Source organism: Peromyscus leucopus, chromosome 20, assembly GCF_004664715.2.
Source record: "Peromyscus leucopus breed LL Stock chromosome 20, UCI_PerLeu_2.1, whole genome shotgun sequence".
In the NCBI taxonomy this organism is placed as follows: Eukaryota; Metazoa; Chordata; class Mammalia; order Rodentia; family Cricetidae; genus Peromyscus; species Peromyscus leucopus.
Genome location: NC_051080.1, coordinates 52576321 through 52648409, shown reverse-complemented (window position 1 = coordinate 52648409; position 72089 = coordinate 52576321).

Here is a 72089-nt window from a genome sequence, read left to right as displayed (position 1 = left end):
TGGATTGATGTCTGTGTCTTCAATTTGGGTCCATTAATCACCCTATTTTTATGCCAATACCATGCGGTTTTTATTACTACAGCTCTGTAGTACACCTTGAAATGGGATGGTGATACCACCAGCAGTCCCTCTATTGTATGGGATTGTTTTAACTATCCTGGGTTTTTGTTTTTCTGTATGAAGTTGAGTATTGTTCTTTCACGTTCTGTAAAAATTGTGCTGAAATTTTGATGGGAATTGTGTTGATTCTGTAGATTCCTTTTGGTAAGATGACCATCCTTACTATGTTTATCTTTCTAGTTCATGACCATGGGAGATCTTTCCACCTTCCAATATCTTTTTCAGTTTCTTCCTTCAGAGACTGGAAGTTCTTGCCATACAGGTCTTTCCCTTGCTTGTTCAGAGTTACACCAAGATATTTCATATTATTTATGTCCATTGTGAAGGGTGTTGCTTCCCTAAATTCCCTCACAGTCCATTTATTATTTGTGTATAAGATGGCTACTGATTTCCTTGAGTTTATATTGTATCTAGCCACTTTGCTAAAGGTGTTTACCAGATGTAGGCATTCCTTAGTAAAATTCCTGGGGTCGCTTATTTATACTATCATATCATCTGCAAATAGCAACAATTTGACTTCTTTCTTTCCAATTTGTGAATTTACTGGCAAATGTATGGAACTAGACATAATCATCTGGAGTGAGGTAACCCAGAACCAGAAATAAAAACATGATATATACTCACTTACAGGTGGATATTAGCCATAAAGTAAAGGATAACCATGCTACAAATCACAGACCCAAAAAAGTTAAGTAACAAGAAAGTCTCAAGGGGGATACACATGAATCTTTCTGCAAAGGGGAAACAGAATAGACATTACAGGTAGGTGGGAGGAAATGTCTGAATATGGGGCTAGATCATGGGAATAGGAGTTATTAGATGAGGGGAGGATGGAAGGAAAGTACTGGTAAAGACAACTGGAACCAGGGGCATCTCTGGAATGAGCTAGAAACCTAGTACAATGGAAACTTCCAGGGATCTTTAAGGGTTATAGTATCTAAGACTACTAGCAATAGGATATATGGAGTCTGAATCGACCATCTCCTGTAACCAGGCAAGACTACCAGTGGAGGTATTGGGATCCCAACCCAGCCACATAACCTCTGACCTAAAATTTTCCCTGCCTACAAGATATGCTTTTAGTTGACACAGAAATTATGGTAGTGGCCAACTAAAGACTGGTCCAGCATCAGACCCAATCTCTGAGAGGGAGCCCACCTCTGACAATGCCTAAACCCAGAGGCTGGGCATTCCAGAGAACTGGGATAGAACCAAACATGACTGAACAAAAGCAAAAAAGTAAATGAAATGATTCTTAATGATATTTTGCTGTACTCATTAATTGTTGCCTATCCCAATGGTCATCAGAGAAGCTTCACACATCAACTGATGGAAACATGCCAAGACCCATAGCCGTATATTAGGTAGACCTCAGAGAATCCTGTGGAAGAGGTGGAGGAAGGGATATTGGAGCCAAAAGGACCAAGGACATCATGAGAAAACACATAGAGTCAAATGACCTGGGCTCATGGGGGCTCACAGAGACTAAATCTGCAACCAGAGAAGTTGCATGGGACTGATCCAGGTCCTCTGCATGTGTGTGTCAGTTGTGTGGCCTGCCCATCCTATGGGACTCTTGGAAGAGGGAGCAAGGGCTGCCTCTAACTCTCTTGGCTCTCTGGGACACTTTCCTCTTGTGGGGCTGCTTCCTACATCCTTAATAGAAGATGAGGTAGGTGGCTAGTCTTGATACAACTTGATATCCCATGCCTGGCTGATATACATGGAAGGCCTTCACTTTTCTGAAGGGAAGGGAGAGGGAGTGGATAGGTGAGAGACTGGGGGTAGAGACTGGGAGGATAGAAGAGAGGATGGGGAAACTATGAATGGGCTTGGAAAATTAATTAATTGATTGATTGATTAATTAATTAAAAGTGTCATAGACAAACTCATTCTCACAGTTAGAATTCCCATAAAAATACTAAGCTAACAGCTATAACACATATGCAGAAGAACTGGTATAAACCAATGTAGGCCCTGTGCTTGCTGATTCAGTCTCTATGAGCTGATATGTTCCTTGCTTAGTTGATTCAGATACCCTCTGTGGCTCTTACACTCTTTCTGCTCTTCTTCCATGGGATTCTCTTAGCCCTGAAGAGAAGGATTGACTGGAAACCTCTAATTTAGACTCTCTCTTTGCATAAAATCTGGCAGTAGGTCTCCGCACCAGCTCGTATCTGCTGCCATAGGAGCCTCTCTTATGATGACTAAATAAAACACTGAACTATGAGTATAGCCTAATACCATTAGAAGTTATTTTATTGGTGTGTGTGTGTGTGTGTGTAGACAAGTTTTGTTTGGAGGTCTTTTGGATTTCTAGTCTCTGGTTCTTAGTTACCCCAGTAGTGTCAAGTGTGGGTTCTTTCTCATGGAGTCAGCCTTAGGTCAAATAAGAGATTATTTGGCTACTGCCACAAAGTTCTGTGCCACTGCTGCCCTAGCATATTATGCAGGCAGGACAGATTTTAGGTATGTGAAAGGTTTTTAGGTTGTGTTGGTGTCCACATTTTACTTTTGGTAGCCTGCAGGGTACCTTCTTCCACTCAACAAAGTAGAATGTAGGGGTGAGGGCCCCAAGTATTCACTAGCTGGACTTCTCCATGTTCAGTGAGTGGTGTGGGTTTTATTTATCTGATTTCTTTCTCAGTCCAATTATCTTTTGTATATATATGGCCTAATAATTTTTCTGAGTTAATCTTTTATCCAGCTACATTGCTCAAAGTATTTATCAGCTGCAGGAGTTTCCTGGTGGAATTTTTGGGGTCACGTATATAGGATCATAATATCTTCTCAAAAATTATACTTTAACTTCTTCCTTTCCAATTTGTATACCCTTTATGTTCTTCAGTTGTCTTATTGCTCCAGCTAAGACTTCATGTACTATATTGAATAGATGGGGAGAGAGTGGACAACCTTATCTTAGGTCTGATTTTAGTGCAATTGCTTTGAGTTCCTCTACATTTAATTTGATGTTAATTATAGGATTGCTTTAAATTGCCTTTTTAATGTTTATGTGTGTACCTTGTATCCATAATCTCTCTAGAACTTCTGGCAGGTAGGGGTGTTAGATTTTGTCAAAGTCCTTTTGTGCATCTCATGAGATGATCTTATGTTTTTTTGTCCTTTAGTTTGTTTATGTGTTACCAGTTTTCATATCCAGAACCTTCTCTGCATCTGTGGAATGAAGACTACTTGATCATCTTTTTGAGGTGTTTTGAATTTGGTTTGCAAGTATTTTATTGAGTATTTTTCATCTATGTTCATAAAGGAAATAGGTCTGTAATTCTTTTGTTATTGTTGTTGTTGAGTCTTTGTGTGGTTTGGGTATCAGGGTAAATAAGGCCTCATAAAATGAATTGCATAATATTCCTTCTGTTTCTATTTTGTGGAATAATTTGAGAAGTATTAATGATAACTCTTCATTGAGAGTCTGATAGAAATCTGCTCTAAGACCATCTGGCCCTGGCCCTAGGATTTTTTTTAGTTGGTAGACTTCCAATGAATGCTTCTATTTCACTAGGGACTATAGGTATATTTAAAATTGATTGAACTTGATTCCACTTTGGTAGGTGGTAGCCATTGAGAAAATTAACCATTTCTTTTATGTTTTCCAATTTTGTGGAGTACATGTTTTTAATGCATTGCCTCATGATTCTAGAGCTTTCCTTATTGTCTGTGGTTATGTCCGACATTTTCATTTCTGATTTTAATTTGCATATTCTCTCTATGCAATTTAGTTAGTTTGTAGAAGAGTTTGTCTATTCTTGTTGATTTTATCAAAGAACAAAGTCTCTGTTTGCTTAATTCCTTGTATTCTTTTTGGTTTCTATTTTATTGATTTCATCCTTGCTTGATTTTATTTTCTTGCTCTCTAGCCCTTTTGGGTGTGATTACTTCTTTTTGCTCTAGGAAGTTCAAATGCACTGTTAAGTTGCTAGTATGAGGTCTCTGTATTTATTAAGGTAGGCACTTGCTGCTATGAGCTTTTCTCTTAGTACTGCTATAATTGTGTCCTATAAATCTGAGTGTGCTGAGTATTCATTATCATTTAATTCTAGAAAGTATTTCATTTCTTTATTTCTGTCTTGATGCATTTTTTACTCAGGAGATAGTTGTTTCATTTCCATGAGTATGTAAATTTTCTGTTGTTTCTGTTCTTAATATCCAGCTTCAATCTGTGCTGGTCTGCTATGATGCAAAGAGTTATTATAATTTTCTTGTATCTGTTGAGACTGGCATTGTGTCCAAGCACACGGTTAATTCTGGAGAAAGTTCCATGAGACTCAGAGAAGAAGGTATATTTCTGTTTGGGTGAAATGTTCTGTAAATATGTTAGGTCTTTTTGGTTTATAAAATCTGTTATCCCTAATATTTCTTTGTTTAGTTTTTGTCTGGATAAAATGTCCATTGATGAGGGTGGGTTTTGAAGTCTCACATTATTAGTGTGTGGGGTCAATATGTGATTTAAGTTGTAGTCATGTTTCTTTCTCTAACTTGGGTGCCGTTTTGCTTAGGGAATAGATATTAAGAATTGAAATGTCATCTTGGTGGATTTTTCCCTTGATTAGTATATAGTGTCCTTCTCAATGTCTTTTGATTCTCTCTCTCTCTCTCTCTCTCTCTCTCTCTCTCTCTCTCTCTCTCTCTCTCTCTCTCTCGTTCGTGTGTGTGTGTGTGTGTGTGTGTGTGTGTGTGTCCCTTCTTTTGATTTCAGTGGTGTGTTATTTATTTTATTGCTGCAAGCCACATTTTCCTAAATGCAATGGAATTCAATGGAATTCGGCTATCACAAAAGCTACTACTTGAAAAGGTCAAGGACTTTTCAAACTATGGCTTAAGAAATCTTAGTGATATTTTAGCTTTTGTATTTATATTAGCCAATTCTTTCAATGATTTCCTTGTATACTATGTATGCTTCCAAGAACTCGTAACAGTGTATTTTATCTGAAATACCTATCAATCATCCAAGGCCAAATGATCTCCTGAATTAAGGCAAATTAGCTTGGACCCTCCTTTCTTATACAGCTTTAGTGGTATTTATACTCACATCATAGACTCCTAACATTTACCTAGCCACCCCTAGGAATGTAGTTTGAGCACATAAATTTTCTTTTTCTGATATATTAACCAATTTTAGCTCTTAGTTGACCTCTCCCTTTACGATTCCCCCTTTGAGTTGGAAAAAAAAAAAAAAAAGCCTGACAGTCACTGCCTGAGGAAAACTCTTGTCTGCCTTTATAACCCTGTAAGAATTCAAGCCTGGTGACCTTGCTTTAGCTACAGCACTGTTATTGCATAGGTATATAACTGTAAACCTCAGAGACTTAGGATTTTGACTGAAGAACTAGATGAAGAACTAGAAGAATGAGATGGAAGATGAGGAAGAATGAGATGGAGAAGAACAAGATGATAAAAACCAAGATGGGGCAAAATTAAGATGAGAATATTAAGATAGAGCACAGAGGAAACAGCAGATAAATGTATAGAGAAATCAGGCAAGAAGAGAGCTAGGCATGAGTACAGAACTGTAGCTGTGTAGATAGAATCTTATCCCAGAGGAATAAGTAGACAGACTAAGGTCTCAGTGTACTTAGATTCTTTTCCTGAAAATAATCTGTGCCATTGGTAGCTTCTCTTCTAGGCCCCTGGGAAGAAGATTTTTAAAGCTGGTTATACAAGACTTGATGTGTTTTCGTTTTTGTAATTAACCTCCTTAGGTTGAAGGTTTCCTTCTAGCACTTTTTGTACTACTTTATGTGTAATTGATAATGCATACATTTGACTTTATCATGGATTGCTCTAATTTTCTTCCCAGAGTTTGAAGATAAGATCCTAATGCTGATGATACCTGACAATACTTGAAATAATTTAACTAGATTTAAACTGAAAACTTCCTCTTTGCAGACTAGCTTCTAAAACTTTTAAATAAATAAAACATTAACAATTGTCTTAATCTCCTTGAACTATGGTGGTAGACAACTACAACAGAATAACATTTTAGAAACACAACAGAACAGCCGCACATATGAACTCACAGTGGTCATGACAGCATGCATAAGATCTATGTAAACAAAACTGAGAAAAATCCCAACATTGAGAAAGGAGGTACAAAAGTTCTGACTGAATGACTACTGGTCATTGATAGATTCTAGGAGAGGAGACATCAGTTTTCTTTAATTATGTGAACTCTGGTATATGGACAAGTCTTCAGTAGATGACTATACACCCAAGAGTGTATACGATATTAACTGAGCACTGTAAGTATTAAACATGAACAAGGACACAAAATTGAGTGTATAGTGAATCATGAGGTGAATATTGGAGGACTGAGGGGGGGGAGTTGTTGCTAGAGTTTTCCTGCCTTGCCCACTGTCAGGACAAATCTTTGTCACCCGCCAGTCCCACAGCCGCTCAGACCCAACCAAGTAAACACAGAGACTTATATTGCTTACAAACTGTATGGCCGTGGCAGGCTTCTTGCTAACTGTGCTTATAGCTTAAATTAGTCCATTTCCATAAATCTATACCTTGCCACGTGGCTGGTGGCTTACCGGCATCTTCACATGCTGCTTGTGCTGGCGGCATCTGGCAGGCAGTCCTTCTGCCTTCCTGTCCTTTTATTTCTCCTCTCTGTTAGTCCTGCCTATCCTTCCTGCCTAGCCACAGCCGATCAGGTTTTATTGATCAATCAGAACAACTTAACATACAGACCATCCCCCAGCACAGCCAAGTGCAGACCATCTCAAACACCTGCACTCAGGCCCATGGTCCTAATCATCCTCTATACAGACCTGCTGGGTAACGCCACAAAGAACCCAAGAAGGGCTCCCACAGGACATACAGAACATCCCACAGCAGGGAGTGAATAAGATCAAGATGCAATCTATGATATTCTCAAAGAGAAAATAAAAATATTTACAAAATTTCTCATTCTATGCATGCCATTTGCTTCCATTACATATTTTCTTATGGACAAATATGCTCACTTTCCTTTTAGATAAAGTTCATCACTTACATTGCATTTCCCCCTTATCTGTTTACTTATTGTATTCTATTAATCCCTAACTGCCATCTCAAGTACATTAACATATTTTAAAAGTATAATTTGTCATGGAACTTGAAACATTTTTACCTAATTGAACACTCATTTTTTTTTCAGGCACACTCCTAGCACACTTCTTCTGTAGCTGTCAGGTTAAGTCTTTTTATCCTGGATTAAATGAGAATTGTAAAGAAAATATTTCATTAAATATCATTTTTCTGGCAGTTTTACAAATTTGTTGTTGTGGGAAATTTGGAATTGCTATTGTTCACTCAAAGTATCTCTACAGACATTTAATTCAGCAAACAATGATGAAGGGGCAACCCACCAAAAACTGTGCAGAATCATATTTTCAGTTGGCCACGGAAGCATGTGCTTTTAACAATAAAACTTCATCATAACATGCAATATGCCAAGAGCAACATTATATTTCCATAAACAGTTACTCCATTAAAGTAAATTAGTTACTATGATGCCTAATTTTAATTGTCAACTTGAGTGAATAGAGAGATACCCACAGAATAGAAAAAAAACAAAAGAAGAAAAACAGCACCAGTTTTTGTTTTGATGATTAATTTTCCAGACAGTATCAGATCATGAGAGCTCTAACCTAATAAACTGGCTAATTTTTTGATGGATTCATGACTTAGTAGTACTATTTTGAGGTGGAAAAGTGATACAATGTGGCTAAAAGTATTAACACTACATCTTGCCCTGGCCTCTTCTTGTATCCCTGAATTTTTCTGTTATTTGGTTAACATCATGTTAAATGAGTTGGTCCTTCATACACCTCTGCAACATGATGAACTGAGACTTCTGAAGCCATTAACCAATATAAACTGCTACTCTCATTATTTTTGGTAGGTATTTATCACCGTCGTGAGAAAAACAATCAGTATAATCACTTTTTATTTAAAATATTCTCTGCTGAACTCTATCCAACTCAGTGAAAGTGACCAACTGTTTTGTGATTGGATATAACACCTCCTACATAACATAGAGCCCATATCTGGCTATGATAATAGGGCCAAGAATCTGTGGCTAGGTGGGTTATAGGGCTTAGTGGAAAATCTAATGTTATTGTTATGTTATATGGTCAGAGTATTAAAATGACTCCTAATGACCTATTGGTATATCCATAGTTCAGTGAATCTATTATCTCTCTTCAGAGAAGCTACTTCTTGCAAGTAGATGGCCTTTAACTAAGACATTCAACTTGTTAATGTGAATGGAATAAGAGACTTGAGGTCTCAGCCCTTAAAGGGATCCACCTCTCACCTCTCTCCCCAAGGCTTAAGGATCATCTGAGATGAGGAAGTAGAAATATTGTAAGAGCCAGAGGCAGTGGATCACTTCAAGAAAAATAATATTTTCAATAAACAACAGGGCAGTTGCACATATGAAGTCACAGGGGCAACAACAGCAGGCATAAGACTTGTGCAAACTCAAGCCAGACAAAAATAGCTTGGCGCATGGGAAGTGAAACTAAAATACCACACCAGCAGAAAAAATCCTTTCTTCCTTGTCAGCTGCTGGAAGACAGTTGCTGTGGGATAATGATTTTGTACACTGGTTTAATAAAACACAGATTGGCCAGTAGCCAGGCAGGAGTATAGGCGGGACAAGCAGACTAAAGGAATGCCAGGAAGAGGAAGAGCAGAATCAGGAGTCACCAGCCAGACACAGAGGAGGCAAGATGACAAGGCAGAACTGAGAAAAGTTACCAACCCACGTGGCTAAACATAGATAAGAATTATGGGTTAATTTAAGTGCTAGAGCCAGTCAGTAATAAGCCTGAGCTGATGGCCCAGCAGTCATAAATAATATTAAGCCTCTGTGTTATTATTTTATAAAAGGCTGTGGTACTGTGGGTGAGAAATTTGTCCCGACCCCGGGCCAGGCAAAACACAAGAAATCTTCCGACTACACACAGTTATATTTAATGATGTCATACCTCGTAAGTCAATCACAGTAAAGTAAATGCCAAAGTGCCAGAGTAGTTGGGAAACACAAGTTGGACTTGAAATTATTAATTAGTTAATTTAAAAACAAGAAAACCTGAAGTTGTTTGGTTAGGGAGGAGAGAATGAAAAGGATAAATTTAGAGGTGTTCCAAACATATTGTTTCCAATTCTTAAAAAAAAAATTATTAAAAAAGGAAAATATCTTAGTTTATCTTTAACCTTGTGATTCATATCTGAATAGACAAATTTACACAAGACTCCATTTTGAAACAGTATCTGTACAGAAATAAAGGAAAGTAAATATACTTTTCCTTAAAATCATTCAAATACATACTCAAATATCTTTAATAGGAACAAAACTCATTGATGAATAAAACTGATATAACTTTCTGCACAATATCTTATTTTTTAGAGTTCTTTAATTTTACATATTGTAAAGAATATATAAAAGAAAGTAGATTTTAGACAGCTCTGCAGAGGTTATTAAATGTTGGGCCACACTATACTTAAACAATTATTTAGAGCACTAATTGGCAATAAGTAGTCAGTGTTTTAAAAGACAATAATCAGAGAACAATTACTGCTAGTAGAACCACATACAAAGTGTCAATATATTTCTAAGTGTCTATATTCAGCAGATATCATCTCCATAAAATGAGTTAAAATCAAAGGTTTACTCCCTTAGAAACTGTTCTAATGTCCTATTCACAATAGTTTGTACTTAGAATATTAACAACCTCTCAGGTTTAAGATAAAAAATTCATAATCTATTCAAGGTGAATATGGGTGCATATATATCTTACACTATGAGTTCTCACCTTCTCTCTCCTTCAATGATCACAAAAGTAAAATTAAAGTTTGTTACTGAAAATTTAATAACTGATTTTGTGACTTGTTAATTTTTCTCCTATTTGAATATTATTTATATACTAAACTTAGCCATATATAGGGTGCTTTTGATTTCAAGTGACAGTATACATCCCAAGGAAAGCTTGAATACATTAACTTATGAGGCTACAAACTTGAGTAGAATAAAGGTCAAGCATAAACAGGATAGAGACTCATGTCACTCTGTGTCTTAGCTCTGCTTTGTTGTGCTGAGTGTTAGATGGAAAAGAGTCTGTAAATCCTTACATACATAACTTCCTACCGTGATCAAGACTGAAGGAAGCTTGACATTGAACCAGTGTTTATCCTTCTGAAAACCCATGCCTGTTTTCTCTGGGCTAACTGTTACTCTCATTTCCCACTCCTACAATTTTAGCAAGACAACCATTTATATTGTTTATTGGTTCTCAACAATTTTCTCACTCAATTGTCAGGCCATAGTGATTGATTTTAATAATAAAGTGATAGATCATGCCACTTGGAGGTGTTTTCCTTGATTTATTTATTTTAGTCTGGAAATAAAGGAGCCAGACTCTTACACACCTGTCTTGTATTCATACTTCAATATATTGATTTGTCTATAAACAACTGTTCAATAGTAATTTACATAAAGATTTCATTTGCTTTGGTAAATCAATGAGTATTAGTTAATTAATTAGATTAATCCAAATCAACAAACATATATTATGGTTTTAAGAAATTGACCATAGTAAAAGATAACAATGTCATACAGATAGAGCATGGATCTTCAGTCTCAAATTTCTCCTGGTTTAGAATAAATATTTCATATTATTTTCTTTACTAGTCTGTATTGAAATAAACACAAAATTTAAATATGTACCCATAAGTTCAAAAACAACAGAACATTCTAACTATGAGTAAAAATCATGATTCTTATAAATAATATAATGTTATTTAAATATATGTTGAAACAAAATTATGTTGAGAGACTGGAAAATGCTTCCTTAAAATCATGCTATTTCATAGGTTTCAGATTCTTAAGTCCCAGGATGACTTGATTTTTTGTCTTTGTGATGTTCTGTATGTGTTTTATTGTTTCTTTTCTTTTACATTAACTTCTGAAATACTTATGTATAGCATAATGCAGACTTTACCCATCTTATGTGAAGACATGTTTCCATATATAAAGATATTTATTTTTGATCATTTGTTTTTTCTTGAGATTATAATATATTTAAATCATTGCCTCTTCCTTTTTCCCCTCCTAATTTTCCCATTTTCCGTTTTTTTCAAATTCATGCTGTTCTTTTTTTTTATTATTAATTGTTGTTAAGAACATATATGTGAGTGTAGTCCTCACCATCATCAAGGAGACTTCTCTTTCCAAGAAACTGAGATAATTGGAGAAAAACTATAACCAACCAAAGTGAAGAGTTGTGGAGCCCAAACCCAACTGATACATCTATAGAAAGACTGCTGCTTCTAAAAGTTTGGAACAATTGTAAGAGAAAGAGGCTCAGAGAGTTTTCTGTGTGATTGTGTCTGTGGGTATCTCAAAATCTACATGCATGAAGTCCCACCAACATCACTGCCTAAACATGAGCCAATGGATAGACATGATAGCATGAAAATGAGGACTAGAGAAAGCCCAAGTCTTTAAACTTACACAAAGGACTCTGGGCAACAAAGGAATGCTGGGAAAGGAAGAGATAGAATTTTCCACCATAGAATATTTATTTTCACAATATTATCTTGTTGAAATTTTAATATCATCAGTTATATTAAATAAAAAATTAACAAATATCTTCCTATGTTACTAGTCCAAATAATATGAGGGAAATAATCTAATATGCAAGAGCCATCAGAAATAAAATGTGATTCTGGATCACTAAAGTTCTTCAAACACATACCAGAACTACCTATGGCTTGAAAATTCGATTGCCATTTCCAAATATATATAAAATATATATAAATATATATATAAATATATATAAAATATATATAAAATCTTTGAGAGGGTTTAATTTTGTTAAATATTTCTTTGTAACTGGAGAACTCATTATAAATCAATAATAGTAAGTAGTAGAAACACATCCTATCTATTTTTTTTTGGCTGAGTAATATAAACATACTTATGCTACTGAGTCTTCAGTGGATGAGTCTTTGTAATGTGCTTATATGCTTTATGTTCATATACTAATTTTCAGGAAATCAATGTTAATGTAAATTTTGTGAAGGATAGTGTCTTAGAATTTCTCTTGCTGTGAAGAGCTAGCTCAGTCGGTAGAGCATGTGACTCTTAATCCCAGGGTCGTGGGTTCGTGCCCCACGTTGGGCGCCAGATATTGGAGAAATTATTTTGGCCACTCCACGTAGTTAAAAGGATATTTATTTAATGGCGTAATTCACAAATTAAGTAATGGATAGGTCGCAGAGTCTGGGGAAAGTGTTAGGCAGTCCAGCGGTGTTCTCCAGAGCTCTGCACAGTCCACCTTCACCGTTCAGCGTCCCGGCACAGAGAGAGCCCTTGCCCATCCAGCTCTCGGGTCCCCAGGCGCCTCCTCTCGCACCACCTCGTAGGCATGACAATTGCCAGAGTCTCAGTGGGGGTTGGAACTTCCAGATCCAAGCTGGAATGGCTACCCACTACACTATGATACTTCAATTCACCAGTGCTGGCCTACAGCAGGTGACCACTAATACATGTATTGATGATGATGGTACTCTTCTCAGCAAGACACCCTGGAGAGGCTCCCAGGCCCTTTGGTAGAGGTGTTCCAGTCTAAGAGAGAATGTTTAATCTTACTTTTCCACATATTAAAATAAAGCTGTTAAATTTTCCATATCTCTTCTTCTAATGTTCTAGAAACTAATTTTTATACATTAGTAGTATGCTCTCAGGTTCCTTGTATTTTGCCAACATAATATTTTTATTAATTATTTGGAAATTTAATGCAATATACCCTGATCACACTTGATTCCCATTCTTCCCAGTTCCACTCTCCCATCCTTGTGCCCCTCCACAAAAGAAATAAATAAAAATACCAACCAAATCCAATTTGTGCTGCCCATGTGCTCATTGGAACATGGTCAAACATTCAGTGATCAGTATCTTAAAGAAAATTGGTTTCTTTTTGGTGGGAAGGTGGAGAGTTTGTGATAAAAACAACTAATGTGTCTCATTCTAAGGTGTGTGTCTGCAGTCATTCATACCACTGAAAAAGAAGCTTCCTTGCTTATAGCAGCAACAGCAGCAGCAGCATGGATCATGGACACCAACAAAGTTTCTGATGGCAGCTTTTATTATGGGCATTAACCTGGTCCCAGCAGAAGCACAGATCTGGGACATCAATCTCCCCTCCTGTGTCAGCACAGACCATGGATGTTAACCCAGCCTGCAGTGGCAAGACAAATCATTTGTGTCTTCATGGCCTCCAGTGGCAGCAAAGACCAGGAACCATGAAAGTCTTTATTTTGACTTAATCCAGAAAATAAAACATTCTTCATCTTGGATATTTTGTTGTTTGTCAATGTTCATTGGGAAGGACTTGCTTGTGCTCGAGACTGCTGTACATCATACTGCCGGTACCCTGGGCATGACCTTCATGCTTGCAGTCCAAGGAGAGAACCACTGCCCCATGTTCTCCCTCATGCCTCAGGGTTCTCAGACACCTTGGAGCAGTTCTGAAGGTCTTCAGGTGCTAATGGTCACTACCATCTTGAATCTCCACTGTATGTGTGCTCAGGTTCTTGACAGACATGAAATTCTAGATCTTCAAACAGGGCTTCTATGTTAGTAAACTATCTCTTATTCAACTCTCTGCATTGTAAACATGACATAATAAGATCTAATTCAATGTGAACTTATGCAACTACTTATTATTAGAGGCGTGTGTGTGTGTGTGTGTGTGTGTGTGTGTGTGTGTGTGTGTGTGTAATATTTTGTTCTGAACAAAGTTTCTGGTATGTTCCAATAATCCTGACATTTCCAAATTGTATTTTAAAAACTTCATCTTAATAAGATAAATATTCTAAAGGTTTCAGAGATTATCCAGTATAACTTCCAAGGCAGACATTTCCATATCATTTTTAAGCAAGTAGACAATTCTGGACTTCAATAGTGAAAAATAAGCTAAGAGGCTCAATGATGCCTGAAATTTTAAGAGATAATTAATTGACCCAGTTGTCTCCAATTCCAATGTAAGGCCTACTCCTGACAAACCTGAAACATGAATCATAGCCTATCAGACATTCTTGTATCAACAAATCACAAAACAGACAACAACAATAAAAGAAACCCAAGTTTTCTAGATCTCTGCTTTTTATAAATAAACTTTTGATCTCTCCGTTTGATAGTAGATAATCTTTTAGATAATCTCCTTTCTTTAAGAAATTAAATAAAAGCTGCTCTTTGTTTTTAAGGAATACATCAGTGGTCCTCAAAACTGATATCAGTTCTAAATTCCTTAGAGTTCTTTTCATTCATCTGAGATATTGCATAGGTGGTTAGTGCTTTCCATTGCATAGATATCGCCTTCCATATGATGAACTAAGAACTGAAATAATTACATCAACATAGAAGATGGCAGGGAGCTATAACACTTTTTATCACCTGTAGTAAGGCTCTTTGCTAATCAGTTGGTAAAAGATTGTCCAGCACACACAGTCAGGTTGTTCATGAACATATAGACCTGGGAAAAACACGTAAGGTAGAGCAGCAGCAGCAAACAATAGAAAGAAAATAAAATTTGATGTATCCCCTTGGTTGTGCCTGTATAGATTTCTAGGTTATAGTGGTCCTTCAGAGTTCTTCCACATTTTATCAGGGACCAGGATTTCAGAGAGGCTATTTATTGAGTAGTCAATGACCCTGAGAAAGAAGCTTTCTTTCCTTGAGACCATCTTTCAAGCATCAAACTTAGCTGGAAGCTTTTCACCGTTACCACTGCGAGCATGGGGAATGCTCTTCATTCTTGGAAACAGACACTGACCAGCATTAAGCAGCACTAGCTCTCCTGCAATATTAGGAAGCTCTGCCTTTCTTCACATGTGCTCAAGTGCTCAGAGTTCCCTTCTACGTCCACTTTTCACTAAACTCGTCATAAAAACAGACATGTTACTAGAGAAGAAGGTTAAATACAGTCTTCATTGGTCAGCATTGAAAGTTAAAGATAATATTAACATATTTAAATAACTGCCAAACTAGAATTTGGTATCATGGAGGTTTTAAACCAGTATTTGAGTGCTGTGACAAGAATAGGAGGCTATGAGTAACTTTTCCCCTGAACAAAGCAGGCCAGAACAATTCATGTGCCACATTATAAAATTTCATATGGGGATGATGAACAGCATCAAATAAAATATTATAGAAGTGCAGAGAACATGTACGGAGCACTAAAATTTTCAATATTATATTTAAGAAATGCTTTAGTCATGAAGTAAAGGTTTAAAAATTTGATCTCCTTGCAAATCACACATAGTATCAAGGAAGTAATAATACCTAACATTTAGAAGTTATTCTTGTCACAAATGTATAAAACATTAGCTTAAATATAACTATGCATGTTATTTAACTTTTAGTTTCTGTCCTCTGAGAGGGATCCAAATAGCAGCTAAATATTCCAGCTTCACTTCATTTAAAAAGAAAGATTCCTGAGTCAATATAATAGAATAGAGCTTTATTTACAAACAGTAGGTTGGAAGGCATATTTACTATGTAGTGGAATGTGCATTTGGCTTTCAAAAGTCTAACATTCACGTGTATGTGCTGCAGTGATTCAAGAGATATAATATGTGACTAGACAGACCCAAGGAGTAGATTTTGCCTACATTTTAGTTAAATCAAATATTCTGAATACTGTGAGAAATAAACATTTTAAAAAGGAGCCAGCACTGGATATTAAATATCAAAGCCACTAGGAGATGTGTTTTTAGCTTCTGAAACAATTCAAAAATAATAAGCACACATATAAAAAACTTTAGATTCGTATGTGTGAGACTAACCTATCACTACAGATTTTGGTAAATAAGCCAAACAGCTAAGAGTGTTATGTCTAAAAATGAGACAAAATTGGATCAGAACTCCACATGAAGTACAAACAAGACTATCTACAAGTCATCACCATGAAGTATTCTCAATGTTTTATCATATTTGCAGCTTATAGTCACTAAGCATTTACCTGACTAAAATTATTAGGAATATGGCATGGACCAAAAGGTGACCCAACCTGTCACTGACTATCTCAGTGATAATTTTCCACTTCCTTGTTATATTCATGTGCTTGACTATAGAATGGATCCAAGGGCTAGAAACTTCACACTTGTATTGCATGGTGAGGAGACTCCTAAGGAGACAGTCCTGTGTATACAATTAAGAATATGTATTACATTGATAGTTCTAATTTACCAGTAGGATGATTCTGGACAAGTGACTTGATGCCATGAAATTTATATCTCTTAACTGTAAAATGAAAACAATGGAAATTTTATAATATAATAGCGAAAACTATCTGAGATTTTTTTTAAATGTCAAGTGATAAACACTTATCACCCACATAAAGTAGATTATTGCATAAGAAAGTTTTTTGCAAGTTTTTAAAGTCAAGAAAAAAAAAAGAAAATATATCTCTTTAAAAATTGATAAATTTGTCATTGAAATCAACAAATAAATTCTTATAGAGCATTTAAATATAAAACTATTTGAAATATATATCCCAATATTTTAATAAAAATTGATTGTACTGTCTGTCATGTGAAGGAAAATTATTTTATTATTAATTCTTGTTAATACAAATATGCAATTTCATAAAAGAGATAATATCAGTTTGTAAATTGATTCATGGAAACTTGCCAGGATATTCAAGATCATGGCAATTTTCATCATATATCAGTAACAGTTTGTTATCTTATATTTCACAGTGAAACAATTTAACATGTAGGTTTTTACACCAGTCATTAGTCTTCCACAAATTCTTTCACTGAGAAGAAACCTAAATACCCTTTCCCCCTCTTTTATTAGGGATAATCATTCTTAATTATATTAGGATCAAATGTTCATTAGACTCTTCACCAAATTTAATTATAGTAGCAGATATTCAAAAATACAGATGCGGTTTTCATGTAAGTAAAAATGCTTTTCACAGCTGTGTTTTTTTTTTTTATTTGAGCAGAAGAATAGAAATGTCAAAGATGAAGGGACTATAAGGAAAAAAACGACAAATCCTTTTGCTATCTAAATTATGAAATAACACAAGATTAAGGCAACTTTTCTGTCCTCAGGTCAGCTTTCAAAATGCAGAACTTAAATGTCAAAACTGAGTGCTCTGGTCCAGACACATTTATGCTAGATCAAGTGAGCCTTCCTCTCACTTCCTTTTTTTAAAGTGATTTATCTCCGTGTTTCTTCAAATAATTCATAAAGGAGAAATAGTCTTGGTGTTGTATAGACATAATATTGACAAATGAAAATTAAATATTAACACAAGTCTTGCAATTAACAACATTGATCAGGAAATAAATACTAAAATTTAGGGGAGAAGGAAAATTGAAAGTTCACAATTCTTCTTACAAAATCTGTGAGACCACAGGAGCTATGAATATGCTGCAAGTCTCAGGAAACCCAATGTTATTGACCATAGCAATTTGTGAAGGAAACATATGGCAACCCACAGCCCAGTAGAAAATTTTATCCCTGTTCCAGGTCATCTGAAGGCTTTGCTGTTAAATGTTATACAAATTAGTTCCTTATTTTTAAAGTAAAAACATGGAATTTAAGATCTGTATTATAAAAAATTATATAAGATTTTGAAATGTGTAAAAATGATTATATAGTTTCCAAGGAAGATGTTATGGAAATAATATAAGCAGGGACTATGTATAAAAGAATAGACCTCATTTTATGTAGAAGCATCCATGAAAAACACAGTTTACTTCTCATTAAAAAAAAAAGTGAGAAAAAACAGGGGAAAACTCACTCACATAAGGGAACATCCCTCTTTCAACTATACAGAAAGCTGCACGTTCTGAGTGTCTTAACAGAGTCTGGTATTTTTTCCAGATGAAGAATGTCCCTGTCTCTGTCTCTCCCATGTGTACCAAATATTAGATATGAAACATGCTATATATCTGTATTCAGTGTATTGATCTTAAATGATCACAACATCTTCATTTAACAAGTGCCCCCATAGTGTTCCATTTGAGAAGTTAGGCAAAGTTAACCACTTGTGCTTCTACTGGTTCCAGAGGGAAGTGATGGGTAAAGAAACATCTTTTCTCTCTAAACTTGACTAAAAGGAAAATCAAACGTGAGTCTGGGTCTGTGACTTTGTGATCGAGAACCTATCTAGCATGTGTAAGATGCAAAGTGACATCCCCAGCACTGTGAGGGGAAACTTAGTACTAGTCAGGTACTTGAGATAAGTATTTCACAAATGCCTTCATCATAGTTTTAAAAACATTGCAGATTGAAATGAAGGAGCTTAATGGTGTGTCTTGCTTTATTGTCTAGGAACAAAAAGTTGATATATTCTTTTCCTACTTTATTATTAATTTTCAAATATGTTTTTTCATAACTTTTTTTTCAAGACAGGGCTTCTCTGGGTAGTTTTGGCACCGGCTTTGGATCTTGCTTATAGACCAGACTGGCCTCGAACTCACAGAGATCTGCCTGACTCTGCATCCCTAGTGCTGGGATTAGAGGCGTGCACTACCACTGCCCAGCCAAATATATTTTTATTTGATATAGTTACATCATTTTTCTTCACATTCTCCTCACTTCAAACTTTCTGAGCTAACTTCCCTTGGATCTTTCTCATGTACTCTCCAATTCTCAAATTTATGGACTCTTTTATCATTTTTAAACACACATTTACATAGACATGCATATATGTACCTGTATGCACAAAATCTATAAATGCAACCTCGAGTTAATTTTTGCTGTTTGTATGCTTAAAGTTTTAAGGCAGCCCACTCTCCTTTGGACAATCAATAATGGAGTTCATCCCTGGGAGAGGCTAATCTACATCACAGCTCCTGCATTATGTCTTAAGGAATGAATATGCTAACATGGAAGGAGGAAAATTAAGGAGGATCCCACTCTTAGACAAAGAGCTTAAGGTAACTAAATGCCTGTTTGGAGAAAGAGAGTTGACCTCTCCCCGGGATGAACTCCTTATTTAATTTTTAGTAGATGTCAGGACATACAAAACAAAACAAACAACAAAAAACCTCAGGTATTTCCCATGGTTCTAATTGTGAGGGAAAATAAACTTCAGATGGTTCTGATTGCTTCGACAGACATTGACTTTGCATAGTTGCTCAAAACCTCCCCTGTTTGCTGGTTCCCATTAAGGGGAATAGATGGTTGGAAATAAACAGGACATGAAGTGAATGGAGTATGCTTATTTCTAGCAGCACTTAGTTTCAGAGCATGAATAATCCGATGCACTTGGATACTTGCTCTTTTGGGCTGCTTCTCAAAGGAAAAAGTCATCACAAATCTAAACTGGGAGTAGACAATTCCCAGACAGTGTTGTGATGTTGGAAGAAATTTTCAGCCAGATTGAGCACTTCAATAATGCATTGAAGTTCATTTTCTCCTCTAGTGGTGCCCTCCACTCCAGGGTCCTATTGCCTGTAAAGCTCAAAGAGTTCCCTCTAACTCCAAAAGAATCTACCTCTTTAATCACAGTTAAATTATGAAAATAAGTGGAATAAAAGTTACAGTTGTAATTTTTAAGCCATACTTAAAAAAAAGATCATGATGTTTAAGACAGCCAAGTTTTTCGAAATAGCATAGAATTTGGACACCAGATACAGGAAATTGAAATTTTTCAGTCAGAACTTTCCAAATCTGCCAGACGTTCTTTTTAAAGAAACAATTATACTATTTTCAAAATCAGTAGAGTATAGGGCTAGAAGCAACAGCTGCAGGAACTATGAAAAGGACAGATTGTACCATTATAGTCATTGTGCAGAAAGCTACAGGCTGAGTATCATTCTTACAGGGCATTCCTACAGATTGGAACTCGACCTGTCACAAATGTCATCTTCAAATGGGATGATGGGCATTATCCTAAACTTCTGGTACAATAGGTCAAAAATCTCTTGAGAAAGAAGGCAGAAGTCAGACAAGACTTTGAAAAGGAAAAAGAAAGTGAAGAATATTGATCTGTCCCATTTTAGATGCTCTTCAATTAAATAATATATTTGTTTTGTGTTTTAAATACTCATATGAAGAAGAAATGCATAGTCTCCCAGCTGTTCTCAGTAACAGATAAAACCAAGGTATACATTATAGGTTTCAAAATTTAAAACCAATGTACCGAAGTTACTTTGGAAAGTTTTGGAACTCAGCTTTGGCACAAGAAGATGCATTGCCACAGTGATAGTGGCTTTCTCTTGATTAGACATCATTTGGGTCATCATTTAAATAGACCTCTCTTTGCTGCACGTGAGAACTTCCATACATTCCTCAGAAAAAGAAGAGATTTATAAAACTTTCAAACTAATTGTCGCAATAGCCCTGAATGCATCGCACCTTCCTTTGTTATCCTTTAAAGTTTTGTAATAAGTCATATCCCCACAGGCCAATGAGCTAGCTGATACAGCACATTGTTCTGATGTATGTTTTATTTATTTCTCAATTGGTTATGCACTCATTTTAGTAGTTTGGCCTATGAGTATGAAACAAAACATGCTTGCCTTATAAAAATGATTCAATAGATCATTTTTGGGAAAGGGCACCTACCACCCAACAGATCATGTATTCTAACTTACGAAGTCATACCTATAAATATTTTACAAGAAGTAATCAAATGTTATTTCTATATCAATAGATCACAAATTGATCTAATTTTCGCTAGCTCTATGAAACAAAACATTTCCTTCTATCAATGGAAATGAAGAATGTCTAATTCAAATGCATACTATTTTTTTCATGATGCAAATAGCAAATTCTTCATTTATTTACACAAGCATTCATTTGAAATAACATTTTTTGGTTTTAAAAATATTTTTATTTAGTCATTGAAAATTTCGTGTGTGTGTGTGTGTGTGTGTGTGTGTGTGTGTGTGTATCATTAAAATGCTTTTTGACTGTACATACCCCAGCTACTTCCTTCTAGTTTTCCTGAGGACCCATCAAAGTATTTCTTTCTCAAATTCATGTTCTTTTCAACTTTTTAAAGTTGAATGATCCACCAAGTCTTTGCATGTGGCTAGCTCTGTGATATGCAATGGGTATTTTACAATTAATGGCATAAGTATGTATTGCTAGTGAGATACACTTAGCCATTATGACAGTAGTTTCTTCCTATGTGTACATTTGTATGTATAAATGTATGGATGCTTATGTGTGTGCATATGCACACGTATGTCAGTAGGTTGCTTGTGGATTTCAGAAGTTGTTTTTTGATGTCTTCTTTAATCTCCTTTGATCATAAAATTTTAGATAGGGCCTCTCAAGAAAAAGAGCCATCCAATTTGAGAAGACTGCTTGGACAGAAATGAATGAAACCATGAGAGAGAAGACAATAGAGAAAGAGAAAAACTTAAAGCAAAGTATAGTAAGAAATGTTTGAAATGCCTAACATCACCTGTTAGTCGATATATTCACCTGAATATTCATGTTTTAAAATTAAATTAATTTTAAAAGTCCAAGCTACACACACACACACACACACACACACACACACACACGCTGTACTATGAAAAATTTGATACCATGGAGATACCTCAGTTGGTCGGTAAGTGTGTTGTGCAAGTCACGGGTACTTGAATTTGGTTTCTCAGTACTCATGTAAAAAGTAATGCTTGGTTTCATCTCCCTGTAATCCTTTCACAAGTAAAGATGATGCAGAAACCATTCCTACCGTCTCATAAATGATATTTCATGGATTTTCATTTTTTCTCTCATCTCTATAATGTTTGAAAATTCTTCCATTGTAGTTCACTTATCAATACATTTGTGTGCTTATTTCAGAATTTAATATTTTCATTTCTACAGCAAAGTGTTTAGGTCTAAATCCCATTCTTACCTTTTCTCTTCATAACCATTTCCATTACTCCTTACTTTTCTTTTGTGTGCATTTTATTTGTTTATTTATTTATTTATTTATTTATTTATTTATTTATTTATTTATTTTTGAAACAGGGTCTCTCGGTATAACAGTCCTGGCTGTCCTGGATCTCGCTTTGTAGACCAGATTGGCCTCGAACTCATAGAGATCCTCCTGCCTCTGCCTCTCAAGTGCTGGGATTAAAGGCGTGCAACATCACCACCTGGTATATTTTATTTTTTTATGGGTGTGACTATTACAGCAGAAAATTTCATAGCTTATAGATGGTTTGATATCACCATCTCAGTTTAATAACTTGTTCACTATTGCTGAATTGTGGAATTTCTGAAGAAGATACTTTCTTAGTATTAAATATTTTCATATATTTTAGTCTTTGTTACTAAATTCAGAACTCTCTCTCTCTTACTGTTTTTCTTTTTTTTTTTGGTTTTTCGAGACAGGGTTTCTCTGTGTAGTTTTGTGCCTTTCCTGGAACTCACTCTGTAGTCCACGCTGGCCTTGAACTCACAGAGATCCACCTGCATCTGCCTCCCAAGTGCTGGGATTAAAGGCGTGCGCCACCACTGATCTGCCTTAAAAAAAAAAAAAAACAAAAAAAACTTATTCTTCAGTACATATAAATTGTAAACGTTTTAAGCCTTGGGGTTCTAACTACAGAAGCAAGTATATTTATGATCACAGCAAAATGTCCCTGACCCTGCAATGTTTGTTGAATAAGGAAATGTAGGCACTGATGAAACTTTAACTTAACACTTAGACAATCACTATTATCCACTCAGAGATATTAAAGTTAAGGTCATGTAATTATTTTATCAATATGCCCCCATGGATGCATGTCCCTGATGACCAACACAATCTATACAGTAACATTATTTTGTTATTGCATTCATCTAATTAGCATTTATTTTTAAAAACATTTTTTTTTTTTACGGGAAGTAAATTCTGTGTCAATGTTTCATTTTCTTAAGCATGGGAACAAAACAAATTTGCATGTTTTTAGGTTAGCTAATGAAATATATTTTACAGTAATTAGAAAATTTGAAATAAGTTAATTACCACAGACCATTGGAAGGCCACATATCTTGCTAAATTTTGCTAGTTGGGTGCTAATCAGGAGAACACTGGATTTAAGTTTATCACTCTGGAAAGTCTGTGCAGTGCATATTCCTAGAACACTAATAAGCACCATTAAATCTCTCTAACAATGTCTCATTATATAAATGCATATTTCCTAATACCTGGATATTTCTGAAGGATATGTGGTAAATTAATACCAACAACAAGATACCCTCCTTGACAAAGAGGTCAACATTATGATACCCTATTACTCCCAAAGAAATATGAAGATAAGAACAATGGAAATATGAAGAGGCATGATCCCATCAATCAATATTAAGTATGTAAATATACTATCATTACAATTTAATAGAAAATGTCCATAAATTTGCCTCAACTTATTGTTTACCTGATATAACACAAGCAATGAATTAATGTATTCAATGACAAAAACATGTTTTCTCATACAAACATCAAATTATAAATTTATTCATGTAAATATTAGGTCTAGGAAAAACAAAATTTACTGTTACAAATAATGATATTTTATAAATTTAATTAAATAAACATGAAAATACTAAAATCCTAGAAGTGTAATACAAAACACAGAAAATAGCACAAAATGAAAGCTGTCAAGATCTCACCACAAACTCACCAATTTGATGAGCTATTTATTTACATACTAAATTAACATCATAATAGCAAATAATAATAATGCAACTTTATTAAAAATGGCTGCAGACTGAAGTAGACGTTTGCTCAAAAGATGATTTGCAAACAATCTTACATATATAAAAAATTCTCAGCATCACTCATTATTATGGGAACAATTCAAAGCTCAGTGAGATATTTTCACTTGACCTTTTCCAGAAAGACCAAAGATAACAAGTTTTAGTTCAGATGTCATACACACACACACACACACACACACACACACACACACACACACACAATTTAAAATCCAATTTATTTAAGAAATAGCCTCACAGACATACACAGTGTTTTAACAGCTCTGTGTATATATGCGTGTGTAATATAGGATAGCTTTATTAATCTCTATTTTGCATTTGTGTCTTCTTTTTCTGTTCAAACATATGCCATATACTTACCCATTGTGGGGGTGTGTTAGGCATATTGGCTCACATGATTATGGATTCTGGGAATTCCCTCAATGATCCCCATTCATGCTAGAGAATCAGCAGAGTCATTAATCCAGCTCAGCCTAAGAACAATGGCCTCAGAATTAGAGAAGATAAGAGTGCGATTCTCCAAAGAACAAGGCCTGAGGCCATGGGAATTTTTAGGTATATGTTGTTGAGTCTATGCTGAAAAACCTGGAGTGGGGAGGTTCCTCCCAAAGAAAATGAGAAAGAGAGGAGATTTCTCTTCTACCTTTTGTTCTATAAAAGCCCTCAACCAAAAGAAGGTTTTCTGATAATATTGGTGAAACAAAGAGGTCTCTTGTTGGCCCTTTGACATGTAAACCAATCTCTTTATAAATGATCAGTAAAGAAAAGATACACTGAGAAATAAAACTCTATCTCTTAGTTGACTGAGAATTAAAACTAATCAACAGAGATGCCAAGTGCTTAAAGTTAAACTAAGAGAGGTCTATCAATAATTGTTTATCAAGAATTCATTCTTCCTCTAGACCAGAATCAACAGCAGAGCAAATGAACAGTGTGCAATTTGAGGCTTTCTTCAAAAATAAAATAAATTCATGTAGTTTCTAAATTACATTAAAATGGACACCAACCCAGCCACATAACCTTTGACATACAATCTGTCCTGCCTATGGGACATGCTGGGATAAAAGTGGCCTAGAAATCGAAGGAGTGACCAACCGATGATTGATTGGTCTAGTCTAAGAACATGCAGGAGAGAGTAAGTGGATCTCTGACGCTGCCTGGAGCACCAGGACCCAAAAGCTGGATGACCCAGAGCCCTAGAATAGAAATAAACATAACAGGAGGAGAGAATGTCAAAGTAATGATGTGTAATGACATTTGGCTATAATCATACATTGATGCCTAGCCCAGTTGTCATCAGAGGGGCTTCATCTAGCAATTGATGGAAACATATGCAGACCCACAGCCAAACATTAGGAAAAGCTCAAGGAATCCTGCAAAAAAAGGAGAGAAAGCAATGTAGGAGCCAGAAGGGTAAAGGGCTCCACAAGAAAACCCACAGAATCAACTAACCTGGGATCGTAGGGGCTTCAGAGCCTGACCCAGCAACCAGGGAGCCTGCCTGCATGGGATTGACCAAGACACTCAGCATATATGTTACAGTTAGGTAGCTTGGTCCTCCTATGGGACTCCTAGCAGTGGGAATAGGGCTGTCTCCAGCTCTTTTCCTGGCCTTTTGGACTCTAGTCTTCATACTGGGTCACCTTGACCAGCCTTAATACATGAGGAGGTGCTTAGTCTTACAGCAAACTGATATGACATGTTTTGTTGATATCCATGGGAGACTTGCCCTTTTTAAAACAGAAATGGAGGAGGACTGGATTGAGGGCTGGGAACAGAGGGGAGATGAAAGAGAAAGACTGGGAGTAGAGGAGGGAAGGAAAACTGCAGCCAAGATGCAGATAAACAAACAAACAAATAAATAAATAGATGTCTCATAATAGAAAAAGGTAATTCAAGAGATATGAAGGACTATGTCATATAATACAGAGACATAAGAATGAGATGCCACTGAGAAAAAATATGCAGTGATAAAAAAAAACCTTTCCACTTTCTATGAGTCATTTCCATAGATAAAACATATACAAAAAGAAAATCATAAATAAATGTATACTCTAGGGAAGATAGGGAAGTTGGAATGCATAACTACAGCTGTCTTGCATGTAGATTAATAAATGATAATACATTATACTCAGAATTGAAAAAGAACTTTTACCCACACATGATTTACAGGTTTCCCCCCAAGAGACAAGAGCTGGAGGGATCATGTTAGTCAGGCATAAGTTTCTCCACTTCTGCTATCTGTGAGTGGGAAGGAGCAGCAAGCAGCAAAGGGGAACTGAGCTCCGCATCCTGTGCTAGAGATTTTCAGCTGCATATTTCTTCAGATCCACAGATGATTTCCCCAAAGGAAGTTATCCTGAAGGAAGCAGTATCACATATGTAATCTCCAAGGACTGGGAGCAGAGGCCAGAGAATCAGAAGTTGAAGAGCAATAGTTACAGAAATATTCTGTCTCAAATTTATGAAGAAACAATCAGAAAACAAATGAAGATAATCACTTAACTTTATAATTAAAAATGATTGTCTACAGGGCATTTTGTTATTTGTCAACAACTCTACAGTGTTGAGAATAATCAGTTACACATATTTGTGGGAAACATACAAATGTCAAATTGGAGTTGGCTTGTTAAAACTAGTATTTTATGTTTATTGTCTTCAAATAAAAAAGAAAATAAAATGAATGATAAATTCCTATCCTATGGTTAAAAAATGAAATGTAATTGAGAATTTATTTGTGTAATTGACTGGGTAATAATAAATACATACTACATCTGATTTTATTGTGGTCAGTCTTTCAGTGAAGCTACATCAAACAGTTCTGTGCTGTTTCCAAGGCACTGTATACATTGCAAGCTTATATAGAACATGAGAAAGGGAGAGAGAAAAGCTGACAATGCAGTTACCATGAGGTCACAGTGACTTTTGTGGTAGTCCACAGGGCTATACTCATTTCTCTCCAGGAGCTTGTGTTCAGAGATGACCTAAGCTAAATGACAATATTCCTTAGCTCAGGTCAAAGGTGGGTTATTGATGACATTTTTCTCACATCACCTTTTTAAATCCTACCATTAATTTTCTAATCAACTACCCCATTATAATATCAAGTTTACTACAGGGAACCAACCAGATTAGCTATATTGAAGCATACATTACACTTTAAAGAAACACTAACATTCTTTGTAACAGAGAGTGGAGTATCATGAAAATTGAAAACATACCCTTCACAATTTTAATATCTGGTGGAGAATTTTCAGTCTCTCAGTAATGTTTGAAACAATATATAACTCTGAAGCCTATGTATGCTATGCTATTTTCTACATAAAAATACTATACACTAAATTTTTTAAATCAATCACAACAGATGTTAGCAACAGAAGCTAATAATGCATAAACAATCATAACAATATTTTTTAATAAAAGATGCCAGGAAGAGGTGGCCTATGCCTTTAAGGCAGAGGCAGGCAGATCTCTATGAGCTCAAGACCAGCCTAGTCTACAGAAAGAGTTCCCGGAAAGCCCAAGCTAAACAGAGAAGCCTTGTCTCAAAAAACAAAGCAAAAACGTTATTTGATACACTTTATCATACTTATATCTTACTGTATTTTTCCCACTCTTTTTTTCAACTGTTGTCTTTATTTATTATCCATATATTTAGTTTAGTCATTTAAACACATATTATTGTACAGCGTGCTTATATTATGGCATTTCCATCAATGTATATGTTATACATTGTTCACATTTACCTGATCTGTTATTCATGCTTAGGTTTCTTTCCCCTTCCCATCTCATAGTCTAGTAGTGCTCATGATACTTTTATGTCCTTCCCACCAACACCACAGTGACCACATATCAGAAAATCAAACAATATGTGGGTGTTATTGGTTTCTGTACTCTTTTCTTCTTTGGGTGCCTGTCACACAGCTCCTAAATAAATACAGGGAGAAATATTATTACTTTAGAATGCCTGGCCTTAGCTTGGCTTGTTTCTTGACAGCTTTTCTTAAATTATCCTGTCTACCTTTTGCCTCCAGGCTTTTACCTTTCTCTATACCTTTCTTTCCTTCTTACTCTGTGCCTTGCTGTGGGGTTGGGTCCTTCAGTCCTTCCCTCCTTCTCCTTTTCTTGTGACTCAACCTTTTTCCTTCTCAAGATTTCTCCTCCTGATTATACTCTCTGCCCAACACCCCTGCCTGTTTCTCTCTCCTGCCTAGCTATTGGTCATTCAGTTCTTTTTTTAGACCAATCAGGTGATTTAGGCAGGCAAAGTAACACAGCTTTACAGAGTTAAACAAATGCAACATAAAAGGCTACAACACATGTTTGCATCATTAAACAAATATTCCACAGCATAAACGAATGTAAGTCATCTTAAATTAGTATTCCACGACATGTGGGTTTGTAAGACTGGCTTATTTCAGTTAACATGTAACACTCCAATTCTACCCATTTTCTTAGAAAACCATGAATTCATTTTTATGACTGAGTAAAACTCAGCTGAGTACAAGCACTGCATTTTTTATCCACTTACCCATTGACATCACAGCAGTACTCTTCTCTTTAAGATGATGTAAGGTGCTAAAATGCCAAAGTGATAAAATGATGTGAAAAACAGTAAACATCATGATGCAATAAGAATTGATCTGAAACATGAGATAGATACTGACCAATAGGCAGATGATGTATACACAGGACAAAGAGAAGTTTCACGTTTAGAATAGAAAAAGGAGCATAGCACAGGAATTTTATTATACTTCTTAGAATGCTTCATAGTCTAAATTCTGAATTGTTTTGGTCTTTTTACATTTAATGTATTAAAATCTTGCTTTGACTAACATGAGTAAAAGCTAAAACCAGAAGCAAAATCACAGATGAAAGGACAATTATAAGCACATGGAGCCTTTTCTGTTGTTAATAGGTAATTGTTATACCTAAATAATAATCTGAATAACACAATAGAGATTACTCAAAACATCATCCATTGAAAACAAGCATTTTTTAAGACTTGCAAAAAGCTTCATAAAATACAAACAAGTATGACTAATAAATAAGAATGGAAAAGACTGTATAATTTATGTTTTAATTAAAACATAATTATATCATTCCCCCTTCTTCTTTTCCCCATCTAACACAGCCCATTCATCTGCATTTCATATTCATGTCCTCTTATCTTTAATTACTATTGTTAAATACATAAATACAATTCATGTGAAGATTCTTATTTAATTCTGTATTGTATGCTGTACAATCACCTCTTAAGAAACAATAGACACCATATATACTCTAATTTTTTCTGGTGTGACTTTTTGATATATTGGCTGAATATTATATAATAAAATAGTTTGTTATAGTTCATCATGGTAGTGCCTCAAATCAATTTATTGCACATAAGATTTGGGCTTTACTTCCATCCAGTAACTGATGGAAACAAATGCACAGACCCACAGCCAAACATTAGGCTGAACTTTGGGAATCCTGCTGAAGAGAGGAAAGAAGGATTGTAGGAGTGGGTGGTGGTGGTGGTCAAGGACATCACACGAAAACCCACAGAAACAAGTAACTTGGCTCATAGGAACTCACAGAGTCAGAGCCAACAAGCAATTGGCCTGCATAGAACTGACCTAAGCCTTCTACAGATATGTGACAGTTGGATAGCTTGGTCCATTTGTGGGTCTCCTAACAGTGAGAGCAGGGACTGTCCCTAACACTTTGGCTGGCTCCTGTAGATCTATTCCTCATACTGAATTGCCTTGACTGGCTTTAATACAAGGAGATGTGCTTAACCTCAACTTGATATAACATGCTTTGTTGATACCCATAGGAGGCCTGCCCCCTTCTGAACAGAAACAGAAGAGGAGTGGATTACGGGGCTGCGGGGAGGCAGCATCAAGATTGGGGGAAAGAATGGGAGGAAAGAAGGGAGGGGAAACTGAAATTAGGGTGTAAAATAAATGAATAAATTATTTTTTAAAAGTTAGTTGAATATAAAATATGTGGCATTTTTAATACACTCATGCAGGGAATTACAGAGTTCACCTAGTCTAGTTGCCTTCAGAGGTATGTGTTATAATTTTTTCAGGTTAGATTCCTCACCTCCTGTAGCACTGGGTGCCTTTCAGTTCCTGAGAAACTGAGGCACTTCTTCAGTCAGTGAAGCATTCAGGCCACCTGTGTATCTCTGTGTTCTTTAGGAGTCAGTGAAGCACATGGAAGCTTGGAAGAACAATTAGTCTTAGACATTAATCTTATGGAATCTGTATAGCTTGCAAACCTCGTTGTATCCTGGCAACTACATTTGTATTCTTCCTGGCAACTGCCATTGTATTTTGTTTCTGATAAGGGTATAAAATTCTGAATGCTTGCAATAAACTTGTCTCAGCCTCAGTCTTGCTGTGACCCCTTTGACCTGGCCTGATTGACATTCCTTCTGACCATAATCAGGTTACCCTGGCTTGGTAAGTAAGTGCTGACACTCACACAATCTAGACTTGTTAAAATGCTAGTCATAACATTCAGAGCTGGGAATGCAGCTGAATAAGGCCTTGAGTTTGATATCCAGCATCACATGAAAACAACTATATGATTTCCAAGTATTTAAATTTCTATGGTTTGCTTAATAAACCAGGTTTCATTTACATTCTAGGTGAAATGTTCTATTGTTTAACACTCAATTATAATTTTAAGATGTTGAATCTTTCAGAAAGTTGGAAAGTGTTTTTGTTTGGCTTTATGTTTTTGCTTTCTGATTGTACTTATAATATATTTTACCAACTGTCTTCACACATATGTGTGACAGTTGTATAGCTTGATCTACTTGTAGGATGCCTAGCAGTGAGAGCGGGGCTGTCCCTAACGCTTTGGTTGGCTTTTGGGAACCTATTCCTCATAATGGGTTGCCTTGCCCATCCTATTACAAGGGGAGGTGCTTAGTTTTACTTTAACTTGATATGCCTGTCCTTTTCTGAATGAAAACAGAGGAGGAGAAAAAATGGGTAGGGGTGGTGGTGGTGGTGGTGGAGAAGGGGTGGTAGCAGGGAATGGGAGAAGAGGAGGGAAGAGAAACAGTGGTCAGGGTGTAAGTTAAATGAATAACTTTAATTAACAAAAAAGTGGATCCTTATTGTCTTCAAGATTAATTTATATAACATATTTCTTTATTGTAATTCTTAGAATTGAACCTGGTGCTTTACTTATACTAAACAAGCACTCTACTCCTGAGATATCTTAAGTCCCAGAAGATGTCTTATCTTTAAGATGGCTTCTGCCTATATTATAAGAAATTTTCTACTAGTGTGTGAATATTTCTTCAGTAGGGCTCAGACACTGTATACCCAAGTACACCAGAAAAAATAATAATATAAATAAAATATAAAATATAGATTTAATTTCAAAACAATTAACTATACTTGATAACTGCCTATTTAATTCATCAACAATGAAAATTCAAGTTGTCATGATCATCAACATTGATCACACATTTCATAGTATAGTATCTTCTAAACATTATATATATATATATATATATATATATATATATATATATATATATTCTGTGCCCATGATATTTCAACAAAACATTTACCTAAAATAGGCCTAGATAAGAACAACACTAGTTGACAATCCAATTTGGACAGGGAAATTTCAAGTATCCTTTTAATTAAATATCATCCAGAGACTTACCAATGAACCAAAGGGATGGTTTATGGAAATGTGGGAACAAATGTTTACATGATCCATGTGATATATCTGTAATTAGAACCATGGAGCATATTAATTAGACGGGTATTTATGAACTTAAGCAACAGGCTAAATTAGGTTGACAGACAATTAAATGAGGGATCAAGGAATGATCATAAAAATGAATTTGTATGACAGATCTAAGTTATTTTTACACCCATGTGGACAAACTGTCTTTTAATCAAAGCAGCTGTAACTAGCAGCTGATATTAAAATCAAAATTCCTAGCCATACCCTCTCACAGCTTAGTATATTAATTAGAATGTTCTCCACATCATAGCAATTTAGAGAGATGACACATGGCAAAAATGTAAGATTAACTGCTCACTACAGATTCAGATGATGACAAAAGTCACAATAAAAGCTAGAAAAAATAAAATGTTCAAAGAACATAATAAATTATATGTGTAGGAACACCAAGTCTATGTGAGGCTGAACCAGAGTGGGTAATGAATAATCATAAGCTCTAGAAAAAATAAATTCTGTTGAAAATGTATCTTAAGTTATTGTATGTATGTATTCATAAGAATATGTGTGAAGTTTTTGTTACAGAATGAATTAGGGGTAACTTTTAATCTGTAACATTGCAAATGAGACATCATTTGTTGCTTAGGAAAAGATTGAGTATGATTGCCTATAATGAAAATATCAAAACAAATAGGGATCTATATGATGTTGTGTTTAGTAATGTGTTCCTCATAATAACCATTTCTTTAATATGTTAATATGTGTATAATATGTACAAATAATATATATTATGTTATATATTATCATATATAATACATACTATATAAAATATGTTATTTTATCCCCTTTGATTGCATGAATTCCTTCTCAAAAAGAATAGTCAAAGAGAATTGTAGTTCATGGAGTCATGGGAATAGTCCATTAGGAAAGAAGGATCCCCATCCCCCTGATATTCAGCTCCTATTTCTACCTCTAAATGGTTTTTCTATTCTAGAATATAACATTTAAATATATCACTCCTAGTAAGAAAATTTGTAAATGAGATCACTTCACTGCTCTCTTGATTGCCTATGTGGAAATGAATGTGCTATTCTGAAATAGAAAACTAGGCAATAGCTATTAGGTGGAAATGTAAAAGAAAAGATTTTAAAAGTTTTCATAAGAAAGAAATGGTGGATTTGTGAAATATGTTAAACTTTCAGCAAACATTATATACTGTATGCACATGTAAGAAAATCACATGTAAGGGCAATTGATATAAATACTTTATGGATTTATGTGACAAATAAAACAATCACAATTTAAGTTCCTTAGTAAATAAAACCATTCTTTACTAAATGTATGAAATAATTTCTCCATTAAATATACAGGATGCATTGATTTCAATAAAACAAAAATATTAGTTATTATAATTAAATAGAAAAGAGAAGAGATGTCACATTTAGTATGGATAAGAATAGTTATTGTTTTGTAACCCTTCTGCACACACACACACACACACACACACACACACATACACATGCACGCATGCACACACGCACGCACGCACACGCACACGCACACACACGTATGCATGCACACAGGTTCCAGTACATACTCTGCCTTTTGTTGTCTATTCACACATTTTCAATGGCTATTTTTCAAATAGAGGAAAACGAAGGTTCAGAACTATTCCAGAGGAAAAAAATAGTTTGAAATATTAAGGGAACTAACGATCTCTTTGAGCTCTGCCTTATAGGACACCTGGTGAGACCTGAGTAGGAAGGGGCACATATGAAGAGTCAGGGACTGGACAAGAGGACCGAGACTTTGGCATGGCTGTTACGCGTGTCATGGGCTTGGATTTCATTAGAAAGCAATGTAAAATCACTGGAACTGTTAAAGAATATTATTTAAGTACACAAATAAAGATGCAGCTGTGGGGTAGTGCTTGCTAGAGCATCGAGAGTAGAATCATTGATGATGCTCCACATGAAAGTGTTCTCAGAAACAGACAATGGAAGTGTGCACACAGGCTAGTGATAGTGAGAACGTATTACATGGGGAAGAAGTTAAAAATACTCGCAGCCATAATGTCAGCAACATAATGTCCTAGTTTTGATTCTGTTGCTACAATAAAATACCTTGGAAAAAAGCAACTGAGGGGGAAAAAGATTTATTTTTGCTCACAATTCCATCACAGAAAGGAAATTTAAGCAGCAGGGATGTTAACTATCTAGTCACATCACATCCAAGCAGAAGAGACAAATCCATTCACACTCATTTTCTCCACTCTTTTACAGTCAAGGGCCTCAAACCCAGGAATGATGTCACCCACTGTGTGCTGGATTTCCCATGTCAATTAATGTAAACAAGACAGTCCCCTTAGACAAGCTCACAGGGCAACCTGATATAGACAATTCCTCATTGAGATCCCTCCTCAATGATATATTAATTGAATATATATTTGATATGTATATGTATATTTATATCTCATCAAACACTTCTTCATCTAGGAGTGATTCCTGTGAGATTTCCTGGTCTACATGGAAATGTTAACTATTGTCATTGTGCAGATCTTGTTTTGGTGGCCATATTGTTAGTATTTCAAGGGTTCAGCTCCCTGTCATAGTAGAAGACACTATTAATCAGCAGCAATCCTGGTCCTGTTGTTCTTGCAGAAATTTCTCATAGCGATTCACAAAACCTAAATTTGTGATCCTAGACTGTGTCAAAGACAATATTTTTACAGGCATGGAATGAGGTTTCCTTTTGTCATATTTATCACTATAGTTCTCATGCTCACAAAATATTTTCATAAGATATGCAATTTGACTAAAGTTAAATTTACTTTTTTATTCTCGATATATCAGAATTTTGATTATTTCTCCTGTTCTTCTTATATTCCTTCCATTTCTCTTTGGCATTTGAAGATTAAAGTAAAAAATGTTTAAATTCAGAGAAAAGACACCATAGCAGCTTTCAAGTGGGTTCAGGTGGAAAATCTCTACTCACACTTATCCTTAACTCTTGTAGGCGTGCTCAGACTAATCAATCACAGACACAGCACTGATGGGAATTGTCTCCTCAGTAGAGCAATATTCTTCAGGGAAAGTCAGCACCCAGCTGACACATTCGACCACATCAGTGAGGTGGCTCACAGCTGGACCTGAAAAGGATGAACAGGCCATGCAACAGGCCAGAAAAAAAAAGGCTGACTGTGTCACCAAAATTTGCACCAGTCATTATGTTTTTTTCCTCCAAGAACCTGGTCCTTCTTTGCTATGTTGTTCCTTGATCCTTAGGAATAGGGTTTGTTTTTTGAAAATTTTATAAGAACCACAGCACCAGAATCACTGCTGAATAATAGTGTCTTCTACATATGACAGGGAGCTGCACCCCGGAAGTCTTAACAATATGCGGCCAAAACAAGATCTGAAAATGACAACAACAGTTAACACTCCCACGCGCATATGGGATGGGAAAATCTCACAAGGACCACCCATAGAAAAAGAACTATAGGAAGTTAATGGCAGCTAAGAGAGAGAGGATCAGTCTTCTCCAGAGAGGAGCCTCTGAAGGGTTATGTATTCCCAAGTGATATCCCTTATATATATAAACACTGAATAGACTTAGGGATTTCACACACACACACACACACACACACACACACACAGAGGGGGTGGAGGGGAAGAGAGGGAGAGATGGAGAGAGAGAGAGAGGGAGAGAGGGAGAGAGAGAGAGAGAGAGAGAGAGGGAGAGAGAGAGAGAGAGAGAGAGAGAGAGAGAGAGAGAGAGAGAGAGAGAGAGAGAGAGAGAGAGAGCAGTAATAATGAAAGAAGAGGTCATGAAGAATGAACATGTGATGGTCATAAATTTGAAAGGCACTGGAAGCAACATTGTAGGAAGAGATGGTGAAATGGAAATAATGTAAATTTAGTACTCATGGATGAAATTCTCAGAAAGATAAAAGGAAAACTAAAACAACTCACTTTCCCCAAAGGAAACTTTAAAAAAAAAAAAAAAAAAATTGCTGTTTCAGTAAAATACAGACAGAATGTAATTTTAAGAAATTTTACTCAAAAGATACTGTCAACTTCAGGCAACAGTGCGCTATTTCTAGGACTGAGGGTGTCCCAAGATCTACACAATTCAAATTGAGTGTCGGTTATTAAAACACACTACCAGTCCAGAGATTAGGAGTGCTTTGTTGATAGTTTACTTTATGTTGTTAGATATTTGTTGTGTTTTTGTTACATTAACTAAACCATGTTTATTTTCTTCTTTTTCATTCTTTTCATTCTTCCTTTTTTTTTTTCAAGCAGGTCATACATGATCTCGTCTAGGTACCTAAAAATCTAGGTTAGTTTGAGTCCCCCTTAAATAAAAACCTGATTTTCATGGATTTCTACTATCTTTTTTGTTGCTTTCACAAATCAAAGAACATTTCCCCTCTTAATTTTATTCTACTTTTAATGTTAAAAGAAAAAGAAGAGAAATGACAGGAGATTTGATATGTACAAAATAAGTTGTTATCTTTTTCTTGTTTAGCCAACACTTCTTTTGGCCATGCAAGTGCACAGGTGAATTTGGATAAGGACACTTTATTTAACTGGACCACACTCATTTCTCACAGTGTGTATATACCATAGTTATCTGTGAGATGTACACAAGTACTGAGGTGCACTGGAAGTGAAATGACAGCCTCATACTTTGCCAATATAATTCTTTACTCTCCTCTTGTACTCAGGAGAAGGCTGGCTTGTAACTATAGGAGAGCAATCATTCCTTTGCATAGCACAAATCTTTTTGTACTTGGAATCAACACCCTTCTGCAACAGCATTCTTGCTTTGTCCCAAATATAAGTTCTGTCCAACATAACTTTAGCTTTTCTTGAAAAAAAATGTTATTATAGACCTTTACCTATTGGAGCATGTACATAAAAACCTCAATAATCTAGCTATTATAAGTGCCTCAGAATAATTTACTAAAGAAATATATTTTACAATTTTAACCCAATCCAATTTATTGCAACAAACAATTTTATCATATTTAAAGTGAATAGTGTTCGAGTTTACTATACTGGACATATTCAAGTTTTGCAAAAAAAATCTTTTTGATAGTTTTGAACACATGGATACACTTTGCCTCCATGGTATAAGATCTACTTTCCAGGGACCATGCTCAACTCATGCCCTTATTGACTAATTCAAGAACTTTTATTTATTCTAGTTAGAACTGAAATTAGCACTCCTTCTAGCTTGGATATATCATATAATTTCATTAGATATTTACCAAAGTCAATAACAAGTTGAGCAAATACATACCACTTTTTTGTTCTTTTCCTCATTCTTCTGCTCCCTTATGAAGTGGACAGACTTGCCTTATATTAACCCAAAATATCTGGAAGTTATTATTATTAATGTTTCTCATCATTATATCATTGTTTAGAAGTCTATATTGTTTTCTTTTTACAATTTTTATTTACTGACCTTTTCCTTGACATAAATCTTTACACTCTACAATTTAAAAAAAAATTGAAGTTCTAATAAAATTTACTGTGGAGCAACTGCTTCAATCTCGGTTCTGTGAGCCAAGACTGGCACCTACTGGCATAATACAATCAGTTCGCAGCTGGACTAAAGTGTGAACTATCAGTCAACAAGTTGGTGTATGTTTTTATTTTAATTATTATTATTTTTTTTAGCTCCACAATGTGACGTTCACATTCGTTAGTATTAAAATTAACAATCATTAAATATTATTAACTATATTCTATTATCAAAGTTGTTTTTAAAAGAAGAAATGTGAGTAAGATGCACAAGTTAAAGAAAAGAAGTAAATTTAAAAATTGTTCTTTTGGGCTTTTAACAAATCAGAATGAAGCTGTCAGAATTTGATTTTGAGAAAAAAATGTATTACAAAAGATTCAGTTACAAATTGTGGCTAGGCAATATATAGACATTCTCAGGTTAGACAAAAACTGTTTGAAATTAGATATAATATTTCACAAGTTAGTTCCAGCACTCCTGTTTTTAAAGCTAGTATCGGCAAATGCTATTCAAATTTCAATGAATAATTGATGTGCAAAACAGCACACATGGCTCCTGCTTTTATTGTTTTGCTTTCATACTGTAAACTTGTTCATCAAAATATTGCATCCTATCTAACTATCATACATCAGGACTTAGAAATTCTGATTCACCGTCCTCATTTCCTGCAAGTCCATGTAGTGTCCATCTAAAATATGTTCCCTGCTTTTCTGTTTCATTTGCACTTGCTGCTACCCTTGTCAAGTCCCTGTCTTCTCATTGTGATTACTAGGCTACTAATTGGTTGTCTTGCTCTTATCACTCCTGAGAGTAAATCTTCACCGCAACAGATCTTTATTATCACAAATTCCATATTTAACTTGAATCACAAGATGCTGACTAGGAAAAAAATACTTCTGCATTTAGAATATTTCCTGTCACACATTGTATCTATGATATTAGCACATTTGTCATCATATTATGTTAATTTTTCTTATATAAACATAGCATACCAAACAAACTTATGAACATACTCACAAACACTTAGACTTTTTAAAAATATATAAATGGCTGTTTACAAGATCAAATGTGTGATGACATTGATTACACTTGTGCTGTTTATAGACAATCTCTAATTTTATGAGGATTTTAGCATTGGAAAATTTTATTTTGTATAAATGTAACTGCATCCATTTGCACTCCAGAAATAATGACATTTTGCATGTGAATTATTTTTTCTTCATCCTTTTTCATTAAGTAGTATGACTAGCATCTAAACTGTGGCTGTCAAATACAAATATGTATTTCTAGAAAACGTATGAGAACTTGTTAGATTATAATTGGCATAGATTGAGCAGCAACTATTTAAAATTTACAATAGATAAGTGTTGACATGCTTAAACAGCCATGAAATTTTCTGCAACATCTTCCTTTATCCTTTTAGTAATCTGTAACTCCAGTCCCTGATCATCTCCCTTTTCCTTCTTAGATAAGAACTAGTTCTCTAACACTTTAGCTTGCACTTTCTAGAACTTTCTGTATATGACATTATAGAGTTATTAATGGACATTCCTCCCATATCTCTTCCAAGTTTATGTTGTTTTATAGCCAGTCAATTCAATTAATACTGCAAGTACGCGCTTGTATGTGGGTTATTCCTGTGGGACTTACTCCTTTGTTCCATCCTACCCCATTCTTTCACTATTTCTTTCTCTCATCTTTCCCTTTTCCTTTCTCTGGGTAACTATTCTGTTCTTCTTCACCTTCATGGTGTGTGTGTGTGTGTGTGTGTGTGTGTGTGTGTGTGTGTGTGTGTATGAGCAAGCACACACTCATAAGCATGGGATGTAAGCACATGATTTTATGCATCAGAAAAGCTGTTGTTTTCCTCTGAGGATCCCCCATACTGATGTCCACAATGGCTAGACCACTGTGTGCATAGTATAATTTCACTATGATTGTTATTTATTTCCTAAATATTCCAGTCATCTTACTGGAGTGAGACAGATTCGGTATATAGCCTTAATGAGCCTTTTTCTGGTGTCTAAGGATGTTCAATATTTGTTTATATGTTCATTGGTCATTTATAATTCTTATTTGGGGAACTATTTGTTTCTCTTGCCTTAATGGTTGCTTTGTGGGTTGTTTTGTTTAAACCTTTCATTTTTGAATGTATTCCAAGTGTTAATTCCCTATGAAATGTGAAGTTGGTGGTGGTTTTCTCCTGTTCTACAAACTGTCTCTTCACTCTGCTGGTTGAAAAGAATGATATTGTTCTTACATAAAAATTTCAAACTTCAGCTCACATCCATAGGAATAAAACACTTTAAATAAATTATATACTTAAAATATCCTCAACAATATGACTATAAGGATAACCACTGAATCGAGTAGAGTCAAACCTAAGTTATGTTTTTTCATTCCTTTTAAAAAAACTATTGAGGGCTTTGCAAAATTTGGTGCAAAGTATCATAAATCTAGTCTGGCCTCAACTCACTACATGGCTGAATCAACTTTGATCTTCTGATCTTCCTCCCTCTCCCTCCTAAGTACTGGGGATTACAGATGTACGCCACCACAACAAAATTTCAAATTCCATTTCTTTCATCTGGATAACATACTTCAAAAGCTGATCTCATGAAATAATGGGCATTATTTTGAAGCAGGACTAATAAAAATGACCTTTAATAAATAAACAACAATACTAGGGTTTACCAAGCTTAGAATCAGGTTTAAGAATGAGTCAGACTAGTAAATAAACAGTGGTGGCATTCACAGAAGTAAAGAGCACATGTTTAATATACAAGCACAAAATCAAATCCGTATCATTCTTTCAGGGAAAACATAAATATGTGAGGGTTTTTTGTTAACTTATTTAAACTTTGTGTTGGGGGATGGTGATACATATCTCCAGTAAAATGTTTGCTACACAAACATGAAGATCTATTGTTTGGATGCCCATAACCTAAATAAATATCAGGAATGGTGGCATATGTCTATACTCAGAGCTTGAGGACACAGAAAGAAGAATTCCAGGAATTTGCTTGTTAACTTGTTTAGCTAAGTTAAGAAGCTGTAGGTTCAATGAGAGACCTTTCTCAACAGTAAGTAGAGGTAAATGGAGAACACCCAACACCAAACTCTGATCTCCACATGTAGACATACACGGGTGAGTGACCCCACAACATACACTTGTGTTCACACATGTAACACACACATACTCACAAAACTTGTGGCAGGTAATTTAACAGTATTCATATAGAAATGCTTATAAGGATATATATGCATAATATACATATATTGCACTTTAGGATCTTATCCAAGAATATATTCATTGGAAAGTAAAACATATATCAAAATGATGTAAGAAATTAAATTTATACATTATGTAATAATGATTATGCTGTTATGATCTGTCACTTAATTTTTAAAATTATTTAATTTTCATGAATAATAATCTTACAACAAAATTCTTTAGATGTGTTTTATAATACACTTTATAATGGAATAGATAAACATAAACAATTTCTAGTTTTGTGCTTTTAATATTTCTACACATAGGATTCAAAGAGTCAAGTAAATCAGGGTCAATTTGATTTGCTAATACTGGATCCCATGAAATTTTGAGAGTTGAAATAGCAACTGGATTAAAAAAAAAACAAGGTGTGCTTGTCTTCCTACAAACAAACATATTTATTTAAATAAAAAGTACAGTATTGATTAAGTGAATTGTTTCCTTCTGATACAGGAATATTCTCAAATTGAGAGTTCACCTATGAAAAAAATGAACTTTTTATAAAATAGCATTGTGCAAAACCATGATTTTCCCAGTGCTCTAATTTGTTCATGTTGCCTTTTGCCATACTACACAGCAGGACCAGGAACAAACAGATGATATTTCCCCCCCACACACATTCATGTTCACGCTGCACATATTATGGTGCCTGAAATATAAACATATTCAATATCAGGTGTTATCAAAGGATAAATAACTCTGATTTTGAGTTTATAAATGAGAGTGGATATTGATATAGAAAAATGGCATTTATAAAGGGAGTAAGAGTAATTTTAAAAAAGGAGTATATAGAGGTAATTAACCCAGAGACCAACAACTAACCAAGGTGTAGAAAATTAGAGAGAACAGTGTATTAATCATTAAGTGGTACTTCTGTATCACACCCTAGCCCACAAGCCTCAACCAGAGCTGATGGATGATTTCAAGGAAACTGTGTACTAGATATAAAGGGATAGTTTCACGGGTGAACTTACAATACTTATGACAGCGTGCCAAAGACTTGCACAAACTCAAGCCAGTCAAAACCCTCACATAAAAAGGAGAGAAGTGTCCATGAAGTCCACTTCAAAGCTGATGAGCCCTTTGTATTCACTAGTTGCTAGGAGGGAAAGAAAGAGAAGGGGAGAGAGAGGGAAAGAGAGAGAATATCAGCTTCCTTTAAGACTGTAGCCTCTGGTAAATCAACCGCTCTCTAGGACAAGCCCTCACAGAGGAATATTTAAAGGACACACATTATAATTAATTAATTAATTAATTAATTAATTAATTAATTAATTTAGCGAGAGAAGATAAAGTTTTATCGATTAGGTAGGTGGGGTGGATTTGGGAGGACTTAGGGAAGGGGTGGGTGAAAGTAATCAAAATATATTGTATGAAATTCTGAAAGTTAATAAAAATACTATGTTCCAAAGGGCATATTGAAATTAAGTGATGACAAGAAATTTTAGAGAACAGAAGCATGTGGAGAATGTCAAGGTCTAAGCCTGGAGGTGATGGCCATCCTTGCAGATCTGCACACAAAGAGTGCTTTATTGTATAAGGTTCAGTGAATGTGGAAAGGCAACCCACTGAATGAGTAAAAGGAGGAGATTTAAATTTTATAAAGCTTATGTGAATAGAAATGTAGAGTTTAAATTGGTTAGTGTCTCTAAAGCATTTTTTAAATATATGAAATTGGTCTTTTTCTTTGCTTCATCCTTTTTATAAAAAGACTTTAAAATCCTCTTCAGTGACTAAAATATTTGTTTCTTTTCTAATTTAACAGTGTGGAAATATGCCTTGGTGAAATATTTTTCCAAGTAATAATAATCATTCAGATATACCTATAAAAGAACTTTTAAATGAATACTTTTCCCAATAATGTTATACAAACTTGTATTTCTTTTGACTTTGTGGGGTATCCTTATTATTTATCAAGTATTGCTTAACACAAACAATGATAATAACCATTGTTCCTCTTCATCTTTAAAGATCCATCTCTTAGTTTACCAGTGATATCACTTATGATTTTCAAAACAATGTTTTTCTGATATTTTCTAAAGCTTTTTATCAAAACTTCTCTGGCAGTAAAAACTAAATATTCCCAGGCATGGTTTTGTGTTGTTGTGATGTAAACTACCCATGAACTCTCATGTGTACTCTCTACATGGAAAATGCTAGAAAGACCCAGATTTTCCTTGTAGGAAAGCAGTTAGGACAGACTGTGACTGATATGCTAGGTAACCGTGAAGTCTAGGGCAAGTCCCTGAGCATTTTTCATAACCAATTAATACGTGACACCTTAAATAACATGGATTTGCCATTCTTTATTAAAAGAAAGTAGGACAAAGTTGCCAAATTAAAAAAAAAGAGAGAGAGTTAGGAATATCTGCAACCCACACAGTTCTACTTCTATGCAGAACTCTTGACAATTATTTCTAAAGATAATAGAGGTGACCTTCACATGTTTTCTCTATGTTATCTTTCACTCTAAACTTTCTTTAACACAAGCCAATGTGAATATTGTGTACATGGACAACTAGCCAGTGAAAATGTTTCTGCAATGGTGGTCTTCGTTAATCTCTGGTGAATAACGGGTGGATTTAACTTTTGTTTTGTTCTGTCTAATCATTATTAATTGATCAGAATCCCACATAGACTAAATTATGTTTTTCACTGTGTCTTGAGGAAAGATAAGTTTTAACTATACTTCTAGGAAACAATTCTGAGAAACAAGAATCTATAAATTAGTTATTTTGCTACTATCTCTATAAATGTGAGCAAAAGCTATGTAAATATTTGGAATTACTCAATACTGTAAATTCAGAGTTTGATATCAATAGTTTCTATTTTCTCTTTTTTGAAAGGTTATCTGAAAACTGGGTGTGTCAGATTCAACAGAATTCTCAAAGCAAGAATTTAATACTCATGATGAATATTTAAGCTCCCACATGTTTTATTTATGTTGCATAACGTGTTCTATCCATGTTACTAATTATAATAAAATTAAACAGTTAGGCTATGGAGATGGCTGAGTAGTTCATAGCACTGGACATTCTTCTAGTGGACACAGAATTGATTTCTAGCACCCATTTATGGCTAACAACTATTTGTAACTTCAGTTCCAGGTGATTGATGACATCTCTGCCCTTTGGTTGTACCAGACAAGCATATGGCACAAAAACATACATTCAGGCAAAACTCCTGTATACATAAAAATAAGTAAAAAATCAACCATTACACAGATTGTTAAGGGTTTAATGTTTTACAACACCTATTCTAAATACAGTATAGATTTCTAGTGTCATGGAAAGAATATATATAGGAAACTGAATTGTATTGATTATTGGATAAATTTTGGACACTCAAACTGCTAAGTTATAAGTTTTTGACAATTTATAAATGACAAAAATTATTGGAAATATTTGTAAAGAACAATATGTTGTTCTAATTTATGTATGTATTGTATAAAAGTAAATCAAACTCAGTAATATATTCAACAGTGAAAGAAAGCTCCTGTAAAGATCCCTGCTGTGGACTAGCTTTCATAGTACCAGAAGGCAACATACAAGCTTCTAAAGGAATGGAGCAACAGTAGTCCTACCCAGGTCTCATCCCTATGAACTTCAATGAGAACCAATGGAGCACAATAACATTAAGCATATAGTGTTGCCAAACAATCTTTGGAGGTAGCCAACAGTCAGCCCTCTACTGGAACTTAAGACATATTCAAAAACAGGGAAATCATGCCTGGTCCTGGAAACCTAGATAACTTGTGTACCACAGCTAGTGAAATCATGACTCTTAGAGGAGAATATATATCTACCACTTTGCTAAGCAAACATAATCCCTAACTGCATTCTAATATTTGTACTTAGAGCCATAGATATGCATAGATCTCAGGCCTCATTAAGGCAACTTTTCTTTGCAATAGAGCAAGACCATTACATAAAACCACAACCAAATAAAATGTAGAGTCATGGACCTTAGTCCCAGCTGACATATCTATATATCTATATACGTATATATGGTGATATTTTATTCATGCTGAAATGTGATTTTATTTGTATGTTAATAAATAAAGTTGCCTGGGGGTCAGAGCTAAGAGCAAGCCATTTAGCAGAAGTCTGGCAATGATAGCACACGCCCTTAATCTAATCACATGGCAGGCAGAGTCTGTGTGTTTAAGGACATAGCCAGCTTGGAGACACATGCCTTTAATCTCAATACTAACCATAGAGACCTGGAGGTCTGTATAGACAGGCAGTGACAAGGAAGTCATGTGGTTGGGTTTACAACCAATGAGAAGGCAGAACAAAAAGCAATAAAAATACAGACACACAGGAAGTAGGTCTCTTTCTGAGGGGAAGGATGACAGCAACAGCAAGGGGTAAGAAGGCAGTCTTAGCTCTTGGCTGCTGCTCAATCTCTCTGCTTTTAACTCTGCATTTGGCTCTGTGTTTCTTATTTAATAAGACTGTTCAGAATTACATCTACACACACATATATAATGTTATATATATATATATATATATTATATATATATATATAAAACAATATATAAACTGTCTCACAGCTACCCTTTGGTGAAATGGATAGCTACTAGGTGAGTATGAAACTGTTTTAAATCAAAGTTACAAAATTTTTGTACATTTTAATACATATACAATATTTACTTAGTGCAACCATGACACAAATTTTATCTCCATACGAATTTTCAAAATAGATTCATATTAAATTTGAATATATTCAAAAGGCTCATTAGGGTCCTCAAAACCTGCAACTTCAGAGGTACACACTTTTAGAGAAGATAAAGCACTTGATGGGAACTTATTCCAGGCTCTATGCAGTTTGCTGCTGACAAGTTTCTTGTGACGTGAATATTGCAAGGTTCAATATTGACAAAATGGACTCATATTGGTTTAGTGAAAGCTATTCAACAAAATGAGACAGAATTTTAATTTAAGTTTTGATACCTTATCAAAAAGTACATTTAAATAAGTGTGTAATTAAAAATAATACAAATAAAACATATCAATGCAAACATATTTGGTCAAAACTGGGTTATGTAAATGACAACAAGAAACTAAAGGATATTTTAATCTTTTTCTGCTTTTTGATCACTTTAAAGATGTCAATGTTTTCATCTCAAAGCTTGTCAGTTCTTACAATCTCTTTTCCCATCTTAGGGGTCATACAGTCACCAAGTGAAAAGAGTCAGTGGATATTGTCTGGGTCTCATGAGAAAGGTAGTTGGAAAATCGATGTTGTACCCAGGAAATCCCTCACAGGGTGAAACATGGGGAAACATGACAGCTCCCTTCTAGTATACATCTGTAATTGTATCAATCCTACCTAGTATACATCTGTAATTGTATCAATCCTACCTAGTATACATCTGTAATTGTATCAATCCTACCTAGTATACATCTGTAATTGTATCAATCCTATCTGGTATGCATCTGTAATTGTATCAATCCTATCATACGGAGGAAATAAAACAATAATTCAAGACACTTGTATAGTTGTGGGTAATTGAGTTTAAAATTATAACAATATTTTCAAGCACACCTCACAGATAATTTGAATATCCTTTGATAGAAACTGCATGATAATATCTGCATGGTGGTGAAAATTCATACTTAATGACTATTTCTGTTCCCTGAAAAAAATTGCTAATTAAAAGATCATGAGCATACAGAATGCTCAAGGAAAGCAAGTATAAATAATCCTTCTTTACACTAAAAGTAGATAACTAATGGAATACAAACTCTTTATGTTGAGGGTGAAAATATTCACAAAATGATGTTATACTTAAGACAAATCATGTGTATTATATCAGTACAAAGCTGAATGAAATGGATTCAGTATTGAACAATTTGAGAAGATTGAGTTGTCTGTTGAACATGTTAGGATTTATCCAACTTTGTCATTGAGATTGTATTAACTCAGTGTTATTTGGCAATACACTTTGGCAACTTCAATATGTCTTGTGATTTTCTAGGTGTATAGATCTTAAAATGTTTAGAACCAGAATCCTGCTGGAAAAGTTTTACTGAATTTTTGGACACTTGAATAGATAAAGTAAATGTTGAGCTACCAGATTGATAACATCAGCTATATTTATCCACTAAGTTGAAAGAAGTCATATTTCATATTTGAGAGAAAATACCTAAATTTTGCACCCAAGTCAATGAAATGTTATTTTGTTTCTCAACTTGTGCATTTCACTGTCTCAGTATTTTGATTTCACAGTCCACAGGAGATGAAATAAAGGCTCAACCACAGTGTTCTGGTACTTAAAAAAGGAAACTGACTTTCCTTCTCCTGACTTTAATGGAGCATATTTTATCTTAGTACAGGCAGAACCCAGAAAGATCTGTCACTGTCTTAGAAACTAGGGCCAAAGTTATGTGATTCTTTTGGCGTTTTTGCACACATAGAGAGACTTATGAGAAATGGGTGGAAAAGCAAAAGACTAGTTTCTATCAAAGAAAGCTATGGCATAATTTTATTAGTTATGTCTACGAAATTAAAGAATTTGACTTGCATTTATTCTCTTTCTTGAAATATTATTTTTCCTGTCAAAGTACTTTCTGCTGATGAGAGATGTATTCTTTTATTTTTAAGTAAGACACTTAGAGGAGGCACAATAGGCTATTATATTTAAACCCTATGGTAAATGAATAGGATTTGACAACATGAATTTATGCATATGAATGAAGATGATGACAAATAATTCTGCTGTTCACTACCAGTCTTGTGCTTGTACCTCTCCATGCATTTGAAAGTTTATTTCATTTCGAACATCTTTGCTTAAGTTTTATGACAATTTTAATTGTCAATTAACTTCCTATGCAGCAAATGTTTTTTAAAAATATTGTTTAGATTTTCCATTTCTGGGATTCCTTCCATCTGGTTTTTTTTTTCTTTTTGGCTTTTCAAGGTAGGGTTTCTCTGTGTAGCTTTGCACCTTTCCTGGAACTCACTCTGTAGTCCAGCCTGGCTTCAAACTCACAGAGATCCACCTGCATCTGCCTCGCGAGTGCTGGGATTATAGCTGTGCGCCACCATTACCTGGCTTCCATCTGTGTTTTCTTTATTGCTTCTATTTCCATATTCAGGTCTTGGACAGTTTCCTTTATCTGTTTGTTTTTTGTTGTCGTTGTTGTTGTTGTTGTTTTTGGCTTTCTTCTGGGGATTTATTAATTTCTTCCAATTCTTTGTTGGTCTTTTCTTCAGTTTCTCTAAGAAATTTGTACATATTCTCTTTAAGGACCTCTATCATGTTCATAAAGTAATGTTAAGGTCATTTTCCTATGCTTCAGCTGTGTTATATTGTCCATCACTATTTCAGGTGATATGGTAGTATACAGAAGTGAGCCCAAAACTCTGCCATGGAACTCCTACAGCTAATAAATACCTTTAGTCGAGTGGCTGGATACAAGATTAATTAAAAAAACAAAAAATAAAAAACGGTAGCCCTCTTATATACAAACATATTGGGCTAACTCAACAGCTTTTACAATCAAATGTTTTTCTGCAGTTAAGAATCCCAAAGACAACATAATCCAGATTTTCTGTGCAATATCCATCTTTATGTGGCTTATTAAAAAATAAGCCTTTACTGTCTCTTTAAAGACTTTATTTTAAAAACTATGTTTTTGTTTGTTTTGTTTTGTTTTTTTCCCACATAGCTTTATCTTACCTAGGATATCAGACTCTTTAATATAGTGTTACTGATATTTAGAATATTGGGGTTGTTGATTTATAAGGTTTCTATATCTTCACAATGTCTTTTGGGAGCCAAGAGACTTAGTTTGACAAAATCATCCAGAAGAAGTTCAGGGAAGAGTTCAACTCAATTTTTACAGTACACACATATATGAACAAATTTATGCCTGTGTATAGGTACCTACATATAAATAGAGTTTTGAAAGACAGAGTCTCACTGTGTGTGTGTATGTTGGCCTGCCACTTTCTGTAGAGACCAGACTGGTTCAGAACTCACAGATGACCAACCTACTGCCTCTGCCTCTCAAAGTCTAGGATTAAAAACATGCACCACCAGAGCATACATAGTATTTTCAGGTGAAAATATCTGGAATACAAATATGATTACCACAACTCTGCTTCCCAGAAGATTTTATTATAATTATATAGAGGATCAATGCCCTTCCTCTGTATGTCTGTCTATTGAGTATTAATAATTTTACAGATTATAATCAATACCTCCTAAGTATGCAAAGTATAAAAATATGCTGAAATTCACTATATAATTTATTTAGTCCTTTAAAAATTGAGAGGTGTTCATTTGTACATGCTTATACCCAAAAATCAATAGTATAATCATTTCTCTATTGTAGGACTGCCAATAAATACCCCCCAAAAAATCTTCCTTTGAAAAACATTGGGGGGCATCTTTTTTCACCTATTGAACCTGAAAAAACCTGAAAATGGGTTCACCACTGTAATATGCTTGTAGGAATTGGATTCAAATAGATAGTTTTATGTTAGCGTCAATCTGAGTTTACTTACATCACATTTGATCATGACAAACTGAGAATTGGTGTCCTACCGTTGTACTGGCTGCTTATGGTTTAGATAAGAACATAAGCATCATTTACATTGTTAGACAATCATTATTTTTCTAATAAAGCAACACATTCCAGTTCTAGTATCAATTGAGCTAAAATCAGTGACTAGGCTTGAATCCATGTTAAATGTGTTTTCTACAATAAGACTGTTGAGACAAAATGTTTTCATTTTCTAAGAGTGCGAATTTATCAGTTTATATTACCTAAAAGTGTTGGGAGAGAGAGAGAGAGAGAGAGAGAGAGAGAGAGAGAGAGAGAGAGAGATGGCTGAGCCCCCTGATCCACTGAATAAAATAGTCTAATATAATTCTATGTCCCCCTCTGTCTACTTTTCTGTTTCTATGACCAAACTTCATTAACAGATTCTGTAGTCTTGTTAGGACTCAGTTATTTTTCTTTATTTATACCACTTAGATAATAATTTCAGTTGAAAATGAATAACTTTCCTTACAATATATTGTTTATTATTTGAAATTTTTATACAAATTATTTTGACTATATCTATTCCCAATTCACTTGCCAACTCCTCATGGGCCACATCTAACACTTCTCCCTCCCAAGTTCAAACCTTTCTTAAGAAAGAAAGGGGAAAAATAACACTGAATCCAATGAGTGCTGTGTATATGTGTGTGTGCTGTGGATATCGTTCTATATAAATAAAACACTGATGTCCAGTGACCAGGCAGGAAGTAGGTGGCCAGGCAGGAAGTAGGTGGGACAAGGAGAGAGGAGAATTCTGGGAAGTGGAAGGCTGAGGGAGAGACACTGCAGCCACCACCAGGATAAGCAGCATGTGAAGACGCCGGTAAGCCACCAGCCACGTGGCAAGGTATAGATTTATAAAAATGGGTTAATTTAAGATATAAGAACAGTTAGCAAGAAGCCTGCCACGGCCATACAGTTTATAAGTGATATAAGCGTCTGAGTGATTATTTTATACATGGATTGTGGGACTGCGGGGCTTGGGGAACCTGGAGAAAAGCCCTCCAGCAACAAATGGCGCCCAACGGCTCGAGTTTCCACCTTAAACCTAAAATATTTTTTTTTTTAAGTAAATTTATTTTACAACATCATTTAGTTCAACATAATAGCCACAGATTCCCCTGTTCTCCTACTCTCGCCCCCTCCCCTCCCCCCATCCCACCCCCAATTCCCACCTCCTCCAGATCAAGGTCTCCCCTGAGGACCGGGATCGACCTGGTAGACTCAGTCCAGCCAGGACCAGTACCCCCCTCCCAGACCGAGCCAAGTGTCCCTGCATATGTCCCAGGATTCAAACAGCCAACTCATGCAACAAGCCCAGGACCCGGCACCAACACACGGCTGCCTCCCAAACAGATCAAGCCAAATGACTGTCTCACCCGTTCAGGGGGCCTGATGCAGTTGGGGGCCCCTCAGCCTTTGGTTCATAGATCCTGTGCTTCCATTCGTTTGGCTATTTGTCCCTGTGCTTTATCCAACCCTGGCTTCAACAATTCTCGCTCATATAAACCCTCTTCTTTCTCACTAATTAGACTCCCAGTGCTCCACCAGGGGCCCAGCCATGGATGTCTGCATCCAGATTCCTCAGACCTTCCTTGGATGGGGTTTATGGCACAACTAACAGGGTGTCTGGCCATCCCATCACCGGGGTAGGTCAGTTCCTGCCGTCTCTCGTCCATTGCCAGCAGTCTTTTCTGGCGGTATCTTTGTGGATCTCCGTGGGCCTCCCTAGCTCTCTGCTTCCTCCCCTTCTCATGTGGTCTTCATTTACCATGGTCTCCTATTCGTTGTTCTCCCTCTCTTTTCTTGATCCAGCTAGGATCTCCCACTCTCTTTCCCTCGACCGTCGCTCTTCATTGTTCCCACTCATGACCAGGCTGTTCATGTAGATCTCATCCATTTCTCCATGTCTTTTTTGGGGTCCCGTTTTCCAGGTAGCCTCACTGGTGATGTGAGTAGCAGTTCAGTCATCCTTGTTCCACATCTAGTATCTTCCTATGAGTGGGTACATACCATATTTGTCTTTCTGAGTCTGGGTCACCTCACTCAGGATGATTTTTTCTAGATCCATCCATTTGTCTGCAAACCGTATGATGTCATTGTTTTTCTCTGCTGAGTAGTATTCCATTGTGTATATGTGCCACAATTTCTTTATCCATTCTTCAGTTGAAGGGCATCTAGGTTGTTTCCAGGTTTTGGCTATTACAAACAATGCTGATATGAACATAGCTGAGCAAGTGCTCTTGTGGTATGATTGAGCATTTCTTGGGTATATGCCCAAAAGTGGTATAGCTGGATCTTGGGGGAGATTGATTCCCAATTTTCTAAGAAAGCGCCATATTGATTTCCAAAGTGGTTGTACAAGCTTGCATTCCCACCAGCAGTGGAGGAGAGTTCCTCTAGCTCCACAACCTCTCCAGCATAAAGTGTCTTCAGTGTTTTTGATCTTAGCCATTCTGACAGGCGTAAGGTGGTATCTCAGAGTTGTTTTGATTTGCATTTCCCTGATGATTAGGGATGTTGAGCAGTTCCTTAAATGTCTTTCAGCCATTTGGGTTTCCTCTGTTGAGAATTCTCTGTTTAATTCTAAAGCCCATTTCTCAATTGGACTGTTGGTCGTTTTGATGTCTAATTTCTTGAGTTCCTTATATATTCTGGATATCAGTCCTCTGTCACCTGTGGGGTTGGTGAAGATCTTTTCCCATTCAGTAGGCTGTCGCTTTGCCTTGTTGACCATATCCTTTGCTCTACAAAAGCTTCTCAGTTTCAGGAGGTCCCATTGATTGATTGTTTGTCTCAGTGTCTGCGCTACTGGTGTTATATTTAGGAAGTGATCTCCTATGCCAATGCGTTCAAGATTACTTCCTACTTTCTCTTCTAGCAGGTTTAGAGTGGCTGGATTTATGTTGAGGTCTTTGATCCACTTGGACTTAAGTTTTGTGCACGGTGACAGATATGGATCTATTTGCAGCCTTCTACACGTTGATATCCAGTTATGCCAGCACCATTTGTTGAAGATGCTTTCTTTTTTCCATTGTACACTTTTGGCTTCTTTGTCAAAAATTATATGTCCATAGGTGTGTGGGTTAATGTCAGGGTCTTCAATTCGATTCCATTGGTCCACATGTCGGTTTTTATGCCAATACCAAGCTGTTTTTATTACTGTAGCTCTATAGTAGAGCTTGAAGTTAGGGATTGTGATGCCTCCAGAAGTTGTTTTATTGTACAGGTTTCTTTTAGCTATTCTGGGTTTTTTGTTTTTCCATATGAAGTTGAGTATTATTCTTTCCAGGTCTGTGAAGAATTGTGTTGGTATTTTGATGGGGATTGCATTGAATCTGTATATTGCTTTTGGTAAGATTGCCATTTTTACTATGTTAACCCTGCCTATCCATGAGCATGGGAGATCTTTCCATTTTCTGACATCTTCTTCAATTTCTTTTTTCAGGGATTTAAAGTTCTTGTCATATAGGTCCTTCACTTGCTTGGTTAGTGTTACCCCAAGGTATTTTATGTCATTTTTGGCTATTGTAAAGGGTGATGTATCTCTAATTGCCTTCTCATCTTCTTTGTCCATTGTATATAGGAAGGCTACTGATTTTTTTGAGTTGATCTTGTATCCTGCTATGTTGCTGAAGGTGTTTATAAGCTTTATCAATTCCTGGGTGGAATCTTTGGGGTCACTCAAGTATACTATCATGTCATCTGCAAATAGGGAAAGCTTGACTTCTTCCTTTCCAATTTGTATCCCCTTAATCTCCTTATGTTGTCTTATTGCTCTGGCTAGAACTTCAAGTACTATATTGAATAAGTATGGGGAGAGTGGACAGCCTTGCCTGGTTCCTGATTTTAGTGGAATTGCTTTGAGTTTCTCTCCATTTAATTTGATGTTGGCTGTTGGTTTGCTATATATTGCCTTTATTATGTTTAGGTATGTTCCCTGTATTCCTGATCGCTCCAAGACTTTTATCATGAAGGGGTGCTGGATTTTGTCAAATGCCTTTTCTGCATCTAGTGAGATGATCATGTGGTTTTTTTCTTTGAGTTTGTTTATATGGTGTATTACGTTGATGGACTTTCGTATGTTGAACCACCCTTGCATCCCTGGGATGAAGCCTACTTGATCATGGTGGATAATTGTTCTGATGTGTTCTTGGAGTCTGTTTGCCAATATTTTATTGAGTATTTTTGCATCAATGTTCATGAGGGAGATTGGTCTGTAGTTCTCTTTCTTTGTTGTATCCTTGTTTGGTTTAGGAATCAGGGTAATTGTAGCCTCATAAAAGGAGTTTGGTAATGTTCCTTCTGTTTCTATTATGTGGAACAATTTAGAGAGTATTGGTATTAACTCTTCTTTGAAGATCTGGTAGAATTCTGCGCTGAAACCATCTGGTCCTGGGCTTTTTTTGGTTGGGAGACTTTTAATGACTGTTTCTATTTCCTTAGGGGTTATTGGGCTATTTAAATAGTTTATCTGGTCTTGATTTAACTTAGGTATGTGGTACTTATCCAGAAAAATGTCCATTTCTTTTAGGTTTTCCAGTTTTGTGGAGTAGAGGTTTTTGAAATATGACCTTATAATTCTCTGGATTTCCTCAATGTCTGTTGTTATGTCCCCCTTTTCATTTCTGATTTTGTTGATTTGGATTCTCTCTCTCTGTCTTTTGGTTAGTTTGGATAAGGGCTTGTCTATCTTGTTGATTTTCTCAAAGAACCAACTCTTTGTTTCATTAATTTTTTGTATTATTCTCTTAGTTTCTAATTTATTAATTTCCCCTCTCACTTTGATAATTTCCTGGCATCTATTCTTCCTGGGAGACTTTGCTTCTTCTTGTTCTAGAGCTTTCAGGTGTGCTGTTAAGTCACTAGTGTGAGATTTCTCCAACTTCTTTATGTGTGCATTTAGTGCTATGAATTTCCCTCTTAGCACTGCTTTCATTGTGTCCCATAAGTTTGGGTATGTGGTGTCTTCATTTTCATTGATCTCTAGGAAGTCTTTAATTTCTTTCTTTATTTCTTCCTTAACCCATTGGTGATTTAGTTGAGCATTATTCAGTTTCCATGAGAAAGTAGGTTTTCTGTAGTTTTTGTTGTTGTTGAGATCTAACTTTAACCCATGGTGGTCTGATAGAACACAGGCGGTTATTCTAATTGTTTTATATCTGTTGAGATATGCTTTGTGGCCAAGTATGTGGTCAATTTTAGAGAAAGTTCCATGGGGTGCTGAGAAGAATGTATATTCTTTCTTGTTAGGATGGAATGTTCTGTAGATATCAATTAGGTCCAATTGGGTCATGATATCAGTTAAGTCCTTTATTTCTCTGTTAAGTTTCGATTTGGGAGATCTGTCCAGTGGTGAAAGTGGGGTGTTGAGATCTCCCACTATTAATGTGTGGGGTTTTATATGTGGTTTAAGCTTTAGTAATGTTTCTTTTACATATGTGGGTGCCCTTGTGTTTGGGGCATAAATGTTCAGAATTGAAACTTCATCTTGGTGGATCTTTCCTGTGATGAATATGTAATGTCCTTCTTTATCTCTTTTGATTGATTTTAGTTTGAAGTCTATTTTGTTGGATATCAGTATGGCTACCCTGCTTGTTTCTTAAGACCATTTGATTGGAAAGTCTTTTCCCAGCCTTTTATTCTTAGGTAGTGTCTGTCTTTGAATTTGAGATGTGTTTCTTGTATGCAGCAGAAAGTTGGGTTCTGCTTTCGTATCCATTCTGTAAGTCTATGTCTTTTTATAGGTGAATTAAGTCCGTTGATATTAAGGGATATTAACGACCAGTGATTGTTCATCCCTGTCATTTTTGGTGGTAGTGTGTGTGTACTTCCCTTCTTTGGGGTTTACTGTTGTGGCTTTATCTATTGCCTGTGTTTTCAAGTGTGTATCTGACTTCCTTAGGTTGGAATTTTCCTTCTAGTGCTTTCTGTAGGGCTGGGTTTGTGGATAGGTATTGTTTAAATCTGGCTTTGTCTTCGAATGTCTTGTTCCTTCCGTCTATGATGATTGAAAGTTTTGCTGGGTATATTAGTCTGGGCTGACATCCATGGTTTCTTAGTGTCTGCATTACATCTGTCCAGGTCCTTCTGGCTTTCAAAGTCTCCATTGAGAAATCGGGTGTTATTCTGATGGGTTTACCTTTATAGGTCACTTGGCCTTTTTCCTTGGCTGCTCTTAATATTCTTTCTTTATTCTGTACATTTAGTTGTTTAATTATTATGTGTCGAGGGGACTTTTTTTGGGGGTCTAGTCTGTTTGGTGTTCTATAGGCTTCTTGTATCTTCATAGGCATTTCCTTCTTTAAGTTGGGAAAGTTTTCTTCTATAATTTTGTTGAATATATTTTCTGTGCCTTTGAGTTGGTATTCTTCACCTTCTTCTATCCCTATAATTCGTAGGTTTGGTCTTTTCATGGTGTCCCAGATTTCTTGGACATTTTGGTTCATGACTTTGTTGGCTTTAGTGTTTCCTTCGACTGATGAAACTATTTCTTCTACTGTATCTTCAATGCCAGAAATCCTCTCTTCCACCTCTTGCATTCTGTTGGTTATACTTGCATCCGAAGTTCCTGATCTTTTACTCAGGGTTTCTATTTCCAGCATTCCTCTGTTTGTGTCTTCTTTATTTTTTCAATTTCCTTTTTCAGTTCTTGGCCTGTTTCCTTTGTTTGTTTCATTGCTTTTTCATGATTTTCTTTCAGTGTTTTATTGTTTTCTTCCAGGACTTTAATGTTTTCTTCCAGGACTTTAATGTTTTCTTCCAGGAATTTATTTTTTTCTTGGAGGGCTTTATTGTTTTCTTCTAATTTGTTTGCTCTTTCCTCTAGTTGTTTATAGCGTTCTTCCAATTTCCTTGTCTTTTCCTCTACACAAGCCTCTACCTTCTTCATGAAGTTACTCATAAGGCTACTTTCTTCTGCTTCTTCCAATTTTTGGTGTTCAGGTCTAGATGTTGGAGGCGGGCTAGGTTCTGGTGATGCTGTATTGCTCTTCATTTTGCTGTATGTACTTCTGCCTTGACGTCTGCCCATCTCCTTGTAGTTCTTTCTTCGTCTTATCAGTGTACTTGTTTCAGAAAGAGCTGACAGATTCAGGAAGACTCTCTCTTTTGTCCAAAAGGGAGTTCTCTTGTCCAACTCTCTGGTCCAGAAGGGAAGTCCGGGGCGGGCTCTGGTCCAGAATGGCAATCGGGAGCAGGCTGGGAGCTGGGGGCCGGTCTCTAAGTCTCAGGAAGTGGCTGGAGTCGCGGGCAGATGGGCGTGGGGGCAGGGCGCGGAGATTGCAGGGGCTGCTGGGGGGCTTGGAAAAGGGGATCCCTCCCGATGGGGCTAGAAGGGGAGCTGTCCGGTGGCCAGACCCTGGTGCCAAGTTGGGCAGGTCTTCCCGGAGTGGCAGGTGTCCAGGGATTGGGTCCGGGTTGGATCCGGGTACTCACCTCTGGACCAGAAGGGAAGTCTGGGGCAGGCTGGGAGCTGGGGGCCGGTCTCTAAGTCTCAGGAAGTGGCTGGAGTCGCGGGCAGATGGGCGTGGGGGCAGGGCGCGGAGATTGCAGGGGCTGCCGGGGGGCTTGGAAAAGGGGATCCCTCCCGATGGGGCTAGAAGGGGAGCTGTCCGGTGGCCAGAACCTGGTGCCAAGTTGGGCAGGTCTTCCCGGAGTGGCTGGTGTCCAGGGATTGGGTCCGGGTTGGATCCGGGTACTCACCTCTGGACCAGAAGGGAAGTCTGGGGAAACCTAAAATATTTAATAACTAATTCTAAACAGACCCAAAAACAGGTTCCTGCTTCTTGTCTCATATGGGCAGCTAGACGCTGCAAAACGCAGGTTTGAACACTGGCGGGTTCCTGGCGTGTGCGTTTGACCGGCAGTATGGCGGAAATGAGGTGTCTGCCAGCAGCACATTAAGCTGTGTGGTAGATTTAGTCTTTACTATTATTTAAAAAAAAAAAAAAAAAAAGGTTTCTGGGCTACACGCTGCTTTGATAAAAGCTTAGACCCACTATTTCTAAGACTTGATGACTCCCAGAGCTGGTGGAAAATGTACCACTGCCATGTTGGGAAGCTGAAGTGGGCGGAGTCAGCAGCCACAGCGCCGTTTCAGTCTTAGAATGGTACAGTTTAAAGCAATAGGCTCAAGGCTCAAGGTAATATAAAAAATAAGCCACGTAACGAAGGCTACCACACAGAGAATCTGGATTATGTTGTCTTTGATATTCGTAACTGAAGAAAAACATTTGATTGCAAAAGCTGTTGAGTTATGCCAAAATGTATATTTTAAAGGTACCTTGACTTCAAAATTTGGAATTAAGGATATGTAGCTTTGGAAAAGAGATTCTGCTTTTGTTTCCACAGAAAGCCAGAGGCTGTGGATTTGTTCCAGATTAAGATACATCAGGTTTCACCATCCAAGACCCCCTGAAAGGTCTCCAGTGACACCATGGCCCAGATGATCCAACATCCAGAGCGGTTTCAAGGCAACTGGTTCATACAATACAGCCTCACGGACTACCCCATAGGTCTAAAATTTTCTTTGCATTCCCATAAGATACAGCGCCCCCCTCCAGCAGGAAGTAGTAAGAGATGCTACGCCCAAATTCCCAAATATACCAAGCTGGCTTTAGAGGTGGAATTGGCTCACTCCCCCTCTAAACCCAGACATATTACTTAAAAAAAAAATGGTTAAGAGATTCTTGTGTCCCAAATCATAAGAGCCCTCTGGTGTGGGACAGAGAAAACCAATATTTTTATTTAAAACAGGTTGATTATAAATGTGATCTCTTTCTAAAAAAGAAAAGGGGATATGATATAGATAATATAGGAGGATATAGAGATGATAAGGTAAAAGGATAGATTAATCAACCTACTTTTAAAGAACAACTTGTTTAAATGTTTTACATTGGTATAGATTTTAGTTTATGTTTAAAATGTTTTACATTGGTATAAATTTTAGTTTATTGATACAAACTTGAAGTTAATTTTGTTATACTGTATATATATATTTCTATTCTTGTTTGAGGTATTATGTTTATGTAACTCATTTAAAATTGTAATGGATAATTAAAAAATAGATTAATAATTAGTCATCTATGATAATCATATCTGTAGCCATGTTAGTTAAGTCTTCTAGGTATACATAGATATATTTCAGATGGATAGGTAATCTTCAAACACTTCATAGACCTAGAGAATATGGCATTTAAATAACTTAAAATTCTGTTGACGTGAGACACAATTGCTCCTGGCTGCACCAATTGATCCAGAGAGAATGTTGGGCTTCTAAGACATTTCCATTTGGAAGTTTGTCTTTTTGGCACAAAATGGCCTACTGGGCAAAGAACTGCCCTTGCCTTGATGGCTGACAGTACAAATACAATGCTGTCCTTTCTGGACAAGCGAGACACAAGGAAAGCGACCACTGTACTCTGCCAAGACAGGGTAAGATGGTCTCTCAGAATTCCTGCTTCTGAAAATGGTCTGTCAGATACTCTAGGCCTGTAGCCAATTTAAATGCACCAACAATGCTGAAAAACATTAGGTGACTGTCCAGGCTGTCAGCTGTCTTGGTCTACTTTTGCAAGATTCCCAAAAGTTGCTTGCATCCATCTACCATTTCTCAGGTACCATTATGTTCCTTCTCAGGTCTTTGATGTGGTTGAAAACTAGATAGTTGTAATTTCCTCAGTTATGATAAAAGATAAATTAGATATAAAACCTTAAACTCACAAATATAAGATAGGTAGGACATCTTTAATATTGTAACTGTAATTCTTGCTCGATAATTGTTTTGTTATATGTAATTTTACCATGTTAAAGTTAAAACCTTACTTTATAAAAAAAGAAAAAAAGGGGAAATGCTGTGGATATCGTTCTATATAAATAAAACACTGATGTCCAGTGACCAGGCAGGAAGTAGGTGGCCAGGCAGGAAGTAGGTGGGACAAGGAGAGAGGAGAATTCTGGGAAGTGGAAGGCTGAGGGAGAGACACTGAAGCCACCGCCAGGACAAGCAGCATGTGAAGACGCCGGTAAGCCACCAGCCACGTGGCAAGGTATAGATTTATAAAAATGGGTTAATTTAAGATATAAGAACAGTTAGCAAGAAGCCTGCCACGGCCATACAGTTTATAAGTAATATAAGCGTCTGAGTGATTATTTTATACGTGAATTGTGGGACTGCGGGACTTGGGGAACCTGGAGAAAAGCCCTCCAGCAACATGTGTGCATTGTATATGGGTTACTGTAATATAAGAAATTTACTTGTGGCCAAAGCACTAAAGTAAAATGATTCTCCCTCCCAAAGAAGCCCTTAACTGCCAATAACTTTGCTCCCAAACAAGCTGGAATTCTGACTGGCTTGATATTCTACAGGTACAGGTCTTTTACAGGTAGCCACAGCTGTTCTAAGTCATTAGTGCAATGGTCATGTCATGTCCAGAAGACCAGTTCACTGTATCCTTCCACATTCTACTGTTCTTACTGCTTTCCTCCCCCTCTTCTGCGATGCTACATGATCTTCACCACATCTTGCTAAACATTCCATGACTTCACATTCCTGTACTTATAGCTACTGAAGAAAGACATGAGGATTTGATTGACCAAACTGAAGTTCAATGAGACAAAAATGAGCCCTAGAATTTAGCATAATAAATATAGTAGGTTTGTTTTTCCAAGTATGGTGTTTTGACAATATCAAAGATTAAAAATACTTTTTTGCAAGAAACAATTGGCATCACCATTACTGAGCCATGAATGTGTAATTGGAAGGATGAAATAATAGAAAAATTTAAGTTTCCTTAAAGTCCAACAATTATGTGCACTGTCTTATCCAAAAGTTGAATGTTATTCTGTTTAAAAATTATACTAAATTTGAAACAGTGTTCTTCTTATATTGCTGTAGTATTACAAGTTACCAAATGATGTTGAGATAACATAAGAGAATAGTTTCTAATGTTTATCTCTGCAACTAATAGTATGCAAATCATTCAATATTAGGTAGATACGTAGATAAATATGTAGAGAGGCAGGTAAATTATAGAAAGAGGAATTTATGCTGGCATGTATATATAAACTAAAGGAAAAGAAATATATAAATCGAAGGTGTGTGTGTAGTTTGCTTTTATTTATTTTGCTGGTTGTAGGACTCAAGAGAAGTAAGTAATTTCTCTAGACTAGTTTATGTTAAAATAGACCGAATACAATGCATACATCCTACTTTTGCAAGGGAATTAAGTGTGACAAAGCACTTGAGCCTCTGTGCTGAGTAAGTACTCACTGGTTTTAGAGCTTGAAATTGGCATGTGGGGGGGCGTAGGGATATGTGTCGTCTGTCTGCATGTATGTCTGTGTGTTTGTGTGCCTTTGTGAATTTATGTCGTAATTGTACCTTCAGGTGGAGGCTAAAATGCATGTCAGATCTGTTGGAACTGGAGATACAGGCAGTTCGTTGTGATCCACCTAAGGTGAATACTCGGAACTAAAGTCTGGTCTTTTGGAAAAGCGGCAAGTACTCTTAACCACTGAGAGAGATACTTCTCTGACACTTGATTGTTTGCTTTCTAAACAATAACTAAATATACACTTTGTATTTTATGACATGTCAGTTTCATTCATTTACTTTGGGTCTCATGGCTATCTGACATCTCAAAAATTATAATATTGTCAAAAGACTGAAACTGCAATGCTATTAAGTATACAATGTCATCAAAACCTAAAGAATATGGAATTAACAATGAGAAATTAAGTAAAAGTCATTCGTAATGTCTTTCATAAAAAATTCAAATTTAAATATATGAATTGAAAGGTGACCATTTCAAAAGAATAAAAGTGAAATTACTGGGATGCACACTGACAGAATCTTACATGAGTGGCAATGAAGCTGGGTAAATTATAGGGTCTGTCATAACTTGTATGTAAAATAGAGGTGAGGAAACTTCTGCAAGCTGCTAAGTAGTTATTAATTAAGTTTTTGAGATCTATAAGGTCTCTTTCAAAACTATTCAGTTATGGCCATGCAATATGAAAGCAACAGTAGAAAATGTATACCAAATATCCTTGACTGTATGCTAATAAAACTTTACCTCCAAAAATGTTGCCTAGATTTGGCTTGAGGGCAGCTGTTGACATAGTCTATGTGTAAGGCAACAGAATCATTAACACATTTAGCAAAACATCATTTTTTTCTGTCTTTACATTCAACCCTTGTTAACACCTTGACAAAGTGTAATAGGGAATGACAACATGCCTGCTATCATGACACACTGTGATTGTAAAATGTCACTTGGATATGTGAAGTGTCCCAGTATCACTTAGTATCAATTCTACAAGCCAAATATTTTAGAATTAATTTTTGTAGAATTTCATACATTGAATTTGGCTTAATTCACCCCTCCCCCAACTCCTCCCAAATCCACTCCCCTTTTCCCATCTACCAAGCATTGTATTCTCATTAAAACAAAAAACAAACAAACAAAAAACCACGAATTGAGTCCAATTTGCGGCCATCCAATAGAGTGTTACCAAACTACCAGGGCTGACATCCTTAAAGAAAACTGACCCTTGTTGTCCCAACTGTCATCAATTGTCAATAGCTCTCACCTGCCTTGTGAAAGTCATTTTTCTAAATGTGATTTAGCTGAGTAATGCAACATCACACCGTAGCAGATGCCTTTTCTTGTGGTAATAAAAATGACCAAAAAACAACTTATGGAAGAAAGAATTTGTTTTGATTTATGGTTCCAGACAGAGAATTCATAATATCAAATAATGGAAGGCCAGCAGGTTGCTAGATCAGGAAGCTGAGATCACCACTTCAACTATAAACATGAAGCCACAGTAACTTCCTCTGCACAATAAGTTTTTCCTATGTCTAGCCATAGTAACATAGAGCCAATATTAACATCTGCCCTTTCTAGGCTCTATGCTTAGCTGGGAATTAGAAAAACTAAATATGCCACTCAAAATCTTCCCTTGGATTTTATCACTGGAACATGTAAAAGGAGAGTATGTGGTTTGTTGAAATTTTATAGAGATATTTTTATATCATAGATTTTGCTGTAGAGATTTGCAAATAAATTATTTTTTTTCCTTTTTACAAAAAATAAGACCACAATATCTTTGTAGTTGCACAGTTTATACAGTGAAAGAGTTTTGTTTATAGGCCGGGCGGTGGTGGCACACGCCTTTAATCCCAGCACTCGGGAGGCAGAGCCAGGCGGATCTCTGTGAGTTCAAGGCCAGCCTGGGCCACCAAGTGAGTTCCAGGAAAGGCGCAAAGCTACACAGAGAAACCCTGTCTTGGAAAAAAAAAAAGAGTTTTGTTTATGATTCAGAAATTACTTATAACAATACATGAATTAGCTAATCTATACTCATGTGACCATTGTAATTTGCAGACTTATACAACTGGCTGTCTCAACATAGTTTGACACATATAGAAATAGTCACAATTACCATCCATTAAATATTATTTTATGAAGACCTTAGTTTGTTTAATGTTAACAAAATCCATATCAGAAAGTTATACTATTATTGTTAGATGTTATGGTTGGTTTTCCAACTTGTCACAAAGCTGGATATATCTGGGAAGAAGGAATCCTTTTTTACCCTTAAAAAAAATTAGTTCTTTGATTTTTACTTTGTTTTCTCTTTCCATGAGTTTTTCCTGAACTTCCCCTTCCTATTCAACCAACTTTATTTTCTCAAAAAACAAAAACCCTATTCAACAACCAAAACCTAGGAAACAAAATAAAACTACACCCTAAAAGAAATAAAACAAAATAACAAACTATAGCCAATAAAGACACACACACACACACACACACACACACACACACAAAGACTGTGGAGTATTATTAGTTGGCCAAATACTCCTGAGCATGTGCCCTATCTTGGAGTGTTCGATTTACCCAATGTCACTCTATTGGAAAGAGCTATTTTTCCCTCTCCCAACAGGTATAAGTGACAGTTCAGTTGTAATCTCTTTGTGACTAGGTTTTCCATTCATTTATTCATTCATTCACTCATTCATTTTTTAAACAATATAGCAAAATAAAATGTAATAAGATAAACATGTCACTTTAGAGTTGGACAAGAAAAAAATAACAGAAGGAAAAGTCCCAAGAGAAGGCATAAGAATCAATGACCAACTTGTTTGTATACTCAGGAATCCCATAAAAATTCTAAATTGGATGTCATAATATGTACACACAGACCTGATATAAACCCACACAGGGCCTGTGCAAGCTGCTTCATTCTCCATGAGTTCATATGAGCTTTGCTCATGTTGATTTAGGGGGTCCTGTTTTCTTAGCATCCTCCTTCCCCTCTGGCTCTTACACTCTTTTCTTTCTCCTCTTCTACAGGGTTCCTTGAACTCTAAGAAGAGATATTTTATGGAGACATCTCATTTAGGACTGAGTGTTCCAATGTCTGTCACTCTCTACATAACGTCTGGATGTGGGTTTCTGTATTTGTTCTCATCCACTGTAAGAGAAAGCTTCTCTGATGATAGCTGAACAAGGTACTGACCTATGAATATAGTAGATTATCACTAGGAGTCATGATATCAATACATTTTTAAAGAACATTATTAAGCTATCTTCCCCCAGATCCCTGGACTATCTAGTCTCAGGTTCTTGGTCACCTAAGCAGTGTTGGGTGTAGTTTACATCCTGTGGAGTAAACCTTACGTCAAATCAGTTATTAGTTAATTACTACTTCCACAGCCTTTGTGTCCACCCTTACCCTAGCATATCTCACAGGCAGGACACCATTGTAGATAAAGGTTTTGTGACTGGCGTGGTTTTTACATTACTCTTTTGATAGTGTGCAGAGTACATTACTATACCAGTGATGCTGGAATGTAGGAGTGAGGGATCTATGTAGACATGTGTTCTACATCTCCATCTTCAATATAGTTGTTGTCTTCAACAATGGGGCCTTACTATCGGTTTCTGGAGAGCATCCTATAGTCTTGGCAACATACTGGGTTGTTTGGTGATTCCCATTTTTGGCAAAAGGGAAGAAGGAATCTTTATGGATAAAATGACTCCATATAGTTGACCTTTTGGCAAATCTGGGGAACTGAATTGGTTAATGTTTTTTGTGCAAAGGTCCAGCTCACTGTGGGTGATCTCTTTCTGGCGTAGATGATCCTGAGTTGTGCAAGAAAACAATCTGTGAAAGCTACAAAGGACAAGCTGGTAAGCATTGTTTCTCTATGACTTGCTCTTTGGTTTCTGGTTCAAGGTTCTTGCACTGACTTCCCTGAGTGATGAAGTATGCCCTGAGTGTTGAGCTTTATAAACCCTTCCTCCCCAAGTTGCTTTCGGTCACGGGGTTTTACCATAGCAATAGAAAACTAACTAAGACATCATGTTATTATTCCTTTTTAGAGAAGAGTCAAGACTAGAGAAGTTCAAAAATTATCGTATGATTATATATTAAGTGATATAACTGAAATTTGAATTCATATAGCCTAGTTTCAAAAAACCAAGTGTCATGTCACTATGCTACTTCTCTCCTATATATTTGTGAATATTTCCTTCTGATACCTTTATTAGTGTTAATATCACATTGTTTTTACTGTTAAAAATATTTCAAATCAATATATTTGACAAAGATTGACTCTGAATTTAATTGAGGCTTTTTCTTACAGTTTTTCAGCTATTAATGAACAATTCATATATCTTTCATATTTTTACTAGTCTACATGTCTTTTATTCATTGATATAATGAAAGTAAACCTGTTATGTGATACAATATTTTTAAAATATAACACTTAAATTGTATATAAAGTAACATGATATATTACTTAAATAATTCTTTAAGTTTTCATTTACCATTTTACATTTTTATGATGTTTTTTATGTGAAGACATTTAATAAAATGCTTTCACAGTCAAAATTATTATTTATCATATGATTTATAATTTATAACTATTGTGACTGGCTGAATATGATCTATTACTACCTCAGGAGAATAAAAAGGCACAGCTACTTATTAATGTTGTCAATAGCTCTAGAGTGGAGACAGGAGTATCAAAGATGTTTGTCATTCATGACTTATGTCCTCCCCCAGTGAAAAATCCTAACATGCCATTTCTCTTCTTTGCTAAGTTATAAACATTTTAAAGATTTAGCCAAATTCCTACCACTTCTAAAATTATCCTAGTATACTGTGTATTCCAGTCCATGGAAACTACTCTTTCTTAGGACTTGAAACCTAAATCTCTCTTCTACCACTAACATGTTGTTCATATTTTTACCTCATAGGTCTGATCACTTTAGCCCTTGTAGTTCTTCCTACAACTTAGAATTTTCCACAGCTGATAAGTCTACAATAGAAAATTGATGCACAGACATGTGACCTACAGCATACTCTTTTCACTGTCAGTGACTGGTGACTGCATGTTTGCTTTTTCACACACTGATATCAACATTTTATTGTTTGGTATCTGAAGAAAGGATGTTAGCGTCTTCTGTTACATGATAATGCTAATGGTGAAATTCCAACTAAATGTGAAGTATTAAACAGATTCAGCTGTGACCATATTGACGCTGTTTCATTCAAAACTGTAGACACGTCGCTGGTGAACCTAATGAAGTCAAAACTATTGGCCTAAAGAGAAAAGTCACTCTGAAGAAAAGTATAAAAAGATCCTGTAGGAAGTGATAATAAACAAAACAAAGAGGAGCAAGGAACCTTTTATGTTAATGGAACCATGTCATGAGAGCACTCACTCATAAATAGAGAAACATGCTAGTGTCAGAATTTATTGATTAATGCAATTCACATAATAAGGTGATTTCAATAGCAACCATTTGCCAAATAATTCTGCTTTAGCTGGCAACCTGCCTTAGCCACAGTTGCTTTTATTTTGATGCTAATCACAAATATTAGAACCCATATGTCATACCACACAGTAAATATATAACTGTATATCTATTATGTATGTATGCATGCATCTAATATATTATATATACATAGTGACATATTTGTTACACACATCTGCATATGTATTACAAAATGAATACAGAAGTATAAAGAGGCTGCATCAGAGTTTTGAGAAGTGCCAGGATAGATAAATAAAAATGTAACACAGTCTATATTGATAAAATAATAAAGCCAAAACTACTGCAGCAAAGACATGACTACTGTGAGGAAGGCCTCCTAGAGTCATAGGTTTGAATGAATAGTGGAGCTATGGAACTGAGCATAGCTGGAGAGGCAAGGAGAAGTATATGTGTGGCCTGAGGATGAAAAGTCGAGACAGATTAACAGGTGGATGGGCAGAGGGCCATGTCAAGCATTCATGATCAAGCAGGCCTAAAGTCCTAAGGACAGTCAGGAATTCCTTGGCTGGCAATCAGTGATACAAAAACTAAGTAGGCAGATGACAAGTGATTGGGGACTCTCATCACCGCAGTGCTAGGAGGAATCCACATCTGTTCATTCTTGATCCTGAATTCTGTGATATCATTACCATATGCCCATATGCTTCTGTCTTCCCAATTCACCCTGATAATTTTATAGGGTGCTGCCCTTTCTCCCCCCTTCAAACAGCTATTTATGAGTATGCTACAAGGGTGGTGTCAGACAGCTGGTATCTTCCCAGGATCATAGTCATTTTCTAGTCTCAAAATAGAGTTAAAAGCTGCGTGTAAAATGGAGTCTCTCAAGGAAGAGCACAGCCTGAGAAAACACTGTTCTACACAACAAAATGTAACTTAGAGTAGGACGTGGCCTTATTTCTGCAGGGACTGTTGGAAATGTTCCATGCCATTGTGGTCAGAATGGAGAGAAGATCTAAAGCTCATCAGAATGAAGAGAGGAGCATTAACTGTAAGTGAGAAGGCAAGGTGTCAAACCTGAGATTGATCTGTGAAATAAAAGAAAAAAAAATGTAACAGATAAACACATTTTAAATTAGGCATGGTGTGTCTCTACGATTCATTCAGCAGCACTTAGGTTTTTAACTGCAGCGAGTTTAATAAATATGTTTTTCAAACTTTAATGTCCCAATGTATTAATAATACAGAGAAAGATAATTTTAGTATCTTGACAAGAATCTGTAAAGTTCACATAAGAACCAAAATTTCTCATTGATAATTTAGATTAATTTTTATGTACCTAGCTTCCTGGTGCTTCACATTTATTCACTCCCAATTTTTTCTCTAGCGAGAGATACATAGGTACACCTCGTAGCATACATGGACATACATTCATGAACATGTACATATCAGGTAATAATAAATACTCTGAGAAGAAATAAAGTGAGTGGCACCAAACAATGACTGTGGATAATAAGAAAAATGTCCCTCCTGTGATACACAATGATTCCTTGAAGTAGACTACCATCTACCCTCCCCCACTCCTTTAGACTAAGTAACAGAAAAATAGGGAGAAAAAAAAAAAAAAAACCAACTCATTGCCAAAGAGATATCAAGCACCAGAGCTTGAAATCAGAATCAGTTTTTTTTTCTCATTTATCATCATTTTCCATTACACTATGCACCTTTTATAAAGGATTTTTCTACACGCATAGGCAAAAGAACTGTTAGCATAGCTCTTCTCTAATATAGTGGAGTCCACAGGCCTCAATACAACTAAAATCATTCATTGAATTTGCTGACTGAGAAGCACACAGTGCATGACCAGCAGCCAAGTCTTTTCTACTCTAAATAGATAAGACTTTCAGCAGCTCACTGCACTCATCATTTCCAATATCACACAGGTCATTTTACTGCCAAATATTGATATCCTAACACAAGATAGAGAGAAGGGTGTTTGCTTAAGCTACGACATCTCAGGCTTTTCCATTTAAAAGGAAAGGACTAGCATAAGCCAACTCAATTCTGCACAGGAGAGTTACTACTGTACAGAGTAATATAAACTCTTTGAAAAGGGAGTTTTCTGAATGCTACATTTCCTGGTGGGAAAATTAAGTTTTGATAAAGATTAAGTATAGGGAACAATATGTAGTCTTTAATTTCCTGGCATTTAATGGTATCTAATTCCATTGCATCTGAAATTCTTTGGCAATCATGCAGTCATCAGTCATCAAAACACTTTAAGGAAACCTTAACTAGGAAACTTAATACCTACTTACAGTATTGTTAGCTTCAGTAGTTCAAAGAATGCAAAATCAATAGCAATTAGAAAAGAAAACCTTAGAGAAAGGGAAAGATAGCTATAAAATACCTAATTGTTTCTTTTAACAGTACTCCCTCGGTACCTTCAAATGCTAATGAAATGCCATTTCCACTTGACCAGTAGTGCACAGGTCTTTGTCTTCTTGGGTAGGAAGAAAAAAAGCATACTGTGACAATGTACATAATACCCTTCATTACTAAAGTTTGTATTATTCTAATGTTACTGGTTTGTAATTAATTTGTAAGTGATTCGAGAATTTTAACCCCCACCCTCTGTTCAAGCTGCATGAAAAACTGCTAGGCTATTGACTTTCAGTCATAATGTGTAAACCTACTTAGAAATTACTGAGGTGGGATTGTTCTTTCTAGAGACCTTAACATATTGTCTCTGTAATTTGGTTCAGGCAAACTTTCCTTCATAATGGAAACCAGTCTAAATAAATATAGAGCCAGATGAAATAGGCATTGTAAGTTCTTAGTATAATATAAATGACAATTATTTGTTTAGAACACATTATACTTTCTTGCTGCTAATAAGTTCTTGTTTAAAAAATAAATCAATAGTAATTTGATTATTATTGTACCACATATTGCACATGCAATAACCTTCTGTTTTCAATTGCAGCATACCAATCAAATGTAACTCACTGGGTATTTTTATGGTACAAGAACATCTTTGCATCTACAAATAATAAAAAAACTAAGTAACAGGATCCTTTATTTAATTTAAGCATTTAAGCATGTCAAAGTTGTTTAAATAAAACACAAAGAAAGTGAAAAATATTGAGCTTGTTTCATTACGTCCAGAGATCCCTCTGGATGTGTACACCATGGCATCACTATTTACAACATAACCAACTCCGTTGATACCTCCAGCAAACTAAGGGTGAAGCAGAGAACACTGGTCCAAGAAAGACTCCATCAACTGTCTTTAATGCCTAACAAACCTGTCTCCCTCCTTCCCTCTTTCCTTTCCTCCCTCCTCCCCTTTCTTTCCCCTTTGCTCAATCTCCCTTCCTACTCTCTTTACCCTTTTCCTCTTTCTGCTTTTTTCTAAAAGTTATGTCCCTCTGAGCTATTTTTCAATTTTCTGAACTTTTGTTATTTTATGTTTTGTTTGTGTTTTTGTTTTGTTTGTGTTTTTGTTTTTGATATCTAAGCATATAAAACTATTTATCTGGAGTTCAAAAGCATCTTAAAACTTAAATTGATTCCAATGTGGATTTCAAATTGTTACTATTTTTGCATGTTTGAAAAAAAATGAAAGCTTGATGTAAAAACCTCTTGACTTTTGAATTTTAGAGACAAATAAAATTCAGACAAACAAATGTAAACATATGCTACACACATGCACACACAAACACATATGAGTTAGGTACTACATTGCAATATTTGGGTGGCTAGCAGAAAGCACATATGAGAGTTGTCCCATAAGACTATAATGGATCTGAAAACTCTGACTGCATAGTGAAGTAGTGACCATAATGACACAATAGTACCCTGTATTACTGTGCACTTGTATTGATGATGATGTAAAGAAATCCACTGTATTATTTTTCATATGGAAGTACAGCATATGTAATTATATATAGGACATGATACTTTATAATGACAAATAACCATGTTACTAATTTTGTGTTCATTACACTATATTTTTAACTTATAATTTTATAATACACTATGTTTATTTTTAGAAAATTTGTATTAATGGAATATGCATGCCACACCAGCATTAGTGTTTCTTGGAACTCTTGATTATATATTTTTTCATATGGTTCTAATTTAATCCCAGGCTGTTTTGCAGCATCTCTGTGTTAGAAACTATCAAAAATTTCCCTTTTGATTCTTTTTGAAATATATGCTAAATGACATACTCAATAGTTATTTTACTAGGCTATCTAATGTATCAAGCTTTCTTATCAGACTTTCTTTGAATCGCCAGTCAGCAAATAATGATATGGAGACTTATTATTAATTATGAAAGCTTAGCCTTAGATTAGGCTTGTTCCACTAGCTCTTAACCTGCATTAATTAATCTATGTTTTGCCATGTGGCTCAGTTATTTCTACTCTGTACCATATGTTTGTTTCTCTGGAGTCTCAGGGGGAAATCCTCCTTTCTTCTGAGTTTTCTCTCTGTTCCAAATTCCAACTATACTTTTCTGCCTAGCTATTGACCATTCAGCTCTTTATTAAACCAATCAGAAGGTGCCTTAGGCAGAGACACATCTTTACAGTGTACACAAATATTCAACAGCAACCTAATATTAAAATTAACTCACTCATCTAAGTATTTTATATTCAGTTTAGTCAATTTATCATTCTAGTACTTTTTTATGCTGTCTATTTATAGTTTGTTTTCTCTTACTGTGATAAACATAATAATCAATAGGAACGTGGGTGCCAAAAGGATTCATTTGGTTTATACTGCTATATCACAACCCATCATTGAGGGAAGTCATGCCAGGAGACAGTAAGACTTAGGAGCAGAAACAGAAGAATAACGGTGCCTCCTGCATTACACCTTAGTTTCTTTCAGACAGCTTTGTTTTTATAAACTTATTATTGATTAATTTTTCCCAGCCTGATCACAGATTCCCTCCCTCCCCTCCTCTCAGTCCCCCTAATTCCCTCACATCCAGTCCTTCTCCTTTCTCTTCAGAAAAGTGCAGTCCACCCATGTATGTCAGCCTGCTGTGGCATATCAAGTTGCTGTAAGACTAGTCACCTCCTCTCCTATTAAGGCTGGACTACACAACCCAGGAGGAAGAAAGGGTACCAAAAGCAGGTAACAGAGTCACTCATAGATGACTAGCATGACTGTCATCAGTGAAGTAACTAATAGAAACAGATTCAGGGAATCTTGTGGAAGAGGGAGTGGAAGGAATCTGGGAGCCATAGGGGCTAAGGACACCACCTGTAAACCTGCAGAACCAGCTAGTCTTCTTAAACAACCCAAGCACTACCCACAGTGGCTGAGCCCTCTTACAGTGGTAATCAACCAAACAATAGTCCACAGACATGGCCATAGGATACAAGAGAGTTCTAAAATGGAGGTCCCTACTTTCCAGGTGACTTTAAAGTTGTGTAAAGTTGACAATAAAAGCCAAGCAGCACATCTAAGAGGTTGTGAGCAAATGTTGAAGTAGTATACACATCCTTCCCTCTCTTTGCCAGCTATGAAGTGGTGTGTGACAACCAAGAACAAAGTAAACAACCAGATACCAAATTGAATTTCACACAATGATGAGATATTTGAGGAAAGTTAAAGCAGAGTAAAAACTGAAGTGAGATTTGCTGAAGCTACCTACCTAACAAAAATCCTAGTATTGGGCATCAGAAACCAGTTATAGTGGCTGCTCAGGATAAAGAGAATGACTCCAAAGACAGTATAGGCTGTTGCTAAGACACTGGGTTGCACCTTGTAGGTTGAAGGCATGTCTCTATTATTGAAGATACCACACATGTCAGGCACAGGACTCAGAAGATTGAAATGAATCTAACCTGAAAGCCTCCTTTCTTTGGTTAAGCTTTCGCATTATCAGAAAGTAATACATGAACTACTAAAGGAGGGTAGTAATTATACTCCTTTCCACCTCAAGGAATATCTGGAAAGAGAAGGTGAAAAATAGTAAGAACCAAGGAGTCTGCTGTGAGATTGTGTATCTTATAGGAGATTTTCATTCTTGATCCTTCAACATTATGGTCACCTAAACTAGAACTTAATAATAATAATATCAGTAGACATGGTAATGCAGATCTGGGGATCTCTTGGGACCCTGTCCATAGACAAAGAACTAAAGACAAGTAATGACTGAAAAGAAAGAGTTGCCTATTACAGGGATTAGCCCCCTAATTGGATATCCAATACAAAGTAGTCAGCCCTGAAATCATATACATACAGCCATACAAAATGGACTCGGCATGTTTTATTTAGATAATTATGCATATACACTCATATATCTATAATAATAATAAAAATAATTGTAGTAGAATATTTTAAGATGTGTTATT